General features: G+C 33.7%; 4 protein-coding genes across 4 annotated transcripts in view; 2 read left to right on the top strand and 2 right to left on the bottom strand.

Annotated features, from left to right (window-relative positions):
* golim4a (golgi integral membrane protein 4a) overlaps window positions 1-8,655 on the top strand; it is a 20,237-nt gene extending 11,582 nt beyond the window's left edge. Inside the window, exons 8-16 of the mRNA XM_051134806.1 lie at window positions 413-577; window positions 656-889; window positions 2,142-2,407; window positions 3,897-3,973; window positions 4,089-4,153; window positions 4,366-4,551; window positions 4,736-4,804; window positions 4,894-4,980; window positions 7,203-8,655. Coding sequence (XP_050990763.1) covers window positions 413-577; window positions 656-889; window positions 2,142-2,407; window positions 3,897-3,973; window positions 4,089-4,153; window positions 4,366-4,551; window positions 4,736-4,804; window positions 4,894-4,980; window positions 7,203-7,343 — 1,290 coding nt within the window. The 3' untranslated portion in view covers window positions 7,344-8,655. The remainder of the gene's footprint in view (window positions 1-412; window positions 578-655; window positions 890-2,141; window positions 2,408-3,896; window positions 3,974-4,088; window positions 4,154-4,365; window positions 4,552-4,735; window positions 4,805-4,893; window positions 4,981-7,202) is intronic.
* A 4,512-nt stretch (window positions 8,656-13,167) lies between these two features.
* Window positions 13,168-18,088, bottom strand: LOC127180637 (uncharacterized). The gene is made up of 7 exons (XM_051134811.1): window positions 17,955-18,088; window positions 16,917-17,043; window positions 16,728-16,821; window positions 16,528-16,655; window positions 16,043-16,185; window positions 15,208-15,405; window positions 13,168-13,377 (listed from the first exon to the last, which is right to left on the bottom strand). The coding sequence occupies exons 1-7, from the start codon at window positions 17,963-17,965 to the stop codon at window positions 13,266-13,268; spliced, it is 813 nt and encodes a 270-aa protein (XP_050990768.1). The 5' UTR covers window positions 17,966-18,088; the 3' UTR covers window positions 13,168-13,265.
* Window positions 18,089-20,365: 2,277 nt separating this feature from the next.
* On the bottom strand, window positions 20,366-43,333 carry serpini1 (serpin peptidase inhibitor, clade I (neuroserpin), member 1). Its single transcript, XM_051134809.1, has 9 exons — window positions 43,245-43,333; window positions 28,652-28,921; window positions 27,283-27,513; window positions 26,607-26,801; window positions 24,660-24,864; window positions 24,437-24,546; window positions 23,247-23,333; window positions 21,329-21,418; window positions 20,366-21,048 (listed from the first exon to the last, which is right to left on the bottom strand). The coding sequence occupies exons 2-9, from the start codon at window positions 28,902-28,904 to the stop codon at window positions 20,975-20,977; spliced, it is 1,245 nt and encodes a 414-aa protein (XP_050990766.1). The 5' UTR covers window positions 28,905-28,921; window positions 43,245-43,333; the 3' UTR covers window positions 20,366-20,974.
* Window positions 43,334-43,699: 366 nt separating this feature from the next.
* On the top strand, window positions 43,700-55,228 carry pdcd10a (programmed cell death 10a). Its single transcript, XM_051134813.1, has 8 exons — window positions 43,700-43,807; window positions 47,205-47,373; window positions 49,452-49,505; window positions 51,246-51,363; window positions 51,942-52,068; window positions 52,498-52,576; window positions 52,679-52,761; window positions 55,102-55,228. The coding sequence occupies exons 2-8, from the start codon at window positions 47,284-47,286 to the stop codon at window positions 55,181-55,183; spliced, it is 633 nt and encodes a 210-aa protein (XP_050990770.1). The 5' UTR covers window positions 43,700-43,807; window positions 47,205-47,283; the 3' UTR covers window positions 55,184-55,228.
* Window positions 55,229-64,896: the final 9,668 nt, after the last annotated feature.

The raw sequence follows: 64,896 nt of genomic DNA, 5'->3' as shown, positions 1-64,896 counted from the left end.
AAATAATATTCTTAAATTAGTATAGTAAAAAAGTATTTTTTAATTACATTTTAAGTTAATTTCTAAATAAGATACTTTTGAACATTATTTATTTAAAAACGTTTTACTTGTGAATGTTAATATAGATATTAAATGATTAAATATGTAAATAAATCAATCAATTTCAGAGCACTGAATATAGTAGTGTTTTGTTGAACAAATACAGTTCACTTTAAGTTCTCAATGAATTACTTAAGTAATTATTTCTATAGATTGCACTGGTTTTCTTTCTGTTCTTGGTGTTTTTCTTGGTTTCCACTTGCTGTGTTTATTGCATGTTTCATCTAACCACCAAACATTTCACCAGTGTATATGAGGCCTTTATTCTAATGTGTGATGTTGTACTAATGTGGTTGTTCTCGGCGGGTTCCAGGTTCAGGTGGATGAGTATAAACAGCTGAAGGAAACGCTCAATAAGATGCCCAGTCTAAGACATGCTGCAGGCCAGCCCCAGCCACACGAAGCCGCTCATCCCATCCAGCCGGGCCAGAATGGGAACGAAGAGGAGCATCATCAACCCCAGAATGCTCAACCAGAGGTATTTGTTTATTCATCATGCATTCAAAACAGAGGTTTTTCCCACTCATATCACTGGTTTGAATGTGGATCTCGTCAGGTGGAGAAACATGACGAGGTTGAGAAGCCTCAGCCACACCACAAAGAGGAAGATGGAGAAATGGGAGGAGCTGAAGAGAGGAGGAGAGAACTGGCAGAGGAGGAGATGGAGCAGGCGGGGCAGCCACAGAAATTGGAGGAGGAGTTTGATGTGGCGCATAATGGGGAGGAGGAGCCACAGGCCAACCAACCAGATGAAAATGCGCTGGAAAGGGAGCAACGTCACGCTCATGAGGTCAGAACTCTTCTGAATGTAAACATTATAAACATTAAATCATAGATGCCCAAACCAGAGCCAGTGATGAAATTTGATTTGGCATATATATATATATATATATATGAATGTGTGTGTGTGTGTGTATATGTGTGTATATATATATATATATATATATATATGTATATATATATATGTATATGTATATGTGTGTATATATATGTGTGTATGTATATATACATATATATAATTTTAGTATTTTGAATTAGCTTTTATGTTTATATTTTCAGTTTTCATTTAAATTTTACTTTAAGTGTTAGTAATTTTGTGATGTGTTTTTGACATTTTTATTAGTTTATAGTTTTCCAATGTTTTTATTTAGCCTTTTTTATTTTTCTGTTTTAATTTTAGTGATCTTAGAACTTCAACTTTTTTCAGTTAGCTGCCAAGACAACATTTATAGTTTTTGTTTACGCTTTTGATAGGAAAACCGTTATATTGCTATTATATATATATATATATATTATTGTTATTATTTATTTAACTTTTTATTATTATTATTAATAAATATTATTATTATTTATTTAACTTTTTTTTTGTTTGTTTGCTTGAAACTTTTTTTAAATAATAACATTTTATCTGCAATATGTTTAATTTTATTATTTTTACATTGAAATGTAGAGAATATAAGTAGATTGTAATATAATGCAACATTAACTTTTGGCCCACAGTTCTCAATCAAGTTTGATTTTTGGCCCTTTGTAGTAAAAAGTATGGGTATCTCTGTTTTAGACAAATTACCAATAAACTGGTTTGCTATATATAAGTTATATTTTGTGGAAATTGTTATACACTTTTTTTCAGGATTCTTGAATGGAAAAATTCCAAAAGAACAACATTTATTTGAAATAGAAATCTTTTGTAACATAAATGTCTTATTACGTTCAATTTTATGCACCCTTGCTGAATAAAATAATTTCTTAAAAAAAAAAAAAAAACAACATACTGACCGCAAACTTTTGAACGGTAATGTAGCCTAATAGTGAGCTGCCTACCCAGACAACATTTTAGCACATCATAATGTTCTGTTCCAAAGGGTAGACAGCGAAATAATGCAGTTTTATAAGATATATGTGTACTGTATGTTTACGTGCTCATCATTATGAATATTGAGCTGTTACCTTAGCCAGTCCTCCATTCCTGCATTGTCCTTCAACTCAGTCTGCATTCTGTTTCTCATCTTAACACCCTCACTCTTCTGTTCTTCCCCCAGGTGGCGCCAGCTGAGGCTCACGTACAGCACGCTCAGGTAGAGCGAGTGAAGTCAGCGTACGAACAGCAGCAGGAGCAGCAGCGTTTGGCTGCACAGCTGGCGGAGGAGCGCAGACAGCTGCACCTGCGTCAGGAGGCCCTGCAGAAGCAGCAGCTGCAGCAGCAGAAGGAGAGAGAGGAGAGACTGCGTCTGCAGAAAGAGAGAGAGGAACAGCAGAACAGAGAAGCCGATCTTAAAGAGCAACAGCTCCGGCAAGAAATGCTCCGGTCAGAGACCCTCCGTTGAATTATGCAGTTATTCATTTTAAAAATGATCATTATGACGATTTAAAGCTGCAGTCCAAAACTTTTGACACTCGAGCAGTTAATAAACAGAACTGCATGGGTCTTGCGGAGGAACAATGTAGCCAGAGCTACTTCTCTCTGTTTATGTCTATGACAAATCTCGCAGGTACTGGGTCTGTCTGAAATAGACCAAATATAAAAACTTACTATAGGTGTACCATAGTGATTCAGAATAAGCCAAAAACGCGATTTGGAAAATTGATTCATGATACTTGCATAGTACTCGCTTATTATACATGATACATGGTACTCTCTTATTATATAAATTTTGTGCATTTTGAATGCAAAAAAAATTACAGACTGCAGCTTTAAATAAAGCAGAAAGCTATGAGACACTATTTGTTGCAATGATTTTACCATAGTTTAAGGATTGTGGGCATCAAATCACTGAAATGGTTGCAACAGCAATTTAATGTATAAATGATATACATTAAATGGGTCAAAGGTGAAACGTCCCATTTTGTTGTCGACATCAAATAAAATTTATTATAGTGATTTCACATCAAATAAAATTTACAGTAGTGATTTTATATATATAAAAGAATATTAAATGCAAGTTAAGTGTCTACTTGAATGTTTGATTATACTTGAACTTTTCTGATTATAAAATTAAACATCACATTTATTCTGACCTGTACTTTATTCAAATATATAAAAGAAAAAGTGATCATACTAAATTTCATTAGATTTTATATAATCAAAAACTTGCTGACAAATGAGTAAAACCTAGTGGTTGGAAAATGCTGGAAAACTCATTTTTATCTTTGATCCAAATAAATAATAATAAATGATAATCAGTAAATAATTAAATGTAATCCTGGACCACAAAACCAGTCATAAGGGTATTTTGTGTTTAAATTGAGTTTTCAACATCTGAAAGCTGAATAAATAAGCTTTTTATTGATGTATGGTTTGTTATGACAATATTTGGCCAAGATACAATATATATTTATAAAATAATATTAATATATTTGAAAATCTGGAATCTGAGGGTGCAAAAATATTGAGAAAATAGTTTTTAAAGTTGTCCAAATTAAGTTCTTAGCAATGCATATTACTAATCAAAATTAACTTTTGATATATTTACGGTGGGAAATATACAAAATATCTTCATGGAACATGATCTTTACTTAATATCCTAATAAATTTCGGCATGAAGGAAAAAAACAATTTTTTGGGATAATTTTGACCCATACAATATATTGTTGGCTTTTGCTACAAATATACCTGTGCTACTTAAGGCTGGTTTTGTGCTTCAGGGTCACAAATGTATTTTTAACAAAAACAGCAAAAAAAAAATGTTCCAGCAAGTTTGTATTCACTGGCAATTCACAGCTCATTTCACAGATATCTAAGCCAGAAAACTGCAATGATTTATTTTATGAGTTCTTATATTTTCTGTATTTATCAGGAAAAAGGTTCATTATGAAAACTTGGATGCTGATATAGTCCAAGGAGAAGAAGAGCAACAGATAGCTGAGGAGAAAGGTGACAATTCATATGGTTTTATGTCATTGCAGTGCTATTTTTCAAAAGAAGTTCAATGTTTGGTGCAGTTTTATTATCCTTGCATTATATTTTTCCATTTCTCTGTCATTTGTAGAGGTGAATGCACACCATGAGGAGCCAAGGCAAGATGAAGCAGATCATGTTCATCATGAAGATGAGGTGTGTTACCTTATGTTATTGTAAACACATATACATGCACCCGTATAAAAAGCTTAGGTTTACTTTGTAATGTGTAAACTGTATAAACGAACTTTTCATGTTATTGTCAAAATGTTATTTTTTGTTTTAATATTTCTAAATATATTTGTTTTAACCCAGTGTGTGTGAATGTGTGTATGTGTGTACTGATGATAAACACATTGGTCTTACAGCGACCTGTAGAAGGGGATGTTGATCCGGAGGATGACCCCAACAACCAGGGGGAGGATGAGTTCGAGGAGGCGGAGCAGCAGCAGCACCGTGAGGAAGAGGAGGAAGAGGCGGCACCTGTTGGCCACCCTGACATGCACCTGGCCGTAGAGAATCAGCACCAGCCGCCTGCTGAAGAACAGCTGGTGGTAAGTGACCATATTTAACATGCATTTAAAACAATACTGAGATTTGGCTGGGTGAAGTTACACTTTTTTGTGTGTCAGAAAACATTGATTTAGTTTGAGTATACATTGAATTTCACTGTTGTTGACATCTGTTGGTTATTTATTATGCAACTGAGAGTCTGAGATGAGTTTGTGTTTTGTGCAGATGGCTGGAAATCCAGACCAACAGGAAGATGCTCTGGAAGAGCAATACCAGGAAGATGGAGATGATGAGGTCGGATAACAAATGCAAATGCACACACAGTCCTACAACAAATAAGAATTGTTATTTGTTTCCTAACTGTGATGTCTTTCTTTCTCCAGGCTCAGGAAGAGCTGGTGGATAATCAGAAGCGCGAGGCGGTGCGGGAGGAAGAGGGAGACCCGTATAATGAGGAGAATGGAGAACAGGTACAAGATTTATATTTTGATGCTTGTTGAGAACAGTGTGGTAGGATCAGATTTACAAAAGTGCAAGGAAAATGCATTACAAAAGCACACCTTAAAAACCTAGTAATTCTCCAGTTATATTGATTACATCATATACAGATTATACATAATTTTATATGTAGGGCCAAGGAAGGCAAGGAAGATGAAGGTAATAATCCACATAAATGCTTTTAATTAGAATCCGCATGATACACGAAAGGTAAATATTCCAGGTTAAACAAACACATGTAACACTAAACAATAACCGACAGTCAGCTGAACAGAAAGAAGACTTAAAATAGGGTAGCTGATGAATAATGAACTAATGATAACAGGAACATAGCCAAATAAGGACAAACAGGAACTGGAAGAAACAACACAAAGGACTAAACCAATACAGAAAACAGAACCTGTATGAAACAAAACACAACAAAAGAGTTCATAACTGTGAAATATATATTGTTTTTTTTTTTTTTACTGGATAAATCTTTTATTTATAGTGGAAACTAAGTGCCCCACTTTGAGAGTACAGGTCTCAAAGTTTGCCAGTAAGGTTTATGTATGTTTGAGGGAGACATTTTTGTTTTTATTATTTTTTTCTTTTTGATTTTTTCTTTATTCACTTTATATATGCTATTGTTAAAATGTTTTAACTTTTTTTTTTTTAAAGTGCTGGCCAGTTATTAATCACATACAAAATGAACGTTTTTGGGTACATAATATGTGTGTGTGCTGTGTATATTTATTATGTATATATAAACACTCACACATACAGTATATATTTAGAAAATATTTACATGTATTTACATGTATATATTTATATTTGTATAATTTACATTATAAATATATTTAATATATAGACATAATTTTCTTAAGTATATACATACATGTGTGTGTATTTATATATACATAATAAATATACACAGTACATACACATATATATTATGTACACAAACTTTTATTTTGGATTTTTTACAAATATATTAATATAGAAAACAGTTAATTTAAATTATAATATTATTTCACAATATTACTGCTTCCTCTGTTTTTAAGCAAGTAAATGCAGCTTTGATGAGCATAACATACTTCTTTCAAAAACATTTTTAAAAAATCTTACCAACCCCGAAATTTGAAATGCATTAAATACATAATTATCTTTTAAGGATTGTATTTATTGTTAAGGACATAAATTACCAACTTATAGAGTACTTTTGTTTCTTGTTGAACAAGTTTGAGTTAAGATGTTTGTTTAAAGACATTTTTATAGGTCTCGGTCACTGTAATGTATCACAGATAGTTATGTAGTGCTTACGTGTGTACGTTTTCACTTGTTCTTTTGTACAAGCTGCCACTGTAACTGTAGACTGGTGGCAGCGCCACAGTTGGGTGAGTCAGATCGATTGCAGCGTCCTCAACGGTGTCCAGTTACTGCCATGAGTCCAGCTTTAAACATCCGTCCTCCATTTTCACCTCATCTCTTAGATTCAAGGAGTGTTTATTCACATCTCTGCATTTTAAAGGATAAGTTCATTTTCAGAATGAAAATGTCCTGATAATATACTCACCCCAATATCACCAAAGGTGTTCATATCTTTCTTTCTTCAGTAGAAAAGAAATGTGTTTTTTTGAGGAAAACATTCCAGGATTTTTCTCCATATAGTGGACTTTGAATTTGAAGGTCCACACTGAAGTTTCAGTGCAGCTTCAAAGAGAAATAAGAGTTTTATCTAGTGAAACAATCAGTCATTTTCAAAATATAAATAAAATTTCTATACGTTTTAACCACAAATGCTCTTGGGTTTCAGGTAGGGGGAAAAACTCAATCTCATTTTCTCCCCCAACTTCAAAATCGTTCGACATCGCTGTTTTACATTTTTATGTAAAGGGCGTTTGACTTTCTTTGCACGTTCACTTTGTAAACACTGGGTCGGTACTTCTGCCTATGTCACACGTGACCTTTTTAACGTCAAGCTAGTGCAAGACGAGCATTTTTGGTTAAAAAGTATATACATTATTTTTTTTTACAAAATGACGGATCATTTCGATAGACAAGATCCTTATTTCTCGGCTGGGATCGTGTAGAGCCTTTTGAAGCTGCAGTGAAACTGCAATTTGGACATTCAACCCATTGGCCACCTTTGAAGTATGGAGAGAAACCCAAACATCATACTTGATTATTTTCTTTTTTTTGTGTATCTGTACAGGAAGAGGCCAGAGGTCAGGATGTAGCAGTGAAGCAGGACAATCAGCCCGCCCAGCATCCCAATGAGGAGAACTACGAAGAAGAAGAGGAGGAAGAAGACGGCAACAATGATAAACCGCCCAATCGCAGGGGAGAAATGTGAGGTGATCGAAAGCAAGGACAGCCAATCGCTGCCACCTGTTTGGATTGGGTTTGCTCTGGAAAATTATGCCGGAAACCATTCCGTTGGTTCCTGTTGAATAGGAAACCAGTTTTACTTCCGACTTCCGGTCTGTGTGACTCTGAAACCAAGTTGCGGCAAAACGCCCAACCAATTACAGACCAAATGCCCTGCTGTTTGCCTTTACTGTACGTCTATCTGTAGTTTCTTGTGAATAAGTCCCGTTAAATCTTGCGTTTGATTTCTTCAACTGGACGACAAATCTGACAGCAGATTTTAACTACCAGAAACTCTTGCACTGAAAGTTTTGCCAAGTGCCATTTTTGTGCACTCGAGCTCCACATGCAAGATATATCCCATCTTTGAAGTAAAACAGCCTTATTTTAATAATCAAGACTGATTTTGATAGACAGGCAGCAGCCGCCAATCAGCATTGAATCCTCACCTGGCCCCGCCCAAACTTGTTAAACTGGTGTTAATTCATCCATCGTGTTAATGAATAATGCAGGATGGGTTTGGCAAGATGCTCGGGTCAACAGATGTCACTACATGAATGTTTACATGTAATTCAAGCAGATAGCTGTAGCTGTCAAAAGCTTTTTAAAAGTTACTGTATGTGCCTATTTACCGTAGTAGAGTTACATGCTGCCTAGACGTGAACCAAAATCATTCAGTTAAATACTGATGTTTCTTCTGCTTTTCACCAAGTGCCTCATAGAGATTACAAGATAAAAAAATTGCCAGGATGAATCCTGATACCTTTGTCAAATTTTTTGATCTGCCAACTACTAGTATAAACTAGTACTAGTATTCTACGTGCTACTGGACCTTTAACATGACCAACAGCAGAGAAACTAATGGCACATTGGAAATCGAATTAATGAGACATAATATTTGAATATGCGACGAGTGATTGAGAAATTGCTGGATTAGCTTACTCAAATTTATTTGTTTTGAATGTATGTTAAATCACTACAATATTGAAACAATTGTATTTATTTTGTCTTGTATTTACTTTGTTTTTTTATATATATTTTATAAAATTAATCTTGTCACTTTTTTTCTATTTCCCGGGACGCATAGGATTTTTAGATTTATTAGTTGATGTAATATTGGTTAAACAAGCTTTTCTGTGTTCAGCTTTATATTTAAAATAAATATATGTATGTGTGTATAGATCTTTTTCTCCCAAGTTTTGTAAAAGTAAGTCAAATATAGCCATTCTGAGAAACATTTTGTGCCGTTTTGTTGATAATGGCAATGTGAGCGGAATAAAAATGGGTGAAGGATTTAATGCGCATCCTCTTTTAATCATGTACAAAGTCTGGCGGGCGCTCTGATGTTTTGATGTTTGGTGACCTTGAGCAGGGAGGAAAAATCTCTTCGTCTAACATGAATGTAAAAAATGAACCCAAAGCAAAATAACACTGCTTTCATCCTGTAGTTCCTGGAAGGCTGGTGAGATGCTGCGGTAAGTGGCATAGAGGGAATGTGTTGATTCAGAAGCAGTTCTTCAGACAGTCAGAAGAACTAGAGCTTTGGATGAAATAGTATAAACAAGATAAACTGGAAAAAAAGAAAAAAAGTGTTTTTGCATGCAAGTTTTTATATGACAAGGTTATTATTTTATATGTAAATTATACTTTTTTCATGCAATCGTTTTAATTTTGCCTTTATTTTGTTTTTAGCTGCTATCTGCACTGTTAATTTTTTCATGCAGCTGTAATTAATTCTTTTGGAAATGCTGGGAAAAACGCTCTCCGTAGGGAAGCGGGGTTCTGCTGACAAACAAAGCCGTTTCGCAGATTTAATAAGCTGTATAATTTTGTCAGATCTCTCGTTTCTCTATTCTCCTGTCTCCTCGGCTCGGGTTTCAGCGGTGCTGAAATTGACACCAAAATTAAAACAAAACACTGAAGCGCATATGAATAAGTGATCGCCGCTGAAAGCATGAGCTGAGCTTCACAGGACAATGGCGGGTCATGAATGGCTATTGAATGTGTATAAAGCCGTGAACATATGCGGTGGTTATGTAGCCAGTGTGCGAATTATGACGAGTCTTTCAATAGTTTTTTTTTTTTTTTTAATGAGTCGCAGTCGATCATCTTAACGCCAGTTATCTAAAAAATTTATGAACAAAACACAAAGGTGTTTGTGCAGTTTTTAATGTAAATATTATATGTTTTATAGTGATGGGTCGTTCTTAAACGATTCGTTCATTTTGAACGAATCTTTAATGTGATTCGCGACGTACGAGTCGTCTCGGGGGAGTGATTCGTTCAGTCGCGCATGCGCAGCTGGAATTAGTTCACCTGTTTCGAGTCTTCGAGTTTTTGGAGTCGTTCGTACATCTTATGGAGCTGTCACGTGATGAACGAACGACTCAAACCCGAAAACTTGTCAGATATAAGAGGCGAGGTGAGCTAATCATATACTGAAGACCCAGGTAAACAATGAATTAATCTTTTCTGTTTCTTATAGCATTATAGTTTTGTCTTGTTTCTAATGTGATCAACGTTTGTGTATGCAGTAGATGTTTTAGGGAGGTAACACGCAACATTTTAATTATATTTTGCTAAAATGAACGAAATGACTCAAAAAGATTCGTTCATTTTGCTGAACGAGACTCAAAGATCCGAGTCGGTAAAATGATCCGAACTTCCCATCACTAATGTTTTGTCGACTGGTCGATACAGGGGTCGAAGGGTTGCCAGGTTTTCAGAACAAAAACCACCCAATTGCTACTCAAAAGTGGCCCAATGACATTTTGAGGGAGGTCACCAGTGTTGGGGAGTAACTAGTTACATGTAACGGAATTACGTGATTTAATTACAAAATAAATGTAATTGTAATTAGTTACAGTTACTGAGAAAAAATATGTAATTAAATTACAGTTACTTTTGAAAAATGTCAGTGATTACAAAGGGGATCACATCTGAATTTTTTCCACACCCACCCCCACTTACAGATTTAACTGACTTCTTTTTAATTGCATTGACTGCTCTAAAATGAGACACCAATGTTTCAGGAGTTTAGGACACAGAATAGGACACATGCTTATTTGATAACTGTTTTATTTCCTATTTGGGTTTATGAATATATTTTATTTTTTAAGATTGTTTTTTCCAAGGCATTGTTAGATGCTAGTGTTTTCTGTCATAACTATGCAAACATTTGATTTCAAACCCAGTATCATAGCTATTAAACTATTTCTTGTTATGATGTTATTATGTTATGATCTTGTTATGACACATAGCACAACTGCGCTCACGGTGACCCGAGTTCGATTCCCGTCTCGAGGTCCTTTGCTGATCCTGCTCCCCTCTCTCCTCCCAGCTCTTTCCTGTCATCTCTCTACTGTCCTATCACAATAAAAGGCATAAAAAGCCCAAAAATATAAGTTAAAAAAAAAAAAAGTCTGAATTTGTGGTGGCTGTGCTTTAAATGAAATGATTACACAGCTCATACTCTTTCGGAGCAACTTAAGTCAGTGCTATATGCTTGATCATTTTTCTTGGTGGAAGCTTTGCGTATGTAATATTAAAGCTTAATTCAGTATTATGTGGACAGTTTCTTAATTCTGTCATCCTGGTATCATGGACTTGCTCTATTGTTTCATACAAACGCAGCTGCTGCCATTTTTTTTTTTTTTTTTTTGATATTGTAATGGATTATAAGTTAACTAACAAACTAGCACTACTACTTAATTATTTATGTGGTAAAATGTTGTGTAAGAAAAGTGGTATGACTGCACTGTATCCCTAAAATGTCTAGTTTGAACTTGCCGTCTGCTAGCAACTGATTTCTTCATGGAAGCTTTGCATTCAAATATTTCAACTCAGATCAGTGTTTCGTGTCTAATAATTTTTACACAAAACATCTAAATAATCCATCAAGCAGCTGTGTAATAAGTGAGATAATGTACATTCAGCCAGTTGTTATCGCAAAATAAAGATGTATGTTATCCCTTACTTATTATAATCTAATTCAAGTGATAAAGGGTTTTGAAAGTCTGACAGTAATCAATTTTGAACACTACTGTAAGGTTAACTCTGCCTGGTTTAAATGTTTCAAAATGATTAACAGTTAAAATTTTTAGAAATTTATAAAAGTAATCAAAAAGTAATTAAAAGTAATAAGTTACATTACTTTAATAAAGTAATTGAAAAGTTACACTACTTATTACATTTTTAATCAAGTAACTTGTAATCTGTAACCTATTACATTTCCAAAGTAACCTTCACAACACTGGAGGTCACCCAGTAAAAATCGCGTTCCGAGGGGTATAACACACATTTATTGACAGGGTTCACTTAGTAAATGTTGGATTCCAGGGGCTAAATATGACATTATTGGGGTCGCTTCAACCTGTGGCAACAGTTTTAAAGTAGCCCAATTCCGCGGGAAATCCGCGAACTTGGCAACACTTAAAGTTGCAGTTCCTAACTTGTTCAGAATTTACAAAATTTATTTAACAAGCGAGTACATCATGAATCCATTTTCCAAACCGTGTTTTTGTCTTATCCTGAATCACTACTGTACACCTATAATACGTTTTTATATTCAGTCTATTTTAGACTGATTCTGGTAGTAACCGCTGCGGAGCAGCCCAGTACCTGCGTGATTCGTCATAGACATAAACACTAAGAAGTAGCTCCGGCTACAATGTTCCTCCGCAAGATGCAGTCAGGTCCGTTTAGAGCGTCAAAAGTTATGCGGCCTTCAGGCGATTTCGACAGGTAAAACTTGAAAAAATAACTATTATTGTTTCGTTCTTTTAATGTGTGTAAACACTTTAAACGTAAAAATGTACACATAATCGGTGCTCTTATTCTATCTGTTTAAAACTAGTATGTTTGATGTACAAATGGTGCACTTTGTTGTGGCTAGTAACGTTAGCAATCGCGATTTATTTGTGCTAGCTGTTGTGACTTATCCACCTTAATCTTCAACGCGTAAATAAGCCTGTGGGTGAGACTTCCGGGAAGTAATGAGAGGAATAACAAAGTGCAGTAAACGGTAAAACTGTTTGCATTACAAATCACTGTGTTCATAATTAAGATAATACATTAATATAATATGGTAAGGCACCTATTTGCAATATCACGTGACATAGCTGGACACGGATGAGACCAGAAGCCTGACCCATAGAATTTACAAATAGCTGCGCCACTGTTGCGGAGAAAAATAAGTGGATAAAATAGCTTTTATTGTTTCGTTTTAATGTTTGTAAACACTTCAAATGTACACATAATTTGTACTCTGATTATTTGTTGAAAACTAGTATGTTTGACTATGACGTGCAAAAAACAAGGCCAAATCTTTCCTACACGACCACTGTTATGGTTTTAATTTCAGTCTGAGATACTAGATTTAACACTTAGTGAACATGTGCTGTGACATCATCAGTTATCTGCTGCTAACAGTGTCACATGACTGTATCTGATTTAATCTTTCTGCTCCTTCACACCGTGTCAGCCGGGCTTCAAGCGATACCACCCAAGAACGGACTCGTCTGTCAAAACAGTCCTCAGTACAAACTTAACAAATCCCAGGGTTGGCTGGTCATTGAGCAACCAAATAGGCTGAATTACCTGCAGCAGACATACTGTGACCTGAAGAGCCGCTATGACCCATTCTGTGAGTAGCTGTTAAAATGTTAATAATAATGATCTTTTCTCATTTATGTCTTGGCTACTTCTGTGTTGTCAATGCAGGTTTATTATGAGTGCATGAAATGTTAAAATGTGAAGTAAAGGTACAAAAATAGCTTTAATAAGTCATATAAATGTACTTTTAACAGCTCAAAAGAGTATATACACAACTATACACAAGATTTTAGTTCAGTCTGACGGTACAGTACACTGGATTCAGATCTTGGCTTCAGGTTCTCCTGTTTCGACGTCAGAGAATGGTACAAAATCTGGACGCTGCCGGTGAAGAGGGAGGCACGGAATCTTCCACTAGCTTTGGGATGCCATCCAGAACTTGGAGTTTTGGCAAACAGGAGAACACACTGCAGAGGAAACGAACATCAAGGTTAGACTTAAGACAGACAGACGCAAGTGCGTTAAATTATTCTCTTGGCTGTCTTTGAACGATCTCTGGTCAGCTCTTTTTTTAGTAAATTATGATATTATCTTCTGGCATAGCTATTAACTTGGGACATAATGTGATGTTGGAGACAGACGCAGTATGGCTTTTTAGATTAATTAAAAGCTGTAATTAGCTGATTAGTTTTAATCAGTCTGCTTTTTTGACAGCAAGTTATTAAAAGCTTAGTGGTGTTCTATATAACCTTGTAAAAAAAAAGTGCACTCAATGGCACTGAATGTGCACTTGTAGTGCACTTCAAATCTTAAAAGTAATTTTGCAGATAATATAATATTAATTAAATAAAAGGCCACTTAAGTGTACTTATGTTTCTTTAGATACTTAAAGGGAAGGTTCACCCAAAAATGAGTTACAATCTTGTGTGAAGAATAAAAGATATTTTGAAGAATGTTGGTAACAATTACTGGTAGCCACTGACCCATAGTATGGAAAAAATACCATGGAAGTCAATGACTACCAGCAGCTGTTTGGTTACATTTTTCAACATTTCATTTTTGGGGTTAACAATAATAAAGTCAAATTAAAAGTTTAACTTTAAAGTACATTTTAAATCATGTTTTAATACTCTTGTTCTTGAAGTTTTAACTAACTGAAGAACAGTAATTATATTATAAATGTACTAAATTGCAACTTCATCATTACAAATGTGTAATTAAAAATATATTTAAATAAATGAAATACAAGTTTAATTAGAAATTATATTAAAGTATATTTTAGTTAACCATAAATACTTGTCAGTATGTTTGACACCACATTTTTTTACCATATCTCAAAAACAATACAGGAAATTACATATAAAGTCCTTCTAAGTCAGTTCAGCTAATTGCATTTAATATAAAAATAAATGATAAAAATTTTAATTAAAATTTGTGTCTAAATGAAAAATTAAGTGTCTAAAAACATTACATTCAGTTCACTCTTTATTTTTTTAAAGTTAAAAATATATACACTACCAGTCAAAATGTTTTAATGTTTTATTTTTAAAAAAGTCTATTTGAAAATATTTTAAAATGTAATTTATTCCTGTGATTTCAAAGCTGAATTTTTAGCATCATTTCTCCAGTCACATGATCCTTCAGAAATCATTCTAATAGTCTGACTTCCTTCAAACTTCTTTGATGAATAGAAAGTTCAGAAGAACAGCATTTATCTAAAATAGAAATCTTTTGTAACATTATAAATGTCTTTATCATCACTTTTGATCAATTTAAAGCATCCTTGCTAAACAAAAAAAAAATATATATATTTATATATATATATTGACTCCAAGTTTTTGAATGGTATAGTGTATAATGTTATAAAAGCATTTTATTTCAGTTAAATGCTGTTCTTTGGATCTTTCTATTCATCAAAGAATCCTGAATGTACTCAGCTGTTTTAAATATTGATAATAATAAAAAAATATATATTTCTTGAACAGCAAATCAGCATATTAGAATGATTTCTAAAGGATCATGGAACACTGAAAACTGGAGTAATGATGCTAAAAATTCAGCTTTGATCACAGGAATAAATGACATTTTAAAACATATTCAAATAGAAAGTAGTTATTTTAAATAGTAAAAATATTTCACAATATTACTGCTTTTGCTGTATTTTGGATCAAATAAATGCAGGCTTGGTGAGCAGAAGAGAATTCTTTGACTGGTAGTGTCTATATGCTCACACATATTTTTTTATTCACAAAGATATAACTTGAAGAAACATGATTTTTGCTCTGTATTCCTCTCACCGTGAGCGGTAGTCCTCCAGAAACTGGCAGGGGTTGCGTTTGAGGGTCAGAGATCGAAGCGGCGTGCTCCTCAGCAGGGACAGTTCGCCCAGAGAGGAAATGCTGTTTTCAGACAGGCACAAGTGCTGGATCTCAGGAACCTTTGGCAGCTGACGAATAGACGTCAAGTTGTTCCGGTGAAGATTCAGGATTTTACATCTATAATAAATGCATAATTTCAATCAAGTCTTGTTAGTAATTTCACATGTTGATATGTTCTACGTCATATACACTGGTCCCAAAAGTATTTGCACACTTAAGTCACACTTAAAATTGCACTAGATGACAAAATATTTAAGCAAGCAGGATTAATGTCTAATTATATGTTGTCCAAATAGCCACAATAATTGCCGGTAAGTCTCCTTTATGGCAACATGTAATTTACTAAGAAAATGTATTTTTCATGTTTAGTCATATTATCATTAAGAGACATATTCAAATAAAATAGCATGACTGAGGCAGTTTTTTAAGCTGAGCTTGATGCTGTTACATAATTAACAGCTTCCCTCGTACTGTAAAATAAACTCGTCATATGAGATTACAGCATGCAGCTAAAGTTGCACTACATGTATTTTTACACAGCCATACACATACTGTTACAAAACAACCAATGCAATATAATAGGACAGCCTCCATGGAAAGAGGGAATTCAAATTCAAGAGGGAATTTGTGTTTTATGGTCCACAGATCACAAACCAGATCTCCATCAAAACTCAGCAGTGTAAAATGAGAACATCTTTCAGTTGAATATAGTGTATTGATACAGTTGTACATAGTCTAAAGGTTAGTTTGGTACCTTGGCAGTCTGACAGAGCTGAGATCTCTCAGTGCGTTATCCACCAGCTGCAGACGCTCCACCCGGATCAGTCTCCTCAGGATGCGGATGAAGTTCTCCAGCTGGTATGGATCTCCTAAGTCTTGATAAGACAAGTTCAGCACCTGGGGTCACAGAGACAGAACCGTAAACCCAATACGAAGATAACCAGCTGGTTGCTAGACAGTTTAGGATCTTTAAGATGTTTTTGAAAGGCTTTTATGCTCACCGAGGCTTCATATATTTGCTCAAAAATACAATAAAAACAGAAATATTGTGAAATATTATTACAATTCAAAATAACTGTTTTCTATTTGAATATATTGTAAAATGTAATTTATTCCAGCGATGCAAAGCTAAATCATTACTACAGCCTTCAGTGTTATATGATCCTTCAGACAAATTATTCTAATATGCTGATTTGCTGCTTGAGAAACATTATTATCAATGCTGATGGTCAGTCTCACCACACAGTTCTCCCAGTTCTCCTGGAGTCTCTCCTCCCATTTCTGTCCTTCATCCTCCCTCCTCTTCCTCCTGCCTCCTCTGAGAAATATGTCCTCACTGTTAACGGACACCTCGTCTTCGCCAGGCCCTGTTTGATGACATCATTGATGCGTGTCCACAAATATGTATAAAAGTAGGGTGACCCCGAGTGACCTCTTACCCTCTCTGACCCTGGGGCAGGCGAGCTGGTCTCCACGCACATCATGCTCCTCTAGCCAGTGCCACGAGGCAAACCTGAACCGACTGGACGGCAACTGCATGGAACAAACACAATGACAGCATTCAGTGCTTGTATATACAGTAGACACATGAGCCGTCAATCAAACGCTTCACAATCATACTGACTTACTGGAGTGGCAACAATGCCAGAGTCTGGAGTCAGTTCCACAGAGAAAGGAGTTTGTGTGTCGCTTAACTCAGAGTAGTGCGAGTGAGACTTGGGAAAACTTTCACTGCTGGTGTTCACTCCAGAGGAACTAGAGCGAGAGAGACCCAAGACATTAGCAAACATTACAGAGGCCTAATGCATAACGAATCAGATCACAGTTCATTTACATTCACGTTTGAATAGATATGAAAGTATTTTAATCGCAGTTCCAGTGTATTTCTGTCTATTAGTTAATGTTCATTTATAATTACGTGTAATAAATACATTTGCACAGGGACAGGTCCTTGTTTGTGTCTCAGAACCTAGTGAGCTGACTATCTAGAAAGCATTTTGGGCATCAGGAGTGTTTCATATTACGTTAAAAATTTGTTTAGAAAATGTAAGATGAGGCTCAAAAATGCAGTGTGCTGCCTATGTAGGGCACTCAGCAGGTTTTGAGAGACAGCCTGTGTGTAATGAGAGCCTGCGCGTCCTTACATCCGCTAGGCTGAGGTTCTGGTATAGATTACCGTGAACTCTGCACCCTGATCCGGATTAAAGTCACCCACGACACCCGACCACACCGGCACATTATATCAGAACATTTTATAATTTCTGCTCACATCTTAAAACTGTTAATGGCTATTGATATTGTAGTATGTTTTGTGAAACTGCTGTCTGCAAACCCGAATTGTTTTTTACTTACCAAGTAATTGCAAATAAGTAATAATTGTAACGGTAACTGTCTAATAAATGTCTTATAATTGTAACAATATCATAATAATTAGATTTTAGAACAAGAATAAATTAGCCGTAAAGGTCGATCTTCACGTTCCAATGCTAATTTACATAAATTATGCAGAAAAGCACAACAGTAGTCTTCCAAACACGATTCAAGAAGATAAATCTAAATTAAAACCATATGATCATTCATTTTTTTTTTTTGATTCCAGAGAGTGTTCAGAAATTAAAACATCAATATGCTTCATATTAGGAGATATTATTAAAAACGTTTCCTACCTTTCGGACATGTCCGTTGGTTCTGACAGATCCCTTTGGCATTTGACACGCAGTGAGGTGAGTTATTTACAAGGAATATAGTGCGGTTTCCCATTGATGCTGGATGAATTGTCTGCTAAAGTGCGACAGGTGAGTGTGAGCTCTGCGCATGCGCGCAGCAGCGTCGGTTTCACTGATCTGCGCACAGAGGTCAGTCAGGGCATCAGTGTGTCTAAGGTTGCACTTCAGTGACTTTTGGAAAATGCAGTATAGCTTTAAAATGTTAATATAGCTGTACCGCCTTTATGCTGTATGTATTGTGCATGTACTGTATATGCAGGCTTTATGAGATCAAATTGAGAGACTATTTGTGACCCTGGACCACAAAACCAGTCATAAGTGGCACGGGTATATACAATACACTGTATGGGTCAAAATGATCGATTATTCTTTTATGCCAAAAATCATTAGGATATTAAGCAAAGATCATGTTCCATGAAGATATTTTGTAAATTTCCTACCGTAAAAAATGTAAAACTTAATTTATGATTAGTAATACATTGCTAAGAACTTCATTTGGACAAATATAAAGGCGATTTTCTCAATATTTAGATTTTTTTGCACCCTCAGATTTTCAAATAGTTTTATCTCAGCCAAATATTATCCTAACAAACTATACATAGTTGTATATACATACATAGCTTATTTATTCAGCTTCCAGATGTTGTATAAATATCAATTTAAAAAAATGTACCCTTATGACTGGTTTTGTGGTCTAGGGTCACATTTGTACTATTGAAATTGAGTGTTACTCCACAGGACCGTTTAAATAAACTAAATTAAATAAGAATTTACACATTCAATTAGTATTTATGTGCATTAATAATGGGGATTTTCGCTAATTTTTTATGGAAGTCACATTGATGCGCCAGTAGATGGCGACAAGTGAACCTCTTTATGAGTAAATCATTTAATAATTGAATAAACAGATTCATTTACAACACTGATTCACTCGGGAACAATACCAGTGAGTGGGTTTATGAGCGAGTCATTTGAATCATTCATCCAAACGATTCGTTCAAACTCACTGATTCATTCTCTGCTGTGGGGAGATACCTCAACGGTTGATTCTGCTTTAGTGCTTTAATGGACAATATTCTGTCTAAACTGTAAGTAACAAAGTATTATCTTTCTTTTTGTTTATTTAACTGTTGTATTAAAAACAATATCGCTAGCAATAGAGGGTTTCCACTTACGTTACAATTTGGTCAGTTACGGATGCGCGGCCATATTGGCGATACTCGGATGTAAACAAAGCATGGATTGCACGATTAATGTGCTACTGAATACGTTGTTCTGCTAATTTATGCTGTCTAAACCATGGAAAACGTGTGGAAGCTGGTAAATCATATAAGGAAGGACAAGAAAGGGTGCAATATTTTGACAAATTAATAGGGTTAATAGGTGGTAAAGATACGTACCAGCAGTATTAATTAAGATATTAGCCTAATATTTCACCTACCTGACCGGAAAGGACGTTTTTCCGCACTCTTTTCCTTGATTTGGCAGTTTATAGTACTTAAAATGTTTTTCCTGGTCTGACCAATTAGTACAGCCCACAACATGAAAATAATTGACCATTTTCAGCAGCAATAATCAGCAAAATATGCGAGTTTTGTTCAGTTCAGTGGCATTGTTTACATTCAGTGCCGCCAGTATGGCCAATCTGATGACACATCGTGAAAATCCTCTATTGGTAGGTTCACATAATGATATTTTAGCCCATATAAGGTGATAACATGCCATACTTAAGCAGCATATTATTCATATGTTTGTTTATTTACCTAAGCTTACTGTATTTCTCTGAGAGACTCCAAAGGTTAAGATAAATTTTGTGTTTCAGAAATGAACCATACAAAGCGCCAGCTTCAATTTAGCGGGTCATGGCAATGGTTATCAATCACACGCATATCAGAGAGTGAGCTTGGACTTCACAAGAACGGATGGCAGCACATTTACAATTATTATGTAAGTATTTCTCTGCAAGCATCTCACAGTTTGATAAAACATCAACTAGTTTCAGTAGAAATAACAGTTGGTCTTATCATAGGCTTTGAACTCTGCTTTGAGCATCTTCCAATGCTTTGGCAAAGGACAAGTATAATCTGACTGACATTTATCATGCAAAATAGAGCCCTAGACACGTCATGAATGTTAACAACCTGATTTAGTATGCATTTTTCAGTAATTTGACAAAAACTGTTAGAATCAAATGCATCTATCGTCAGTAAATTAATAAATTATTGTTTGTCTTTGAGGTGCACAGTTATAGTTTTCAATAGAGGTTATTTTTGACAGTGTGTGAACAGCATAGCAGCTTTTCCTGTATCTATATTTTGCATCAGCTCTACAATTAAGCACAAGACGCCAAGTTGAAGACATTCATCTTTATTTCTGAAATAGAGAATACAGTTGGTATTTTTTCATCACTTATACCAAATGCACTCTCCTCCGGTTCGCCTGAGTCTCCATGGCAACAGCGCTCCACTACCTGTACATTCGCAACCTTTCATTAAATCAAAAACTCATATTTATATAATAAGGCATATTAGTATGTCAGCAGTACTTCAGCCATGTACAAAACCAAAAAAAGAGGAGAAAGAAATTGAAAAGACATTAAGTGAGTCTACATATAGAGAAGTGCTCACATCCTTGCAATAAATATCAACGTTTTTCTACAGAACACAATAGCAAATATACAAGAGAAGAAATACAGGAACGAATGATGCTGGTGTGGAATAAGACGTGATCGAACGTGAATGGAGTGATTGCAGAGAATTCAAATATTTACAGCTCTGTACTTCCCGGTGCGGTTAAAGCTTACGAGTATCAAAACACAATCACTTTTATCATATAAATATCTTGTTTATATAATATTTTCTCCTGTGTTTAGAAAACCATGGCAACGTAATGAGCTTTCCGTGATGATGCTGAAAATAAGCATGAACTCGGTTGAGGGTCACATTGCGATTGCTGGGCTTTTACATGTCAAAGTTGTTGTCGAAGGGCTCGATGACTTCAGGGTTCATAACTCGGCCCATAAAGAGGATGGATCCTATGAGAAAATGAAATAAAAACAATTATTTAACATCAAATCTGATATGTTCAGATCATGTGACACTGAAGACGATGATTTTCAGATGATGCTGAAAATTCTGCTTTGCATCACAGAAATAAATTACATTTTAGCATATATTCAAATAGAAAACACATAATAATATTTAACAATATTACTGTTTTTAATGTATTTAGGATAACATAAATGCAGCATTTTTAACAGCTTATTACATAGGTTGTTACATAGGCAAATATAAGTTTTTGAAGATGGCTTGTACCTGTTTTTCTGTTTCTGATGACGAAGAAGAAGGGGTGGTCAGCCATGACCTGTGGGTACAGCACCAGCGTCCTCGTCAATGCAATCATACCTGTAGGAGGGCAAACAATAGTGGCACAGAGATTTAAACTTTTTATTTTGATTGTTTTATTTAGATTGTTAACAAAAATCAAAACACGCAGTGCAAAAAGACAATTGAATGTACTTTTTCATTTTATGCTCTTCTGTAAAACATTAATTTAATTTAAATTTAATAGTGCTATTTTTTAATAGTGCTATTTTGTGGTGGCCTTAAAATGTCAAGATAAAAAAAGTCTCATTCAGTATGTTTAGCAAGACCTTTTTTGGTAAAATATTATTAATATTTAAAAATTGTTTTGTTTACAGTCAGTGCTGTGTGACCATTATGTTACAATTAAACTGTAAAACCAGAAATATCACATGCACAAATCCCTCAAGGCCTGTACGTTCCTATATACATATGTTTTTTAATATATCAAATAAGTTGAACTTTTAATGACACAGCAAACTTAGTTTAAATTGTAAAATGCTGTTAACCCTATATATGTAATTGGCAGTTACGTTACATTTCTATTTCTTTCTGTCTTTCTTTTACTAGAAAAATTAATCAAATAAATAAAAACAAAACAACTTCAATTTCACCCCACCCAACATGGAAAACAAGACAATTTTAGCTATTTCAGCAAGATTTTTATGTTTTTTAAAGAAGCCTCTTCTGCTCACCAAGCCTGCATTTATTTGATCTAAAGTACAGCAAAAACAGTAAAATTTTGAAATATGTAAAATAACCTTTTTCTGTTTAAATATATTTTAAAATTTAATTTATTCTTGTGATTTCAAAGCTGAATTTTTAGTATTATTACTTCAGTCACATGATCCTGTAGAAATCATTCTAATATTCTGCTCCAAAGAATTTATTATTATTATTATTATGTTGAAAACAGCTGCGTATAATTTTTTCAGGTTTCTTTGATGAATAAAAAGTTTGGAAAAACAGCATTTATCTAAAATAGAAATCTTTTGTAACATTATAAATGTCTTTATCATCACTTTTGATCAATTTAAAGCATCCTTGTTAAATAAAAGTATTAATTTCTATAATTTCAGCAGATTAGAATGATTTCTGAAGGATCATGTGACACTGAAGACTGGAGTAATGACGCTGAAAATTTTGCTTTGATCACAGAAATAAATTACATTTTAAAATATGTTTAAATAGACAGCACTTATTTTAAGTAGTAAAAATATTTTAAAATTTTACTGTTTTTGCTGTAGTTCGGATCATTACTTTTGACTGGTTGTGTATGGTCTTCAAAACTAGGCTTATTAATATAGAATATATAAATAGATAAATACATTTGCTAATTAAAAGGTGAACTATTTGAGTAATTAAACAATTTTATTTAAAACTGGGACATAATAATGAAACAACATGAATACAAAGATTACACATCTAAGAAATCAGCATGTGTAATTTTTAATTCCTTTTCATGCTCTTGGACTTTTTAATTTGTTTTTGACATCATTGCAGAACTGAAAATTTAATATTAAAAAGACTGAACCAACACTACATAATGACTCGTCAACCTTTCTTAAACCTTAATTAAAAAGACACATGTTGAACAGGAGGGGGCGCTTTAGTATGAGTAAATGTACAAGATTCACAAAGCAATTTACTGCAGTGAGAAAAAGCGCTTTGAGAACAGACAGAAAAAGGAAGGACAGGGAGGAATGTAAAAGTAAAACTGAGTAACTGATAAAAAGGGTTTGATAAGGGAAACTTTTAATTAGAAATGCAAAGGATGATTAAATTGTGGAGGAAGACAGATAGAGTGAGAATATTAAATGTATAATGTAATTAGAGTAAAATGTGGCAGTAAAATCAATATAATTATCACCTGATCCTGCCGCCCCCTCGGCCCCTTCCTCCGTCACCTCCAGGTAAGCCTTTTGCACGGCCTTCCCAATAAACAGATCCTGTCCGTCTGTACACAAGCAGAAAATGTAAATGAAGAAGATTACAGAATATGAAAAAAAGAATATGCTAAGCAAGTTATTTCCATTTATGTATGAGCTGGTGTAATCAAGGATGCAGAGCAATGTATAATGAGTATAATGAACATACAGCAGAGCTCATTCACAGGCTACAGTTTTATAGACATGTTTAATACAAAAAATATATATAAAAAGACAATTGAACATAAAAAAAAAAAAATTGTAAAACAAAATAAAAACACTGAACATGAAACGTGTCAAATAGAATAATAATACTAAACGAGGAAAATTAATAGAAATAAAATAATATTTGCCAGTAAGGTATTTTACTTATGTAGTTGAATGATAGTTGAAAAATTAAAAATAAATAAATACACAAAACACAAAAGCTGATTTCAGATCAATCAAAACTTGTTGGTTCCATGTTTGTTTTAGTTTAGATTATTCAAAATGTGAAAAATAAATAAATAAATAAATAAAGTTTGAACTTTAAGGTTTTCATTTTGAGTTAAAATAAATGTATATTTTTAATATTTTTTTTTTTATATTTTTGGTGGGCTTAAAATGCCTAGGTGGTGTTAAAAAGGCACATTAAATCCTCTTTGATATAACCTTTTGGCTTATTATTAATATTATTAATGAGAAATTATTAAAATAATTAATATTCAATAATATTAAAAAAAAATGTTGACAAAAAAGGTTATTACATTTCCCCATAGACCCTCAAAACAGTCCGTAAGATTTTTTTTTTTACTTTGATTCTTAAAAAAAAAAAAAAAAAAAAAGACACCCAACCACACCCAAAACTGAAAAACTGATTATTATTATAATTATTATTTAGAATATATATAATATTATATTATATTAATTTATTATATAGTATATATAAAACAATAATAGATAAATGTGCTGGTGGGAATATGAGTGGTGCTTATGCAAGCAAAGATCACCACCACAATGCTGGTTGGTTGCCAGCCCAAAACAAGCGAGTTACATCCTGTCCTTGAGCTGTCAATCACATCTTGAGCATCTGTGTGCGTGTGCAGAATAACAGAGCGTTCCCATAGGTCAGTGCGTGTGTTTTATCGATTACCTGTCATCTCGGCTGTCATGGCTGACAGATCGGCATCTTTAGTGAAGATGTTCTTAATGCCCAGCTGCTGCAGAGTGTCTCTCAGATCAATCTTTTGTTCCACCTTGAACCTAAATAAATTTAAACCATCAGCTCAGCATGAGCTTTATCCAAAAACAACAAGTACACAGGTTTTACTTGAATCAAATCTAAAAGCAAATGTATTGAATGCTGTGTGTCTCGCCTGGGCAGGTAGACTTCCACCTTCTGCCTCTTGACATTGTTGGCCCATTCCTCCAGCAGCTGCGCTTTGATGATGGGCTCCAGGGAAGCCAGAGGAACCTCCTGACGGGGCAGAATGATCATCATGCTCATGTCTTCACCTTCATAGAGCATCTCCAGCACCTGGTACACTCCACCTGCCTCTGTGGTGCCATCGCTGAACTCTCCTGAGGATGAAGGGCATGGAGAGGTTAGTGATTATTAATATATGTTTGAGATGATGGAGGGGACTTCAGTAGGATGGATCAGCGTTATTTCAGTTTCATTAACATCATTAGAGTTTTTGTTAAAGGGATAGTTCACCCAAAAATGAAAATTCTGTCATTAATTTATCACCCTCATGTCAGGTCAGAAAGCTCTCGGATTTCATTAAAAATATCTTAATTTGTCTTCCAAAGATGAACGAAGGTCTTGCGGGTTTGGAACGACATGAGGGTGAGTAATTAATGACAGAATTTTCATTTTTGGGTGACCTTTAATATTTTGGATTAGATATATTTGTATATTTTCTGTTTACACTTTAATTTTAAGTTTTAAGTTTTAGTCATTTTTTGTGTTTTAGTCATTTTTACATTGTCTTTTGTCATGTTTTTTGCCAATTAAATAAGTCTGTATATTTTTATTATTTTTTATTTATTATTTTAGGTTATTTATAAATTAGTTTTATTTCTTTTAGTAAAAAACAATTACTAAAAATTGAATTAAACTAAATTAAAATGAGAAATGTTGCCTTGGCAGCTATTTTTTGTGTATATTTTATTTTATTTCAGGTAACATTTATCTTTTTTCGAGTAACAAAATTATTTTTTCTGGTTTTAGTTTACAATAATAACCCTGAAATGGACAAGATTATTAGATTTTATTTTTGTATTTTCTGCTTTTATGTTAAATTGTGTTTTTGTAATTTGTATAAGTTTTTGTTGTTTTTAAATATGTTGATTTATTTTATTTATTAGTTATTTTAGCACATCAAGTTAAACTAAATGAAAATGAGAAATGCTGATCTGAAAACTATTTTTTATTATTTTTATTTTATTTATAAGTTTTTTAATTCCCCCCCCCCCCCAATTTTTTCCCATATTTTATTTTATTTTATTTTATTTTTGTAATACCCCTGTATTGTGAATGCATAATTCGGCCAAGTATGACAATTTTCTGGATTAGCATACTGTGTTGTTTTCTCAATAACTTATCTTATCAGCTAATTATGACATTTCGCCATTTGTTTTAAAATTAAGGTTCTGTACTCCACCTTTGTCATTGCCCTCCATTAATGTGACACTTTCCCATTTTTAAGTGTTAGCAAATGCGGTATCGAAGGAAGCTCTGAGTAAAAAAAAATCTAGACTGTATGTCTTCTCACTTTTTAGTCTCTACTCTTGAGTTTTCCCACTCAATTTGTGCTGTTCCTCTGTTTACTCCTTCAGTGTCTCCCTGCTCCACATTTACCTTCATCTGTCTTTCTCTTTCTCTGTTTTGTCAGAGAGATGGATGAGACAAGCGCACTGCAGTTACTCTGCAGGATCTAAAAAACTCAGCCCTACCAATCAGCAGCGAGCCATGCAGAAACTATATATACACACACTACCGTTTGTGAAAGTCTCTAATGCTCACCAAAGCTGCATTTACTTACTGCAATATTGTGAAATATTATTATTACAATTTAAAATAACAGTTTTTTTTAATTTGTTTTAAAATGTAATTTATTCCTGTGATGCAAAACTGAATTTTCAGCATCATTACTCCAGTCTTTAGTGTCACATGATCCTTCAGAAATCAGTCTAATATGCTGATTTGCTGCTCAGAGAAACATTTCAGTTTATTAATGGTAAAAACAGTCATGCTTCCTCATATTTTCAGGATTTGTTTAAAATAATAGAAAGTTCAAAAGAACAGCACTTGTTTGTACCATAGTAGAAGTCTCCCTGCTGGTACATCATCAGGGTCTGAACTTCACTGCCATCGTCCTTGGTGAAGGAGAAGGTTCTGGTGTTTTCTGGTCTGAACTGGTTTTTCCAGCTGCCCCTGAAGTACACCGCATTTGCTAACATGATCATGGTGGAGCTGCTGAAGTCGTCCGCGGACACCAGGTTGTGGATTTTGCCTGCAACGACAACAAAAAGCCAGACTGAGATAAACGCAGCACGTCACAATCCTCTCTTTCTCAGAACAGGAAAGACAACATGATTTCTTCAGTGGCATAAAATCATCTCTCTTCCAAAGCTCTGGGATTTGGGCTGGTATCTAACAGTCCTCCTGCAAAGCCGAAAGCTGACTGTGAGAAAATGGATCTCCCTGGAAATGGCTTGGAAATGTCATTATCATGCAGAATAGGACTGATCTGCCATTATCTACTTTACTGTCCTGCTTCACTAAAGTCAGAGTAATTCCTCTTAACACCATCTATTCATTTTCAAGAGAGTTTTACTTAAAAAAAAAAAAAAAAGTGAAATCATTCTAAATTGGATTATAAACTATGACTATATTCAGTGGTGTATGTATATGTATATGTATATATATATATATATATATGTCTGCACTAATACATGAATATATTCTTTCCAGAGTGATGATAGATGACTTACTCTCTGTGTGGTTCAGCACCCATGAGTTGATGCGTTCAGCCACGGCTGCTGACTGGCTGAAATCCACCGTCTCCACCTCTGCTTTGAAGTACTTCTTCATGAGCTGCAGGAAGTCCTCGTTGAAGTGAACCCCCGTCTGCAGAAAGAGGGAGTTGGCCAGTCGTACCACGTACTGCTCTTCATCTGTGGACAGGGCCTGGGTCAGGTTGCTTAACAGAGAGAACTCCTCATCTGAAGCAGGTGCAGAGAAGAAAACGCTTTTGTAAAATGTGCTGCAATAGTAATAATCCCATTCAAAATTCAGGAATTCCACATTACTGAAATTCTAAATTTCTAAATAAAATTAAATGATTTTTTTTTTCTTTTTAAATTTACTTTAAACTGTTTTGTGTATGTGTTTCACACATATAGTCTGACCTGTACACTACTAGTCAAAAGATTTTTAATGTTTTAAGCCTGCATTTATTTGATCCAAAGTACAGCAAAAACAGTAACATTTTTTAAATATATTTACTCTTTAAAATAACTGTTTTCTATTTTAATATATTTTAAAATGGAATTTATTTCTGTGATTTCAAAGCTGATTTTTTTAGCATCATTACTAATTACATTCTAATATTCTGATTTGCTGCTTAAAAAACAATTATTATTATTGTTAAAAACAGCAGAGTAGACATTTTTTTGATTTCTTTGATGAATAGAATCAGAAGAAAAGCATTTATCTGAAATAGAAATCTTTTGAAATATTATAAATGTCTTTATCATCACTTTTGATTAATTTAAAGCATCCTTGCTAAATAAAAGTATTAATTTCTATAATTTCTCTCTCTCCACCCCCCACAAAAAAAGTGCTTCCAAACTTTTAAATGGTAAAGTGTATAATGTTATAAAAGCTTTTTATTTCAGATAAATGCTGATCTTTGGATCTTTCTGTTTATCAAAGAATCTTGAAAACAATGCACTCAACTGTTTTATATATTGATAAAAATTAATAAAATAATAAATGTTTCATTAAAAGCAAATTAGCATATTAGAATGATTTCTGAAGGATCATGTGACACTGAAGACTGGAGTAATGATGCTGAAAATTCAGCTTTGATCACAGGAATAAATTAAATTTTAAAATATATCCATACAGAAAGCAGTTATTTTAAATAGTAAAAATATTTGAACGTTTTACTGTTTTTGCTGTACTTTGGATCAAATAAATGCAATAAAAGCTTGGTGAGCAGAAGAGAATTCTTTAAAATACATTTAAAATCTTACTGTTCAAAAACTTTTGACTGGTAGTGTATATACAGTATAACTTAAGAAAAAAAAGCCTGAGAACTTAGGGATTAAAGCGAACAGGTAACCCGTCATGCTATACCTTCTCTGAAATGACTGTAGCCCACGGCCTGTCTGATCTCCTCTAAAGAAGAGCCGCGGGCGCCCAGCTCCACCATGCCCAGAGCCAGAGCCACGCTAAGGGGCGAGAAGATGATGTTCTCCTCTCCCCCCGTGATCTGGAGCTGGTGGTACAGTCTGACCGAGAACTCTGCCGTCACATCCTCGGGAACGTCTGCCGCCTGGCAACCGCACCCCCGTAGCAACATCAGCGGCAAGAGTCCGAGCAGCAACATGGTAAACGAGGGACGAGCTGACGAGAGAGAGAGAGGAGAAAGAGTGAGTCAGAGTGAATGACATGGTAAACATTACCCCACGTGAATAAGAGGAATCAATACCATGGAATTGTATTATATTCTAACATATTCTATTGCTCACGATGCAAAACTTCCTTGTTAAGCCAGAACATTTACAGAAACTAATGCTGGAATATACCACATGAGTTTTTCACTCATTTTTGCAGTCTGGAAGAGTTGACGAGGCCTGAAGTCAGAGCCAGTGTGACAGATTTCACAATAAATTTCATAGTGTATAATGGCCACAAACTTCAATTTTTTAAGCTTTATACTGAAATTCAATCCAGTCGGAGGATATCAAACATGTTTGATATTATGAAACGAATTTAGAATACATATTGTTTTAATTTGTCATGTGTCTCAACAACCTTAACAAATGTAAAGTCTGTTAAAGGAGTAGTTCACTTCCAGAACAAACATTTGCAGATAATTTACTCACCCCCTTGTCATCTAAGATGTTCATGTCTTTTTTTCTTCAGACAAGAAATAAAGTTTCTTCCAGAAAAAAGTCCAGAATTTTTCTCCATATAGTGGACTTCAGTGGCGCCCCCAAGTTTGAACCTCTAAAATGCAGTTTAAATGCAGCTTCAAAGGGCTCTAAACGATCCCAGCCAAGGAAGAAGGGTCTTGTCTAGCATAACGATCTGTCATTTTTTAAACAAATTGACAATTTATATACTTTTTAACCTGAAATGCCCATCTTGTCTAGATCTGAGTGAACTCTGTTTTTTTTTCCAGGTCAAGACGGTCAATACTGTTAGGGATGTCGAAAAACTCCTATCTCGTTTTCTTCCCCAACTTTAAAATCTTCCTACATTGCTGCAGTAGTACCGACCCCGTGTTTACAAAGTGAACATGCAAAGAACATCAAAAAAAGTTAAAACAGCATTGTAGGATGATTTTGACATTGAAGAAGAAAACGAGATGGGAGTTTTTCGACATAACCTAACTGTATCAACCCAGATTACACAGACTACGCATGCGCATTGCAGAGACGAGACAAGATGAGCATTTGAGGTTAAAAAGCATTTAATTGTTAACTTGTTTCAAAAACGATCGATCGTTTTGCTATATAAGACCTTTCTTCCTCGGCTGGGAACATTAAATTTTGGAAGATCAAACTTTGGGGCACCACTGAAGTCCATTATATGGAGAACATTCCTGAAATTTTCTCCTCAAGAAACAATTTCTTATCAACTAAAAAAAGAAAGACACAAACATCTTGGAGGACAAAGGGGGTGAGTAAATTATCTGTAAATTTTTTGTTCTGGAAGTGAACTTATAAATTTTTTAACCTTCAGACTAAGATTCAATCCAGTCTATCAAACATGTTTAGAACACATATTGTTTTAATACATGTGTCTTATATATATATATATATATATATATATATATATATATATATATATATATATATATATATATATAAGACCTCTGATTTTCTCTTTCTCTTTCTTTAAATGCTTTTCAATTATTTTATTGGCATATTAGTCCCTATACTAGAGAGTTACTGTGGAAGTCAATGGCTGTTTTCAACAGTTTGGTTTCAGTACTCTTTAAAATATTTTCTTTTGTGTTCAACAGAAGAAAGACAGTCATACAGGTTTGGAACAACTTTGGGGTGAGGAAACGATGACAGAATTTTCATTTTAGGGTGAACTGGCCTTTTAAGCAACAAAAACAGCCAATTCAGATGTCAGTCATTTTGCATGCACAGAGGCTGGCCAATCAAAAGAGAGGTCATTTACATACAGACATCTGAAAATGCATTGATGCATTTCAGTGTACACTGAAACAAGTGACTTTTACTGAATCCATTAGCAATGAATCGCCTTGTGCTTGTGTGATATTACATCAAATCATCATCTTATTTCGCCATGCAAGTGCATGAGGGAATGAAATTGTGTTTTTACTTACTGGTGCAATTTTACATTAAAAATGTATGGAATTTGAGAATAAGCTGTCTCGCTATGCATAATGCACTGTATAATGGATGTAAAAAAGGGTTTAGATGCAACAGTGTAAACACTCTTGCTTCCACACAGGGTTAACGCCTCTGATTTTCTCTTTCTGACTGCACAGTCACTGTTCAATACACCGGCATACCTGCTCATGCAAGCGAACGAGCCCACATATGCACAGATATAGCTCTACCTTCATCCTCGCATGGCACAGTCTCCCTGCTTTAGTCGTTGCCTGGCAACAGTGTTTTCCACACAAACTAAGAATGCAGGGGAGAAAGTGGCCTTGTGCCATTGTGTGGTGTAGAGAGAGAGAGAGTGTGTGTGTGTGGACAGGTTGGGCTGAAATGTGTGTGTATGCAGCATAGGGAACAAGAATGCACTGCGTAGAGCTACAGTACAGTATGTATGTGCTAGAATTTGATATGTGCATTGTATGCTTTGTGGTATTTGTCTATAATTGCTAGCAGTAAAATGAAAATTCTGTCATTAATTACTCACCCTTAAAGGGATAGTTCAGCCAAAAATGAAAATTCTATCATTAATTGCTCACCCTTAAAGGGACAGTTCACCCCAGAATGAAAATTCTATCATTAATCACTCAGCCTTAAAGGGATAGTTCCCTCCAAAATTGAAATCCTGTCATTAATTACTCACCCTTAAAGGGATAGTTCACCCAAAAATGAAAATTCTATCATTAATTACTCACCCTTAAAGGGATAGTTTACCCAAAAATGAAAATCCTGTCATTAATTGCTCACCCTTAAAGGGACAGTTCACCCCAGAATGAAAATTCTATCATTAATTACTCAGCCTTAAAGGGATAGTTCAGCCAAAAATGAAAATTCTATCATTAATTGCTCACCCTTAAAGGGACAGTTCACCCCAGAATGAAAATTCTATCATTAATCACTCAGCCTTAAAGGCAAAAATGAAAATTCTATCATTAATTGCTCACCCTTAAAGGGACAGTTCACCCCAGAATGAAAATTCTATCATTAATCACTCAGCCTTAAAGGGATAGTTCCCTCCAAAATTGAAATCCTGTCATTAATTACTCACCCTTAAAGGGATTGTTCTCACCCGTAAAGGGAGAGTTTACCCAAAAATGAAAATCCTGTCATTAATTGCTCACCCTTAAAGGGACAGTTCACCCCAGAATGAAAATTCTATCATTAATCACTCAGCCTTAAAGGGATAGTTCCCCAAAAATGAAAATTCTATCATTAATTGCAAAATTGAAAAAATTCTATCATCATTAATTAAAATTCTCATTAATTGCCACCCTTAAAGGGATAGTTCACCCAAAAATGAAAATTCTATCATTAATTACTCACCCGTAAAGGGAGAGTTTACCCAAAAATGAAAATCCTGTCATTAATTGCTCACCCTTAAAGGGACAGTTCACCCCAGAATGAAAATTCTATCATTAATTACTCAGCCTTAAAGGGATAGTTCCCTCCAAAATTTAAATCCTGTCATTAATTACTCACCCTTAAAGGGATGGTTCCCCCACAAATGAAAATTATATTAGTAATTACTCAACCTTAAAGGGATAGTTCTCTCAAAAATTAAATTTTGGTCATTAATAACTCAACCTTAAAGGGATAGTTCACCCAAAAATTAAAATCCGGTCATTAATTACTCACCCTTAAAGGGATAGTTCACTCAAAAATGAAACTTCTGTCATCAATTGCTCACCCTTAAATGGATTGTTCCCCCAAAAATGACAATTCTGTCATCATTTACTCACCCTTAAAGGGATAGTTCATCCAAAAATATTTTTTTTTTGTCATCAATTACTCACCCTTAAAGGGATAGTTCCCCTAAAAATGAAAATTCTGTCATCATTTACTCACCTTCATGTCGTTCCAAGCCCGTAAGACCTTCGTTCATCTTCAGAACGCAAATTAAAATAATTTTGATGAAATCTATTTCAGTTACATTGCTGTCTATTGAGGGTCAGAAAGCTCCCGGATTTCATCAAAAATATCTTCATTTGTGTTCTGAAGATGAACGAATATCGTACGAGTTTGGAACTCGAACATAAGGGAGAGTAATTAATGACTAAATTTTCATTTTTGAGTGAACTGTCCCTTTAAGATGTTCCAAACCTGTATGAATAAAAAATCTTAGAGACAGTAGTAACACTGGACACAAGAATTAAAAACCGTTTCAAACTATAGTTTACATAATGGAGGTTATCTATGCTATTTTAACCCTAAAAACATCTGAAGCACTCCAGTCATTGATTTCAAATGTATCAAAACTATATTATCGTGTGCACCACATGGAATTCAAACAAAACAAGCAACCGATTCAAAAAGCTGGTTCACAATACACAGGTGATTAATCTGTTCTCATTCCTTGAGCTTTCCTGATCTCTCATGACTTGGTTTCAGACTCCTGCGCACAGGCTTGTGTAACTCGACCTGACCCTGGCGACCGAGGTCTGGACTGAGAAACAGATGGCCACTTGTGAACGGTGGGGACAAGAGAAGGTACACGTGAAAACAGCACCAGACCTGCCTGACCTTTCGCTCACCCATGATAGATTTTGGACAAAGGTCTGACGGCCACCTGGGAGAAGTCAACGAGACCACCAACCACCCTAATGGGCCCAACCAGAAGGAAATCAGCAACAAAGAAATCCTGATCTTCCAGGTGAGTCTGATTGCAAAAATGTATAATTTCTAACATAAACAGTGAGGAATGAGTTAGATGGCAGAGTTGAATATTTCTGTTCAAGAAACTGCCAGTGTTTTTATTACCTCAAAGCACTATATCTCACACTCATCTCACGCTAAGTCGAGTCAAACTTGTCAGAATCTCCTCAAGTGAAATCAAGCTTCAAAGTGCCACAAAACTCTTCTCTTTTCCTTTCAAACACGCACAGAGCAATTGCTCTAAATATGTCCTATCCTCCCAACTGCCTTCAAACTGTACTAACAAGCATAAAGTCAAGACGCTTCTGAAATGGGGGCAGCGTAGGCGACCTTTTTTAGCTTGTACTTTTTTACGCTTTTCAGTTTGAGCTGGAGCTTAAACATGAGAATGTAAAGGATAGAAAAAGAGCACAGTTTGTTAGACCAGCTTACAGCATTATAGTTGTGCAATTAACTAGTGCAACTTAACTGATGCATGGTAAGTCAAGTAGAAACACCAGCGTGAAAAAAGTGATGCAATCAGTCATTAAAATTAAGGAATTTTCCGTATGTAATGTCCTAGCAGAAAATTACCATTTTATTATTATTATTATTTTTTAATTACAATGTGAAAATTTCAAGGGTGAGAGATGTATTAATTAGTCTAATACCCAAAGAAAAAAAAAAATATTGCTCAGAGGTTGCGCTTTCATAACTCAATTTTTTTTTTAGAAAACCTTTGGAGAAATAAAACTGAGAAATTCGCTAAATGTATTAAATAATCTAATACATATATACATACACAGTACTGGTCAAAAGTTTCAAATAATTAACTTATTTAATTTTTAATTTAATGCAAATTTATGTACACTACCAGTCAAAAGTTTTTGAACAGTAAGATTTTTAATGCTTTTAAAGAAGTCTCTTCTGCTGACCAAGCCTGCATTTATTTGATCCAAAGTACAGCAAAAGCTGTAAAATTTTGAAATATTTTTACTATTTAAAATAACAGTTTTCTTTTTGAATATTTTTTTAAAAGATAATTTATTCCTGTGATCAAAGCTGAATTTCAGCATCATTACTCCAGTCTTCAGTGTCACACGATCCTTCAGAAATTATTCTAAAATGCTGATTTGCTGTTTAAGAAACATTTTTATTATTATTATAATCAATAGTTAAAACAGTTGAGTAATTTTTTTCAGGATTCTTTGATTAATAGAAAGATCCAAAAAATCAGCATTTGTCTGAAATAACATTATACACTATACCATTCAAAAGCTTGGGAGTCAGTATTCATTTTTTTGGTAAAGAAATTATAGAAATTAATACTTTTATTTAGCAAGGATGCTTTAAATTGATCAAAAGCGATGATAAAGACATTTATGATGTTACAAAAGATTTCTATTTCAGATAAATGCTGTTCTTATTAACTTTCTATTCATCAAAGAAACCTGAAAAAATTCTACTCAGCTGTTTTCAACATAATAATAATTTAGTTTTTTTTTGAGCAAATCAGAATATTACAATGATTTCTGAAGGATCGTGTGACTGGAGTAATGATGCTAAAAATTCAGCTTTGAAATCACAGGAATAAATTACTTTTCAAAATATATTTAAATAGTAAACAGTTATTTTAAAAAAGTAAAAATATTTTAATATTTTACTGTTTTTGCTGTACTTTGGATTAAATAAATGCAGGCTTGGTGAGCAGAAAAACCTTAAAAATCTTACTGTTCAAAAACTTTTGACTGGTAGTGTAACTTTAAATCGTTTCTTGACAAATCTGAGCACAATTTGTGGTATTGAAAAAAAACTGAGAAGCAGACATCTCTATTTGTTTTCCCATTTAATCTCACTGCGGTCTAGAAGAAAGAACTGAGGTATTACATAGATCTCCATGCTCATTTTTCCTTTTCTAATCAGAGCAATATTTGACATTTTTCATCTTTAACAAGGGAGGCAAATCAAAGCAAACAAACATGATTTTCCATCAAGTTCGGAACGGAGCTCTTATTTCCCAACGATGATCGTTCATTCATACAGGCAGATCTGTCATCATCAGAGCGAGAAACACAGTTGGTGGCACCAGAACTCTCCATCCACATCCATCAGCCTCCTTTTTTCCTGACAGGATGGCCCAGATAGAGCAGAGCATGCTCCAAAAGCCTCCAGAGGACCGACCCAGTGGTGCAGTGCTGTTTAGAAGGGGACGTGGAAAAAGAGGACGGAGCGAAGCAGGATCTGACTGCAGGTGAAATGTTGAGTATACGTTGAGGAATTGCAATGAGACCAAATATTTAGATGGAAGGCTGCGGAGGAGAAGACAAACTAGTTGAGGAGTTAAAGAGCCATGCAGTGACAGCGCAGTGGTGTGGGAACTCCACCGGAGACCAGAGAAGAGCAAGACATGGGTCAGCTTTAATTAAACTCTATTACAGCGATCAACACCCACAGGAACCTGCTGAGCACTGCTGTGCAAGACAAACCACTGTTATCACTCTGATCTTCATCCTCAGATAGAGAATAGATGCAGAAAACTGAGTTAAACAGACGTATGAAGACTTCAGACAAGTTTTACAGCCTTCAAGTGCTCTAGGGAAATTTATACATCTTAGTTGGACATTCATTATATGATCTATTGGGACAAAAAAGTTAATAATATCATATAATATTTACTGTGGCTCTTTTGAAAAAAAAAATGCATCAACCAAAAATGGAAAAAAAAGTTCCTGACCCTTGGTTTAGTAGTTTGCCACCTCTAAAAAGACTGAAAAAAGATATCAGGTATTTTTTAACATTTATGAAATGTATAACATTTATAAGATTTAAATATAAATTTAAATATGTTACAAGTATATATTTAAAGAAAATAACAGAACCATAAGAGAAACATGAAACTACTTAAATTGTTAAAATAATCTAGGTTCATAACAGATTTATTTAACTATATTAAAATATCTAAAATATTTAAATATAAATAAAAATATAGTTTTAAAACAAACATAAAACTACTTATGAAATAGTAATAAAAATGGCTTCACTAGAGCTTATTAAAAATAATTAAATAATATTAAAATAATTTAAATATGTATAACATTTAAATATAATAATGTTTTATTAAAATATATAAAATATCTAAATATAAATAAAATTATATTACAAATATTTTAAAATAGCAAACAAACTACTTAGTAAATATTTTTTAAAATTGTGTGAGTTCACTTCAGCTTATTATTAAAAATAATTACACCAGTCAAAAGTTTTTGAACAGTAAGATTTTTAATGTTTTTTTAAAGTCTCTTCTGCTCACCAAGCTTGCATTTATTTGATCCAAAAATGCTGTACGGAAAAAACAGTAAAATTTAGAAATATTTTCACTATTTAAAATAACTGTTTTCTGTTTGAATATATTTTAAAAAATGTACTGTATGACTGGAGTCATGATGCTAAAAAAATCAGCTTTGAAATCACAGAAATAAATTACATTTTACAATACATTTAAATATAAAACAGTTATTTTAAATAGTAAAAACATTTCAGAATTTTACTGTTTTTGCTGTACTTTGGATCAAATAAATGGAGGCTCAGTGAGCAGAAGAGACTTTAAAAAAAAATCTGGTAGTGTAAAAATTTTTTTAATTATAAATAAATATGTCAAATATTTTTAAAATAAATGTAAAACTACTTATTAAAATATGGGTTCACTAGAACTTAATAAAACAATTAAATAATATTCAAATATTTTTAATATTTATAAAATTTAAGTATATTAATATTTCATTAAAATATCTAAATATAAATAAACATATGTTACAAACAAACTACTTACTAAATATTATTAAAATAGCATGGGTTCACTTCAGCTTATTATTAAAAATAAGTACATAAAAGTAATATTATAAAATATAAAATTTTATTATAACCATATTATATATATGAATCAAACACAGTGAGACTCAAATCAGTATATTTACTGACTGGTTGTTTATACGACAACATGCAACTGAAGATGCACATTACGAGATATATCAGTAGCATTTTATAACATAAATAAAATATGTTGCTACATACTGTTTGATTAGTAGCTTGCCACCAGTAAAAAGTCTGTGTAAACACATCTTTTGCAAGAAGTCATTTATTATTAAAATGACCACTTAACAGTTAAATGATATGTCTATTATCCAAACATTTAATCCTTACAAGTACTTACAGAATTGTTAATGAACCCATTAAGTTTGCAGAGTCATTAAGAGAAATCTGCACTTATTTCTTTCTGGATCTTATCTCAGTCATACTCAGACAGTATGGGTCTACTGTAGGCAAGCTCTCATCCTGCCAGCAGTCTTGTACCACCCAGGTCAGCACATGGCAGCATGCGTCTATCATTAGAGGGTTAGCATCTGGCTCGTCCTGACAGCGTCGTGGCAGAGATTCAGAGTAAGAGGCTTTAACCGCAGTATGTGTGTGATACCATCTCCTTCCATCTGCACTGGCACAGCTGTCTAACAGCACTGCCCACTGCTGGAAAATAAACAAAGCCGGCCTATAAATCGCTGCCACCATAGAGACAACCAGACTGATGCACGTCGCTGTAAGAAATGATATGAGGCATCTTTGCCTCTTTACATCTTTGCATCTTTCTTCTTATGATAGCCACGCATTTCTCTTTCCATCTGTCCAAGTCATTTGAAAGTCATTTACATTTGACCTTCGCTTGCACTTCCTTAAAGGAACAGTACACCCAAAAAATTACTTCTGTTATCATTTATGCACCCTCAATTGTTTTTTGAAAATCAAGCATTTAGCTCGTATTGCATGCTACATTTATACTGACCGTACACTTTATATACTTTTTGTTCCACAAAAGATGTTTGGAACGTGATGAAGACTGAATTATCTGAACTGCTCCTTTAAGGCAGCGGATTACCTGAGTTTGGCTCTACCTCTTTCAGCAAGCCAAGTTTAAAAACCTTCTTTTATCCTTTAGGAGTTCAAAGGCAGAGTCACTTCCTCCCTGTGCTGACGAGAGAAGACGTGAATCAGAAATGCAGACGTCCTTCAAAATCACCCCCCGTGAGGGCCAAACACTGACAAACCCAATCGCTCATGGGCTGCCAATGCCTAGGCGCTTCAAATCTCCTCATCAATTCGTGCCAATTCAGTAATTCTACATGAGGTTTATTGGCAGGAGAAACAGCCTACAGTCAGCAATGAAAAATCCTAAAATTTAAACTGCTTAATTAAAAAAAAATATCTGTATTTGCTACAGCTTATTATTAAAAGTGATGAAAAAGCAATTTTTTTTTTAATATTTAGAAAACGTAAACATACTAGTATTTTTGAAAAAATATAAAATAAAAAATATTAAAATAAAAAAAATACATAAAACTACTTACTAAATAGTATTAATTAAATATATAGTATTAATTAAGTATAATTAAATAAAAATAATAAAATAAAAATAGATAAATAATAATTAGAATAATTAATAATAATTATATTAAATAATAAATAATAAAAAAGAATAATTAAAAATATATAAATAATAAAATATAATAAAACATTTAAATATTTTAAATGCATCAAATTTAAAATATATATGTAAATACACTAATTTATTATTAAAATATATAAAATATTGAAATCTAAATCAAATATATTACAACTATTTTTAAAATAAACAAAACTGCTTACAAATATTATTAAAATAACATGGGTTTACTTCAGCTTATTAAAAGTAATTAAATAATAATTAAAATAATTCATTCATAAGTAATAATAATTATATTAAATAAGAAATAATTATTTAATATTTTAATAATAAAAAATGAAATAATGCATATTCAAATATTTTAAAGATGTATACATTTTTCACATTTGTATTCAAATAATGTATAAAATGTATAAAATAGAAACAAAATATGGGTTCACTTCAGCTTATTAAAAATAATTAAATAATAATTTAAATAATAAATAATTTAATAATTAACAAAAAGTAAATAACAAATATTTTAAATATGTAGAAAATATTTAAATATAAATATAAGTAACAAACATAAAACTACTTACAAATATTATTAAAATAGTATGGGTTCACTTCAGCTTATTATTAAAAACACATAAAAATAATATAAAATGTTACAAATATATAAAATGTAATTATAACCATATTTAAAAAAAACGTTAAATAATTTTGACTGGACTTAATTTACAGTATATGCATGCACAAAAGTCTAGTATGATACAATTGCATGCCAACCTTGTCTGTAAAAACCTGATAACCTTTGATGATTTAAAACTTAAATCTGGATTCACTACAGCTTATTATTAAAAATAATGAAATAAATAATATTCAGATATTTTAAATATTTATAAAATTTAAATATAAATTTAAATATGTTAAACTATATATTTATGGAAAATAACAAAAACATGAAACTACTAGTGTTAAAATAATCTAGGTTCATAATAGCTTATTATTAAAATTAATATTAAAATATATAAAATATTTAAATATAAATAAAAAATGTTACAAATATTTTAATAGAAACAAAACAAAAATAGTATTAAAATATGGGTTCACTAGAAATATTTGAAATTTAATCTAAATATATTAATATATTGTTTAAATATTTTTTAAAAACTACTTATTAATATACAAAATATTAAAATTGTATAGGCTTCAAAATTATTCAATAAAAAATTATTTAAAATATTTAAAAAAAAAAAAAAAAAAAAAAATATATATATATATATATATATATATATATATATATATTTAATTATTATTATATTTTGAAAATGTTAAATAATTTTGCACTTAATTTACAGTATATGCACGTAAGGATGATACAATTGCATGCCAACCTTGTCTGTAAAAACCTACAATTACGCACAAAAGTGATCTCTATACAATTCATTCTCACAGTGGATTGTGGATTTTGTCTGTCTTGGTTTAGCTTTCCATCTACCTGTGAATCGTCTTATTATGATGACCTTCTCAGAAGCAGAGAAAGAATTGATCCGTGTTGGTCGGTTGTTCTGCCCCAGTCTGCTTTCTGCTATAGGGCACGTTTAGCAGATGCAGTTCACGGGCTTGACATATAATTGAACAGCGATCAATACCAGGAGCTTTGCATATGTTTAGAAAGGCCATCACAGATGCACAGGAACATGTTCAGAGAGCAACAGTGAAGTTCAATATATTCTGCACACTTAGTGACACAGCCTCTGAGAGAACGCAGATGTTTTTAATACTCTTTATGCCATCTGTGCTGTCCTTAGGCCAAGAGACGAGTGTTAGCGGAAAGACACAACTCAGTCAGACCTGGAAAAAATCCCTGGGTTTATGTCGGCCTCGCCAATGCTGAAATCTGACAACGTGCCAACTCGCTTAAGCTATATTTGGCTATACTCTGTTGTAAACTTTGAAAATGAATAATAAAAATGTTCTTCTTCAGAAATCACATACTATCACATTAATTTTAAAATAAAATAAAATAGTTTGGACTCACAGACCTGCTATACCACCATGCAAATCCACCATGCAAAATAAAATAAAATAAAATGAAATGAAATAAAATAAAATAAAATAAAATAAAATAAGATAAAATAAAATAAAATAATTCTTACCAACAATGTTTGAACACACAAAATTAAAATAAAATTTTAAATAAAATACAATTTTAAAAATCAAGTTTTGGAAAAATTGCTTCCAAAAATAACAACAAAAATGTAAAATATTATTTATCTTCTTCAAAAACAGGCAAAGCATCAATTAAAATAAATTAGTGTGGACACACAATTTTATCAACATTCAAAACAAAACAAAATAAAATAAAATAAAATAAAATGTGTCTTACAAAAATAGTTTGTACAAAAAACTGCTATACCTATTTTAAACATAGTTTATCATTCACCATGCAAAATAAAATAAAATAAAATCAGGTCATACAAAACATTGTTTGGACACAAACAATGCTATGCTTATTTTAAAAATTTTATCATCCACCATGCAAGAATAAAATAAAATAAAAAAAATCAGGCCATACAAAAAATAGTTTGGACGCAAAAACTTGCTTTACCTATTTTAAACAAATTTTATCATACACCATGCAAGATAAAATAAAATTAAATTAAATTAAATCAGCTCTTACAAAAATAGTTTGGACACAAAAACCTGCTTTACCTATTTTAAACATTTGATCATTCACCATGCAAGATAAAATAAAAAATAAAATAAAAGAAAATAATAAAAGAAAAAAAAAGAAAAGAAAATCAGGTCTTACAAAAATTGTTTGGACACAAAAACCTGCTATGCTTATTTGAAACATAATTTTATCATCCAACATGCAAGAATCAAATCAAAATAAATAAAGCCAAAGCTGAAAAAACCAAAAGCTTTCTTCAATAAGCAGTGTGAGTTTAAATCATTTTTGCACAGATGGTGCAAGGAGAATTAAAGTCCTTCAGCTTATGGATTTTTTTTTTTACCATTAGTATGTGCATTAATAACCAATGCTTGTGTTATTCACATAATTTTTCAGAAAACATACTGTGCAATATTTCATGTCTTGCTTACTGTGTCAATACATTTGAGCAAGCACTTGACCTGTCACTGTTTTTCATGCTTTCAAATGAATGGCTCATGCACGCCTGCAAACCAGCAATCAATCTAGAAATCAATATCCCACTCATTAGAGGTGACCACCAAGGAGTCCACACATATATGTGTTAGACCAAAAACATGCTGCAATTCCATCCCAACTCATTGCACCTTCACACAGCCTGTTTTTCCACCGTTGCTTTCTAGTCTTCTCTCTTTCCTCATCCTTCTCCTATCGATCCCTCGCTTTCATTGCCTCCCTACTCAAACCGATTGCACTTTAACACCTCATTTTCCCTCCCTTCTCCTTTAGTGGCCTCCTCTGTCTTTCTCTTTCTCATATAGTCCACGTTACGCACGCTCTCCAGCACACCTAATCTCCACGTGAATGCGTCCCACAGAACAAACCAGCTATTTTACACCAGTACCGAGGCAGGGGGGTTTGGAAAGGAGGTGCGTTCTCCATTCTGCTCTCCCCGCGTGTCTCATTTACACAAACATGAAATAGGATTTTCTTGCAGGAGATGATTTACGCATCCCCAGATACGCTTCCCCCACGCCCAGATGTGGGCACGCAACGCTGCCTGCGGTATCCACGTTCAATACAAACATTTTAATTATTAAATCCAGGGTTTAAAAATAGAAAAAGCTAAGAATAAGCAACAACACTTAAGCAAGACAATAAGGAAAACAAATGCTTGAATGATATTATCATTAATTTTATTCAGCAAGGTTTGTGATGTTGATGTTTTTTGGTTATTTCTACAAAATTAGATTGTTTTTTGTCAATACATGCATGTGAATTGCATGTAAAGCTGCAAATGCCTATAAAACACTAATATGCTTGAAAGAAATGTTATGTTGTGCATGTAAAATTTAAGGAAAAACATGACAGGAAGGTTAAATGAAAAATGCATAGACCCATCACTTGTTATTAAAGGACATTCACATCTGCACCCTCTCTTGTAGACAATAAACCTATCATACCAGATAAAAAATGAATTATAAAAAGTGTAGAATACATTGTCATTTATATAACATGAATAAACGATGCGTGGATATCTCTTACCGTGAGATGTCAGAGAGATGCTGATGCTCTGGGATGCTGATGTTAAATCCTGCTCGTCTCTGCACCCTCACACACCTTTATTATGAGAAGCAGTCCAGCCCCTTTTCTCTTCTGATTGGTCAGGCGGAACGTTCGCTTTAAATCCAAAAAACTTTTTCGATTTTTAATCTTTTATGTGTTACTTAATTGGTAATTTAGTATTAAATTAATCTTGTTGCGCGTTTAAAATAAAGAAATAAATATTAACCTGCGATATGGCGAAGCAGACGCCAGTCTTTTGACGGCACGTCGTCAGGTTTATGGGAGTTGTAGTTCTTTGCCAAGCCTTCGCGTGTAGCCTCGCAGCGTTTGAGCTCTTCTAACGGACTACAAAGTGTCAGGCCTACCCCCTCGCTCTTCGCTGATTGGCTCTTACCGCCGCGTAGCCCCGCCTCTCATTCTTTAGATTGGTCATGCAGAAAACTTCCGTCTTTGGCGAGCGATTCCACACAGAAAGGAAAATATTCAAAAGAGTTACCGAGCTAATCAGCAGTCAAATAAACACCTATACGAGCTGCACACAGGTAGGAGAGGCTGAGAACGTACTTTTTAACTTTAACCTGTAATTAACGGTGTTTATTTCGCTGGGATTTCTGTGAAAATAGCATTTACGTTGGGACTAGCAGTCACCTAGCTAACAGGGACTTTAGCAATCCAGCTAATCAGGTCTTCACAATCGACCAGGCACTAAGAAATGTTTGAATTTGATTGATTTTGTTTTATGTAATGCTAGGTATCCCGTGTGAGATCAGTATTTTCTAGGCCTCAAGTTGTTATGGAGAGTAAATCAGTTTTTAATACAGGCCTACTGAAGACTGAGGCAAATATATATGTAGTCAATCAGGATGATAAAATGACTATGAAATAGCCTTTGGTCTGATCCCAGTCAGCTATCAGAATCAGATGAAATGGCTGAGATCAGATCTATTTCAGATCAGACATTAGAATCAGGCTCTTGTTTCACACATTTGCACTTTTTCGATAAATATGATGACGTCACGTTTGGGTGTAAACCTGAAACATCTTGACAGCTTGAATCAGCCTGGCAGTTGTTTACAACGATGGATTTGATAAATATATTTTAACAATGTAGCTAAGCTGTCATTGAGATTGTACTTCTGTCATCAGATCTCTGATTAGAAACTGATTAGATTTTTTTCAATGTTTTTATAACCCTCAAAACTGTCTTGTGTACAAGGCAGGTGAAGTGTATTGCATAATGACCCGTTTATATGAGGCAGAATGCTGTAAAATGTTGTTTGGATATATACAGAATATAGAAACATTTTCATGCCATTTCTAATTTGTAATATATAACCATTTTTTATCCTTAGATTGGAATCTTAAGTGAAGAAATGTTTGTTTTTAATCACATTAGAAGACATTTTTAAATGGCTACTGAGTAATTGCGTTGATTCATAACTGTAATATGTACTAAGCCTCATTTGGTCCAGCTGGTCAACATTAGACTGAGAAACCATCACTTCAAAGTGAGATTTTTGTCATGAAAGTTGATTTTAGTGGTCATCCGATGCATTTGTTCGAACAGGATGGCTTACATGATGGTATTATTTATAGTTACACTAATGTGATGCGCAAAAAATTACTGAAATATGGAAATACTAGGGCTGTCAAACAACTAATCACGATAATCGCATACAAAATAAAAGTTTGAGTTTTCCTAATATATGTGTGTGTGTGTGTGTGTAATTATTATGTATATAGAAATACAAACACATTCATGTATATATTTAAGAAATATTTACAATTATATATAGTTATTATAATTTTAATAAAAATATTTTGTATATAAAGAACATATTTCTCTTAAATATATCCATTAATTTATGTGTATTTATATATACATAATCATTACACACAGTGCACACACATATATTAGGCAAACCCAAACTTTTATTTTGTATGTGATTAATCGCGATTAATTGTTTGACAGCACTAGGAAATACAACAGTGCAATAAACAAAAATGACATGTACTGTTGTCATGCATAGCTGCGTGATTTCATAATGCTTTGTTTTTACTAATTAGCACAGCTTTCCCTGACTTGACAGTGAATATGTTGAATCACTTTCTCTAGCTTAAGTCTTCTTTATGCATGATAAGGTAAAAATGTAGTATGGGTGAATCAGGATTCACCTGTGTTAGGGCGTTACCCGTTTAAGTGCCAAGGTCAGTCTCTGACTAGAGACACTACAGGAATCAGGTGTTGGTTGGCCTTTGTCAAGAGGAAAAAGGTGAGTCAATATAATGCATATGTAACCTGGCAACCGTGTTTTATAAGGGGAGTGCTGGTATTTCCAACCATAGGCCTGCTCTATGTGACGACGTCACAGCGATCCCTGTTAATGTCACCCAGATAAGGCCGCCTCCCACCGTGGGGGCCAAAGACCTTCCGATCAGGTGGAATGACTCACGGCCTCCTGTCCATTAGTCTGAATCGACGGCATTGAGATAAGCGTGCCTCACTTTCAATGGTTTGTAATGTTCCTTGTAGCTTGAGAGGAACCGTGACCTTCTGCAGATAACAACAAGCGCTATTGTATCACACGTGTTGGGTGAAGGAATAAACACTTTGGCATGTTCCTGTGAATGTTGAGAAGAAATAAGGTGACTTGAGGCCTGTGCACACCGAAGCTGTAAAGATAAGCATAACTATAAAGATTAAACATAATTTTAATCTAACAGGGAAAGCCATACTTCAATTATAACGATAATGAAACTAAGGAACAATATTAAGAATCATTTAAAAAAAAAAAATTCAAGCATATAAAGTGGCAAAAGACATAACTGCAGTGCATGGTTATAATAAATAGAAGCTTATCAACAGAACCAATATTTGAAAAATGTACTGTACTTTTTTGTTTATTTTATATAAAATCTTTTTTTTTTTTTTTTTTTTTTTTTTTTTTTTTTAAATTGCTTCAGGTTTTTGTGAAATTTTCTTTTGGTACCAAAAAATACATTTGTTTTGATGCAATTTTCCTGTCACAAATGTATACCTTTTTCAGAATATTTTGATATCTAAAATCACTATAAAAATCATGTTCCAAATTTGAAGTTGATATTACAAAAATAAGGTTCCTGTAACATTTTAAGTGTCATACCAAAATTGATATTTTTTGTGTTCATTTTCCTGTCACAAATGCATACGTTTTTGCAAAATATTTTGATATTTTAAATCACTATACAATTTTATGTTCCAAATTGATATTAGTTGATATTACAAAAAAATTAGGTTCCTCTGACATTTTAGGTGTTATACCAAAAATTTATTTATTTATTTATTTATTTATTTTTTAATTAATTTTCCTGTCACAAATGCATACGTTTTTCAAAACATTTTGATGTCTAAAATCACAAAAAAAATATGTTCCAAATTTGAGGTTGATATTATTTTTGCGTTCATTTCTGTCACAAATTTATACGTTCTTGTCACAGCATCACATCTGTAACAAAACAACCACCAAATATGTAACTTTGAGACCTTTCAGATGATGTGTTTTGTCAAGATTATACATTGGTTTTAGCGTACGTTGGTTTGGACGCTAATTTGTATGAATGGGCCTTTATTTGTTGTTTGATTTAGTTATGTCTACTTAAGATTTTCCTTACAGTCATTGTCTTTGGGCCGTACAACTCGAGAAGGCTAATGCAAAATCTAACCATAAGTCACGGGATGCACCGTCCAGGAAACAGTCTTTATTTTTCTTGCACTGGCCACGTGTCTCATTCTTTTAATCTTGAGGGGCCTGAATCGCCTAAATCTCACCGAAAACTTGGCGCTTTCCCATGGCTATCACGTCTACCTTTTGAACGCAGGTTGAAAATGTCATTTCCTTACCTGTGAAATGAAATCCCGCTACCCTTTTATAATCTCTTCCTCATTGGTTTTTCTTCCAGCGATCGTCTGGGCCCCCCTCATCGCGTGCCCCCCAGGAGTGAATGACGCTCCCCCATCCCTTCCCACACCCTGACGAGGATGACAATGGAAGAGATGAAGAATGAAGCGGACGCGACCTCGATGGTATCCATGACGCTCTACGCCGTGATGTACCCTGTCTTCAATGAGGTACGGTGCTTAGTCTCCGGTAGGAGAGTGTTCAGTTATGGTTGCGTTGACGCAGACTGAAGTTCAGATGCAAATGATGCACACCCACATGCTCAGGAAGGACTAAACACAAAAACACAGTGCTCTCTGTAAAAGACTCAGAAGACTAGTTCTGGCTGCCCTAGCATTATTCTCTCAGAGAATTAGGATGCTGAAGTTGTTATTTGGCTAGCCAGCATCTTTGAATATATTTTAAATGTTTTTAGAACATTTTTCATTTTTAGAACACATTTAAAGGGACTGTTCACTCAGAAATGAAGGTTCTGTTGTTAGTTACTCACCCTCATTTCATTTCAAACCCGTAAGACCTTCATTCATTTTCGTAACACAAATTAAGATATTGTTGATGAAATCCAAGAGCTTGCATAGACAGCAAGGGAACTACCATAATCAAACCACAGAAACGTAGTAACGACATTAGTCGTGGTACTTTCGTGACTCTCGAACTGACCCAGAAAACAAGAAATTATTGAATAAAGTCGTTATTATGTTTTTGTGCACAAAAAGTATTCTTGTGGCTTTATAAGGCATTCATGGTATTCATGAGGGTGAGAAGAATTTTCATTTTTGGGTGAACTATCCCTTTAAGAACCAACTTAATGAGAATTGTGAAATGTGCTAAATGTGAATTTAGCTTCATGATGATATGAAGATTGCATCAGCATTGGGAAGTGAATAACTAAAAAAAGGAACTTTGCAAACTTGGCCTTGTAAAACAAACAAACAAACAAAAAAAAATGAATGTATGTATGTGTATACAACTACTATATATATGTTTTATATTTTATATATATATATATATATATATATATATATATATATATATATATATAATATTTTTTTAAATATATATACGCTTTTTATATATCACTGAATATTTTATATATATATATATATATATATATTTGTTTTGTTTTCATATAAATATAAGATATTGAGTTTTTACAATAAAAAAAATCATGTTTTTTTATGTTGTCATGTTTTTATTTTATTTTTAGTTAGCTGAATTTTTTTGTAGTTATTTTTATTTAAACAAAATAACCCGAGTGCAGTTTGATTGAGATTAATTGGAATGCACAATGAAAAAACATGATTTTTGATGTTTTTGCATTTTTTTAAGTGCATTTTTTAGCATTTTAGAAGCAAAAGCGAATTTAGGCAATAAGAAAACACTTCTAAAGTGTCTAATTTATTTCAGCTAATAGTTGTATTAGTATGGTTCTTTTAATTTATTGAGAGTTTAATTTTTTTGTAGCTAAATAATTGTTTTAAGTAAAATATTCAATATTAAATGTAGCTGTTTTTTAAGTTTTTATTTAGATAAAATATGCAGTTTAAACTTTATTAGTTGTCAAAATGAATGTATTTCAATCCTTGTATTTGAATGTATTTCAGGCTTTGTTTTTAACTTAAGTAACATTTTGTAACATACTGTATGTGTTATTTTGTGTCCAAGTTCTAAGAAATGCAACTTTTATTTTTATATTATTGTATTTACAATATTGTTACACAACTTTTACAAAAATTGCGGCTGGTAGGATATTATTTTTTATTAATTAATTTATTTATTTATTTTTTTAAGATTTCTCTTATTCTCTCAAAGACTGCTTTTGTTTGATTGAAAATACAGTAAAACATTAATGTTCAGAACTATTATTACAATTTAAAATAATTATTTTTCATTGTAATATATTGTAAAATGTAATTTATTCCTGTGATACAAAGCTGAATTCTCAGCATCATTACTCCAGTCTTTAGTGTCACCTGATCTTTCAGGAAACATTTTATTTTAAAACAAAATTTTTTTGTAACATTGCAGTCTTCATACTTGCAAAATGAGCACAGTTAACACAGCCTACATGTGCTTCTGTGCATAAATTCATGTTTTTAATTAATTAGAGGCAAAAATCTACACCTACAACCAACTATATTTCCATTTTAATGTGGTGATAATGACTGTGTATAATGTGTGCAACACTAAAACCAAACAGCCTGCTTTATCTTGCAGTAAATTAAAATGGCTCTTGTGTGTGTTACAGCTGGAGAGAGTAAATCTGTCTGCGGCACAGACTCTGAGAGCAGCTTTCATAAAGGTGAGTAAATATAACGTGATTCCGATTTTTTTTAATGTGTTAGAAAGTCAAAAGAATTTCATCTACATTAAGCACAAATCCAAATGCGTCCCATTTACTTAGGTCATTTGCATATAAAGATTACATTTTAAACAGCCATTTTAATTATAAGCACCAGAGAAAGTTAGTCATGAGTAACCCTGACTAACATTATAAGTGAATCACGGGGGAGAAATAAGATTCTACAAAGGCAAAGTTTTAGATTTGATTCAGAGTCTTCATCTTTCTTGAAATATCTCACTTACCATGAGATTTCAGCAAGAAAATCATATTTTTCTAGCGCTAACTGCTTTTGCTGTCTCAGCAGCCCCATTTCCGCTCATGGCTTTGTAATATTGTTGTGTAACAGTAAAATATAAATCAGTGTTAGGCGACAGATTTGTTAATCATGAAAGCGTTTTGACATGTTTATCTTTTCCTGATAGTAGTAACATGCATAAAATATTGATTCTAAATCAATATTTAATAAAAATAAACTTCAGCTAACAAAATTTGTGTATTTCAGTGTATTTAGTAACATTTTGTACTATCACTTTTCTCTTTTAAGTTTATACTGTATATATTATTTAGTGTCCAGGTTCTAAGAAATGCACCTTTTATTTGTTAAATATTTTAGTTGTTAGTTGGTTGCACAACTTACCAAAAATTTAGGGTTGGTAAGATTTCCTAATGTTTTTTCAAAAAGTCTCTTATGCTCACCAATTAATAACAGTGTGATCTATTTTCGCTCATTGCTTTGTAATATTGTTGTGTAAGAGTCATATAAATCATAGTGTTAGACGACAGATTTATTAATTGTGAAAGCATTTTGATGTTTATCTTTTCTTGATAGTAGTAATATGCATGAAATATTGTTTAGAAATATTGAAATTCAACTGACAAAATGATTGTGTTTCAGTATATTTAGCTGCTAATTTTAGTAACATTTTGTAGTATCACTTTTTTCTTTTAGGCTTATACTTTATATATTTTGTGTACAAGGTCTAAAATGCACCAATTATTTAAAAAATATTTTAGTTACTAGATTGTTACACAAAAAAGTGGGAGTTGGTAAGATTTATTTAAAATGTTTTTTCAAAGGCTGCATTTATTTGATTAATAATACAGTAAAAACAGTGTGATCCACTTCCGCTCATGTCAGTGTAATATTGCTGTGTAATAGTCATATAAATCATAGTGATAGATGACAGATTTATTAATCCTGAAAGTATTTTTTGACATGTTTATCTTTTCCTGATAGTAGTAATATGCCTGAAATAGTAATTATAAATCAATATTTAATAAAAATGAAATTCAACTGCCAAAATTAATGTCTCAGTGTATTTAGCTGCTAAATTTAGTAACATTTTGTAGTATAATTATTTTTTCTAGGTTTATACTGTGTATATTATTTTGTGTCCAAGTTCTAATAAATGCACCTTTTATTTTTAAAAAATATTTTAATTACTAGATTGTTACACAAAAAAAAAATTAGGGTTGGTAAGATTTAGTCAAAAATGCTTTTTCAATAAGTCTCTTAAGGCTATGTTTATTTGATTAATAATACAGTAAAAACAGTATGATCCATTTCCACTCATGGCTTTGTGATATTGTTGTGTAACCGTCATATAATTCATAGTGTCAAATCATTATTTATAAAATTAATTTATTTTCTAAAAATGAGAAATGCTGTGACTTGTGCTGTGTGTTTGTTGATGTCAGGCAGAGAAAGAGAACCCAGGACTGACTCAGGATATTATCATGAAGATTCTGGAGAAGAAGAACGTGGAGATCAACTTCACCGAGTCTTTATTACGCATGGCAGCCGACGATGTTGAGGGTGTGTATGATTTTCCACATTTTTCAAGAGGAGAAGAACAAAAGTGTTGTTAACCTTGCACCCTCGTGCCTCTAGGGGGAGCTGTTTCCTCATGAATTAAAACGCAGTAATGACACGAATGTATTTTCCCTCATAATTTAATTCAGTGCTTTTTGCAAGTGTTTTTGACATGCTCAGATTTATACTGCTAATGAATGCACAGACACGCACCGGGTTTCCGGGTAATGCTCGTTTGTGTTGATTTGAGATGTAAAGAATAATAAATGTACCTCCAAATTGAATCCAAGCCTATTGTAAAATCCTCATTTTGCTTTTCCTACTGTAATCTATCCTTGTATACACCGTGAGGTGCCTGACTGTGTTACCGTACTTCAGGATAATATAGAAGTTTCTTCTTGCTCAGTAGAACAGTATTATGGCTCCTCAGACGGCTGTCAATCACGATTGGCCATTGAAAGTAGTTACGTTTCATTATGTCTTCAAGTGCATCGCATTTTAATGACAGGTTATTAGAGGCAAGTCATCTGTTGTTGCTATGGTGACTGAGTGTTTCCTGTGGGCGTGTTCTTTGTGTGCAGAGTACATGATTGACAGGCCTGAGCGGGAGTTCCAGGACTTGAATGAAAGAGCTCGCGCTCTGAAACAGATCCTCAGCAAAATCCCTGACGAAATCAACGACCGAGTCCGTTTCCTGCAGACAATCAAGTGAGAATGTTTTTATGCACGCAAATACCGACAGAAAAATTCACTTGCCTTTAGTTTTCCCTTTTTGCGTCATGGCTTGCGTCAGTGTTTCCGTGTACGCTTGCCCTGACAGAGTTTCTTTTTGAAGTATTTAATTAATATTTGAGGAAACGTCTGGTTCAGATTTCCACCCCAAACCAAATCAAAAATAGGCGATGAAGCCTTGCAGTAGGATTTTGTGTTCTTTTTCATTTTTGGGATGAAATTTCACTTGGCAGTTTTAAAATGTAAGAATTTTGTCAGTCGTATGTGAAATGCAGTAACTGTAAAAATAACTAATACTTTTTCCTTACTCAAGGTCATAAATATGGTTGATTAAAAGCATAAAAAGTCACATTACTGAGGCATTCATACAGTATTTCTAAATATTTGTTTAATTGGTGTTTTCAGAGATATAGCCAGTGCCATAAAAGAACTACTGGACACGGTGAACAACGTCTTTAAGAAATACCAGTACCAGAACAGAAGGGTGAGTGACATTATGAGATGGATACAGTCAGTATACTTTATAACATCACCTCTATCCCTCAATTACTTAAGGAAGCAATGAAAATGGCTTTGTGTTTTCCAGGCACTTGAGCATCAGAAGAAAGAGTTTGTGAAACACTCGAAAAGCTTCAGCGACACTCTGAAAACATACTTCAAAGACGGAAAGTATGGAAGTTTTAAGAATTACCTCATTATAATCACCTTTATTTGCATTTTCTAAGGTTTTTTCATATACATCTGTAATGGAAAGTTGGTAGAAAGTTCTACAAACCTCTAAAAACATAGTAAATAGAATTTGATTTGGAAATTAAAAAACAGATCCATAGGTGAGGGCTTGGATAGTGTTTGGTCATTTTAATAGTGATAGCTATGGTTTATAATGAAGAAATAGTGATGATTTTTAAAATATTTCTTAAAGGAGAAGTCCACTTCCAGAACAAAGATTTACAGATAATGTACTCACTTCCTTGTCATCCAAGATGTTTGTGTATTTCTTTCTTCAGTCGTAAAGAAATTGTTTTTTGAAGAAAACATTTCAGCATTTTTCCCCATATAATGGACTGATATGGTGCCCCGATCTTGAACTTCCAAAATGCAGTTTAAATGCGGCTTTAAATGATCCCGAATGTGGTTGTAAACGATCCCAGCCGAGGAAAAAGTGTCTTATCTAGCGAAACAATTGGTTATTTTCATAAAAATAATACAATTTAATTTATATACTTTGTAATGTCAAACGCTCGTCTTGTGTTTCTGTGCCTTGACTGTTTTTGTTCCGGTTCATGACAGTTAGGGTATGTCGAAAAACTCCCATCTCATGTTCTCCCTCAACTTCAGAATCATCCTATATCGCTGTTTTACCTTTTTTGTTAAGGGTGCTTGATCTTCTTTGCATGTTCACTTTGCAAAGACTGGGTCGGAACTTTTGCAGCAATCTAGGATGATTTTGAAGTTGAGGGAGAAAACACAAGTTTTTCGACATACCCTAACTGTCTTGAGCTAGAATACACAGAGTTCAGGCAGAGCAAGACAAGACGAGCGTTTGAGATTAAAAAGTATTTAAATTGTATTTTGTAATTTTTAATGAAAATAACCGATCGTTTCGCTACATAAGACCCTTCTTCCTCGGCTGGGATTGTTTACAACCGCATTTGGGATCGTTTGAAGCCACATTTAAACTGCATTTTGCAAGTTCAAACTCGGGGCACCATATCAGTCCATTACATGAAGAAAAATGCTGAAATGTTTTCCTCTAAAAACAATTAGGAAAGACACAAACATCTTGGATGACAAGGGGGATAAGTACATTATCTGTAAATTTTTGTTCTGGAAGTGGACTTCTCCTTTAATTATTGACAGCCAGCTTCAACATAATTAACATTATTCATTATTCAACATCATTTAACATTAATCCCAATTAAAAACCAAGAAAAATGTGGCATATTAAAGTAAAAAAATACAAGTTAAAAGCACTGGATGTGTGTGGTATGCATATGACAACATAAATAATAAAATTCATAAATTAAAAAATATTTTTCAAAATGTTTTTGAAATTTAAAATTTTGTGATGCAAAGCTGAAGTTACTAGTTTAGCATCATTACTCCAGTCTTCAGAGTCACATGATCTTTCAAAAATCATTTTAATATGCTGATTTGCTGCTTAAGAAATATTTATTATTACCAGTGTTAAAAACAGTTTTATTTTTGTGGAAACTGCTTTTTTCAGGATTCTTTCGTAAAAAGAAAGTTCAAAAGAACAGCATTTATAAACTGTAGACCACAAAACCAGTCATAAGTAGCAGGGGTATATTTGTAACAATAGGCAACAATACATTGTATGGGTTAAAACGGTCTGATGATTTTATGCCAAAAATCATTAGGATATTAAATAAAAATCATGTTCCATTAAGATATTTTGGAAATATCCAACCATAAATATATCAAACATTTTTGATTAGTAATATGCATTGCTAAGAACTTCATTTGGACAACTTTAAAGGCAATATTCTGTATTTAGATTTTTTTTCACCCTCAGATTCAAGATTTTTAAATATTGTCCTGTCCTAACAAATCATACGTCAATGGAAAGCTTATTTATTCAGCTTTCAAATGATGTATACTTCTCAACCCTTATGACTGGTTTTGTGGTCCATGGTGACAAATGGAAAACTTTGTAACGTTATAAATACCATTACCATCACTTTTGATCAATTTAATGCATCAATTTAATGTATATTATTAGCATTATAATTTTAAAGCATATAGGTGAAAATAATGATAATAGTTTATATAGTCATAATTTGTGTACTTTGAGTCCTTCCATCTTTTGGAAATGGCATTTCACCCACACACACTTTGTGGTCAATTTCAGTGGAATGAAATTAACCTAAACCATCTTTTTGGCCTGAAGAACTTTGGAATTTTGCTGCATAATGTTTCTAATTTCATTTCTAACATTAATGTGTTTAGATCTAATTTGAATTCTATCCCTCTCCACCTTTGTTCCAGGGCATTAAACGTGTTTGCCAGTGCCAACCGGCTTATCCACCAAACCAACTTGATACTGCAGACCTTCAAACTTGTCGCGTAGGAGTCATAGAAGTGTATTTTTTTTTTTTTTTTTTTTTTTTAATAACCTTTATATGAACAATGTAAAAAAAAAAAAAAAAAGCAACAACCTTTGGACTGTAATTTATGATTCTTGTCTCCTGGCGGTAACACTTAAAGCAGGATGGCTTCTATTATGGTTTCTAACCCCGTCTAAATCTAATCTTCTTCATGAGCTGGAGTGACCGTCCGGCGTTTCTCATATCCTGAGCTTTACAGTCACGCTATCGCTGCGGAGACGCTCTCGCTTGCTTTCTCCCCTGTCTCGCTTCCGACGTGTTTTCGTTCTGTCCGGTCAGTCTGAGAGAAAGCCAAATGCCTGGGGGGACCTTAACGGGACGGGACACGGGGCGTCCAGACGTGCTTGTAAATGCTGGGGTGTAGCTGTCTCCTCTGATGCTTTGAACTTGAATGAGAGATGTATATTTAATAGATATTTGGTAACAGAATTGTTCAAATAAACACCGCACATGTCAAATTCAAGTTTTGGGGTTTTTACTTCTATTTTATTTTTTTGTCCCCATTTCAGCCTGAGGTAAGCATCGCTATTACTATAGCACATACTGTGGGTTTAGGATTTTTCAAAATCCTCAGGTATGAGCCTGGTTGCACATTGCGTGTAAATTACATTTCCTGGCGGATTATAAATCAGATGGGGGGAAAAATCCATAGACTGACTCCGAAGAAGGGACATGAGCATGCACAAAAATTAGTTATAGTTATAGTTATAGTTTTTACCTTGCTTTTTCATCTAAAGCAAACTTTAAAAGCATTATGGAGGTTTTTAAATAGCTGTTTTATAGTATTTCAACTTGTTAACACCATGCAACCATTTTATAATTTCTGGACTGTACTTGTCACAATGCATTTTGGGATTGCCTTTTCTGCAGTGAATTTTGCATCTGGAGTGCCTGTAATGTTTTGAAATTCTGATTGAATTCATTTTATGATTAAATCTATCATGTCTGGTCGGAGATAATCAAGGATTCTTAGATGATTCAAGGATTCTAATTTAAACTTGGATAAGATCCAAGCTTCATAGGGGTTTGGAAATTATGCTTTACCTGTAAGTATAAAATATTTTTCTTAGCCTTTCTTATGTGCATTTGCTATTGTGCTCTAACATGCTTTTCTCCAGCATCGGTGTGAACGGAGGAATGTCTGGACATACACAGTCCTCTCTCGCATCCCGGTTGCCATGAGACATACCTGAGGCTTTGAAAGAGTACTGGTAATGAAAGGTAATATGTGTGGGCTTTGACATAGCTGACAGTTCCTTCTTACTTTCTGGACTTACTCCTACTCATGCCTCACTAACTTGGGCCGTCTTATGGAAGTGCTCTTCTTACTCCAGGTGCTTTAACTTGAGATCCACAGCAGTGCAGAAATCGGTAAAGATTGGGTTTTGGAAGCATTGGATGATAGGTAGGTTGTTTTAGACCATTTTGTGTTTTGTTTTTAGTCTGTAATTAAAAGGTTTTGCAACGTTTAGTAGGTGCTTTGAAAGTTTTCTTGCCACCTCACATGTACTAGCTGACACTCCCTTTGGTTTAAAAATTATATGTATACACTGCCGTTCATCAGTAAAATTTGTAATGTTTTTTTTTTAAATAAGTCTCTTATGCTCAACAAAGTTCCTTTTTTGTTTTAGTTAAAAAAAAAAAAATACAGAAAAAAGGTAATATTCTGAAATATTTTTGAAATTTAAAATAATTTAAAAAAAATGAAATGTAATTTTTTTAAAATAAAAAAATAATTTAAAATAAGTTTTCTATTTTAATACACTTTAAAATTCATTTTTTAGACAAAGAAAGAAAAAAACCCACACTTAGAACAGTTACGAAATATTTTTATTTTGACTAAATGCTGGTCTTTTTTAACGTTTTATTCATCAAAAAATTCTGAAAAAAAGTATCACAGGTTCTAAAAAAAATATTAAGCAGCACAACTGTTTCCTACATTGATAATAAATCAGCATATTAGAATGATTTCTGAAGGATCATGTGACACTGGAGTAATGATGCTGAAAATTTAGCTTTGCATCACAGGAATAAATTATATTTTAAAGTATATTCAAATGTAAAGCCACTATATTAAATTGCAATAATATTTCACAATATTACAGTTTTTTCTGTATTTTTAATCAAATGAATGCAGTCTTGATGAGCAGAAAAGTCTTTAAAAAACATTAAAAAAGATCTCAAACTTGAACAGCAGTGTATATAACTAATAGATTTCTTTTAAACTAAGTAGATACCTTTCATTTACATTTCTGTTAATGCACTGGGTGAATGCTTTTATCGAAATCATCTGGAATTGCATTCAGCCTTGGAACTGAACCCATGACCTTAGTGTTTTAGTTCCATGTTACTGCTTGAATTACATGAGCACGTTAGGAGGTGCTTCAATTGATCTTTACAATATACTTTGAGATATTTCAAGTGCCACAAACCCTTTCGCTTATGACTGGATTACTGAAGAAGTTGAACCATCTTTACAGTTCTATTAGTAACTTTATGGGTTCCTTTTTGTAAGTTCTACAGAGAACAGACCTATTTGAAAGCATGCCTGGATGTTCTTCTATTCTAAAAAATGAATCATAAATGTTTATGGTTCTTCTTTACATTTATGATCTCAGCACCTTGATTTATGATTCTCACACCCTCAAATGAACTACCACGTTTTTTAATTATGCCTAGATTTTCTCCGAAGATTTCTGTCAGTTTGCAATCTGAAGATCTTCAATAGTCAGAATCAAATTAACCACCAAAGTTATTTTTATTTTTAATAGTGTTTCTTCTCTTTATTATCCTAATAATTTTAAAATAAAAAAAGTATTTTAAAAATGTATCCCTAGAGTTTCTTTAAAGGGGTTCAATCACTTTTTTTCAAAGAGCGCCTAGAGATTCTCCAGAGTTTTTCCATCAGTGTGTGGTGTTCTGAACACCTCAGATAGTCCAAAGTTATGTTTTTATTTATAGTGTTTCTTCATTTCTTTTATGGTCATTGATACCCTTAGAGGTTCTTCAGAAGGCTTGGTCAGTGTGACCTTTTGAAGACCCTTTCAATGGTCCTTGAAGGTGTTTTCATGTTAATAGTGGTTGTTCTTTACATTTGTGATCTCAGCACCTTGAGAACTTCTGAACTCCCTCAAATGAACCATCCACCAACAAACCACCAAAGTGTTTTTTTTTTTTTTTTAACTGTTTCTTTCTCCTCTTTATGGTTCTAATAATTAAAAAATAAAAACATATTTTTTTAAAAAAAGTATCTAGAGTTTCTTGAAATATTTCTGCCAATTTGTGATATGAAGATCTTCAGTGATCCTTCAAGTTATCTTTTCATTTTTATAATCATCAATACCTTGAGATCTTCGAGGGATTCTTCAAAGGGCTCAGTTACTTTTTAAAGAGCGCCTAGAGATTCTCCGAAGTTTTCCGTCAGTGTGGTGTTCTGAACACCCTCAAACAGTCCAAAGTTATGTTTTTATTTATAGTGTTTCTTCATTTCTTGTATGGTCATTGACACCCTTAGAGATTCTTCAGATGGTTTGATCCTTGAAGTTGTTTTCATGTTTACAGTGTTTCTTCTTTTCCTTTATGATCTCAACCTTAAGAACTTCCACTTTTTAAAAGACCACCTAGAGATTCTCCAATACTTGCACTGTTTTGAAATCTCAACATCTGTGAATATACTATAGATGTATCCATTATATGCTTTTAGTTTCCTGCAGTGGAGCAGTTTTGTTGTTCCTCTTGAGGTTTTTTCCTCTGTAGCCAGACTGCAGTGCATCGGGATCTTACTATCGTGCCTTATTCACATCATGTCCTACTGCTTCTCCTCAGGTGTTCTCCCTATTGCTGTAATGCATAATGCATGTTCTCCCTGTATGAACTGTAGGCCTCGTGTCCCAGAGCGACCTCTTCCTTCTCCAGTGCACTTTGATTGATAGCTGTTATGGACCGAAACCATGGAGACCGTGAGTGTTTGGGATGTCTGCTGACTGCAGAGGACCTTGTGAACATGCAAAGGCTCTTCTCGTGAGAGGGAATATTTTAACACGAGCGGCAGGGTGTTTGAAGTCCACTTTGATAGAGCATGTTTGAGTTTTAAAGCTTTCCATTCCAACTCAGAATGCATTAGGTGGCTTTTATAGGTGACGTCTGATCTCAGTGTTTACTGAATCTTGTTTCTGCCGTGATGTGTGAAACTTGAAACTTATGTTTTGGCACTGAAGTGCAGAGTATCATTTTTGATGCCAGCATTGAGGAGTTTGAGTTTCCACCAATCCTTTAAATAAATAACACAAGGTCGTGAAGCAGATTTGCATTAATTAAGTGAAGTTCACAGTGGAATTCAGAAAAAGGTTTCTAATTGACTTTGGGACAAAATTGTTAAATTGTTAAAATAGACAGTTTTATCACTTTCTGTTTGTTTGTTTGTTTGTTTGTTTGTTTGGTCTACAGAAATCCAAAAATTAGTAATGCATTTTCATCAAGGCAATATTTTTGTACAAATATACCAGGGGTCTTCATAGATTGTTGGCAGCAGTTATTGTTTGATCTTTTCTTGGAAAAACAAAACATTAAAATAAGTTAACTTCAATTGAAGCGAGATTGAATGAGAAAATCGCCTTTAAAGTTGTCCAAATGAGGTTCCTAGCAATGCAGATTACTAAACAGAAATTAAGTTTTGATATACTTACGGTTGGAAATGTACAACGTATCTTCATGGAAGATGATTTTTGGCATTAAAAAAGTAGATAATTTTGACCCATACAATGTATTTTTGGCTATTGGTACAAATAAACCGTGCTTCTTATGACTGGTTTTGTGGTCCAGGGTCCCATATGGTCGTCAACAGTTATTATTTGATCTTAAACTGATTTTTGTGAGGAAAAAATGCATTAAAGCAAGAATTTGCAAGGATTATAAAGTATACTGTGTAAATACAGTGCTCATCTCAAATTCACATCCAACTTCAAACGTCCAACATCAGTGTTTTACGTTTTTTTTTTTGTTTTTTTTTTTTTTGTAAATGCTGTTTGGCTTTCTTTGCACAATCGCTTTGTAAACACTGAGACGGTAATTCTTAGATGAGCATTTGTGGTTGAAAAGTATATCAATTTTTTTTTTTTTAGAAAATGACCAATCATTTTGCTAGTTAAGACCCTTATTCCTCGGCTGGGATTGTGTAGAACCCATTGAAACTGCAATTTGGACCTTCAACCTGCTGGCTCTCATTGAAGTCCACTATATGGTTTTCCACAAAAACCTTCATTTCTTTTCAACTTAAAAAAGAAAGACGTGAACATCTTGGATGACATGGTGGTGAGTAAATTTTCAGGAAGTTTTAATTCTGGAGGGAACTAATCCTTTAATCCACAAAGGGTCTTTGAAAAGGTTTGAAGAAGTCTATTTTATGGTGTTAATTTTCATGTGTTTGCTTTGTAGATTCATTGGATTTGTTTTAGGTGTCCACACTTTTCTTTACGCTTTGGTTTTAAGCAGGGGCCAGTTGCATAAACTTAGTGTCTATGTTAAGACAGTGTCTTAAGAACTAGTCTGGCCAACTAGCAGTTAGCCTAAGGGTAATCATTCTTATTTTTTTGGATTAAACTAATCTACATTTTTATGTAACTTTTAAAGGGGTCATCAGATGCAAAGTTCACTTTTACATGTTGTTTAAACATTAAGGTGTGTTGGCCGTGTATGTACACATATACTCTTTAATTAATCTGTAAAAATAATATCCCCTTTTTCAGTGTGGCCACCTAAAACAAGTCCCAATGAATCTACAAAGCAAACACATGAAAATTAACACCATAAAATAGACTTCTTCAACCTTTTCCAAAGACCCTTTGTGGATTAAAGGATTATTTCACTCCAGAATTAAAATTTCCTGACAATTTACTCACCCCCCCCATGTCATCCAAGATGTTGATGTCTTTCTTTTTTCAGTCGAAAAGAAATGAAGGTTTTTGTAGAAAACATTTCAGGATTTTTCTCCATATAGTGGACTTCAATGGGAGCCAACAGGTTAAAGGTTCAATTTGCAGTTTCAAAGGGTTCTACACAATCCCAGCCGAGAAATAAGGGTCTTATCTAGCAAAATGATTGGTCATTTTCTAAAAAAAAAATACTAATTTATATACTTTTCAACCACAAATGCTCATCTAACAATTACTGATTCAGTGTTTACAAAGCGAACGTGCAAAGAAAGCCAAACAGCATTTACAAAAAAAAAGCTAAAACACTGATGTTGGACATTTGAAGTTGGAAAGCGAATTTGGGATGGAGTTTTTCACCCGACCTTTTTGAATTGGAGTACACAGATGAAGAACTAACCACACGTGAACTTTCCAATGTGATTACATACTGTAATGCATGAAGTTGTAGACGTGCATTGCAGAGCTAGGGCAAGACAAGCACACTGTAAAACAACTATTTGTTGATTCAACTTAAAATAATGTGTTACCTGGCTGCCTTAAAATTTTAAGCTCAGTCAACTCAAAAAAGTTTAGTTAACTTGAAATGTTAAGTTCTACTAAGTGACAATTTAGATATTTGAGTTCGTTTAACTAGTTGACTGAACTTACAATTTTAAGTCTGCAGGGTAACAAATTATTTTAAGTTGACTCAACAAATTTTTTTTTTTTGTTTTTTTTACAGTGTACAGCAGAAGTGAGTATAAGGTTTTTTTTTTTTTAATCTCTGCAATCACCTATCCTAATAACGTGCTAGTTAGCAAGTTTTGCGGCTAAACGCACTAAATGCGGCTAAAGTAAACAATCTCTCAGAGAACAGTTTGTCACTCCACAGAGAGAAGAGAGGGGCGGGCATGCAGAGCTAATTTGCATTTAAAGGAACAATCCCTCAGAATGGGTTGATTTTTGTAGAGCTCATTTTGACAAGGTAAAAAGGGTGTTGTTTTACACTACCATTGAGAATTTTTAACCAAACTATAATATAGACTTTTTATTAAGACCCTAAAGAATCATATCAACTTGTGGAAAATGGGCATCCGATGACCCCTTTAAAAATTAGGACCAGTCTTAAAGAAAAAAATTAGCTGACTAACTTTTAAGACTAGTCTTAACCTTTTATGCAACTGGCCCCAGGACTTGGTTTATGCCAGTAAATACTGCTGCTACACGGTGGAACTTTCAAAGGTATGGTATTTGACCATATTCCAGGTAAGATCAATATAACACAAAGTATTTCAACTTCCTGTATGTCACTTTCAGAAGTTCCTGTTTTCTCTCACACAGAGCCGCAGGTAATGAACACATTACTGTCTAAGCACCTAAATGTCTTGCGACGTGTCATGCCGACTCGCGTTTATCCGGACGGGGAGTTTGAAGGACGCTGCATCTCGCATCGCCACCGTTCTCCACTTCCCGCATATCAATTAATATGCAAATCAGTGGCGTTTTACTCAAGGCAATCAAGAAGATGCCTCACTGGCCTTTTTTTCCTTTTATGTCTTTTTGATGTCACACCCAATGAGTTTCAACAGGGCAATTAGGAGTTTTAACGCCTCACTAATATGAAAGATCATGTTCTGGCTCTCTCTCCCGTATAAGCGCTCATACATGCCCTCCTGTTGAATTATATAAGAAGCGTTCGTTTTTCCAGCAGTTTTCCACCTTGTCACTCATCCAGCGCTTTTCGTGATGAAGGCCCTCGAGCGATTGCTCACTTCAGTGTGTCGGTAGCTGTCAGCACTTCTTTTTGCCTCTCAATTTGGCCTTGTCGTCAAATACGTGCTTGGGTCGTCATGGGATATCGCCTCCCATCTTCAGCCAACATGCAGATGAGTTGTTGATTTCTTTTACTTTTTAAAAATTTCATTTAATATCAAACCTTTCTCAAGCCTCTGAAATCACAGCCCGAGGCATAAACTTGTGCAATTTGCCAGGGAGAAGCATTTTCTGGGGTTTTTCCTGTAGATGTTGTTGACAGACATGCGCAAGTAGTAGTCAGCGGCGAGTATCTTGGGCCTGTAGCCCGAAGCCACGTTGCGAACGCTCTGATGCAGGCCGTTATCGTTATTTGTCATCGTTACGCTAAGGGGCCGTAACTTGACGGTTGATATGCATCTCACAGCGTGAAGAAGACAATGTGCGTTCATCTCTCCGTGTGTGGGTACCTTTGCCCCGGAAGATAGCGAGAGGAATGATGGAAAGAATGCAATTTGAAGTAAACAAGACAAACAAACCGAGGGAACGCAACGGAACATGAAAAAGACTAGTTAATTGAAAATTGTGGGGTGCTTTATCTCTGTAGCTGTGGGCGGGATTCTTTTTGAAGTCTCACCTCCTTGGGGAATCGTCTAGTGTTCGGGATTAGACACGCGGCACGTCTCAGTGTGCCTTTGTGTGTGTGTGTGTGTGTGCAGTCCCAATCCTGATGGCACTCTGGCCCGATGGATGATATTTCCCATAATCCCTCAGCCGCTCTTGAGTATATGACGTCAGCGTTTGATTTTCTTCAGTTTGGAGTGTTTTGTTTATGTGTGCATTCAAATTTCACTATGTAACATCAGTCTGATACATCTGAACATCAAGAGCCAGTGCATTTCTCAGCTCTAGGTGAGTGCTTCATGCTGATTTTACATTAGCGACTTGATATGGTGCTGAAATTATTTGATACAATGTTAATTTATATATGAAGTGTTACGTTGTTCCAAAGATCTTCATTAATCTTCAGAACACAAATTCAGATATTTTTGATGAAATTCAAGAGCTTTCTGACCCTCCAACACATTGAAGGCCCAGAAAGCTTGTAAGGACATCATTAAAACAGTCCATGTGACATCAGTGGTTCAAAGAAATTGTTAATAAAGTCGTTATTTCTGTTTTCTTTGCGACAAAAAGTATTCTTGTAGCTTCATAACATTAAGGTTGAACCACTGATGTCACATGGACTACTTTAATGATCTCCTTACCTTTCTAGGCCTTGAACGTTTCAGGTGCGTTGCTGTATATGGAGGTTCAGAAATCTTGGATTTCATGAAAAATTTCTTAGCTTGTGTTCCAAGATGAATGAAGGTCTTACGGGTTTGGAATGAGGGTGAGTAAGTAATTTTGGGTGAACTATCTCTTTAATAAATGCTGTATACACTTTAAAAAATGTTGGGTTAAAAACAACCCAATTTGGATTATTTGGCAACCCAGCACTGGGTAAATATTAGACAGAACACATGCTGGGTTATTTTGACTCAGCTGTTTGAATTAAATGTTTTTATCCAACATGCTGAGTTGTTTTATTTAAGTCAGCTATTGTTTAAATGATTATTGCTGACTTAAAATAGGCTGAGAATTAAAAATCACACAGTATTATAGAGGCAACAGCAATAATCAAATAACGAACATTTATTAAGCAAAAACACCAATGGACAAAAACATAAGCCAAATTGAATTTATTTGGATGGATACAGCATAGTTTACAATATTACATACATTTCAACTCATTTAACAATTCGAAGTTTTAGACATAAAAATTGGAACATTTAAAAGTAGCATTTTTATTTAATTGTATTTAACTGTGCACTGTAATCACTGTTAACCGAAATAGCGCTAATTCTCATGCCGGTGTGTCGCCGAAATCTAAGCCGGTGAAGGGTTGCTGTTCGGCGGAGTAACTGCGAACTTCAGACCGCGGCCTCGCGTTTCACTCGTAGCTGAAAGATGCA

This window comes from Labeo rohita, chromosome 18, assembly GCF_022985175.1.
Source record: "Labeo rohita strain BAU-BD-2019 chromosome 18, IGBB_LRoh.1.0, whole genome shotgun sequence".
NCBI classification, from domain to species: Eukaryota; Metazoa; Chordata; class Actinopteri; order Cypriniformes; family Cyprinidae; genus Labeo; species Labeo rohita.
This window is presented reverse-complemented; position numbering and strand designations above follow the sequence as displayed.

Excerpts from the sequence above, each read along its gene's own strand:
- LOC127180637 (XM_051134811.1), bottom strand. Across the intron at positions 16,656-16,727 it reads CTGCCCCAGGGTCAGAGAGG|GGCCTGGCGAAGACGAGGTG; the intron begins GTAAGAGGTCAC and ends GTCATCAAACAG. Across the intron at positions 15,406-16,042 it reads AGCTCTGTCAGACTGCCAAG|ATGTAAAATCCTGAATCTTC; the intron begins GTACCAAACTAA and ends CATTTATTATAG.
- serpini1 (XM_051134809.1), bottom strand. The coding sequence starts at position 28,904 with ATGTTGCTGCTCGGACTCTTGCCGCTGATGTTGCTACGGGGGTGCGGT. Across the intron at positions 24,865-26,606 it reads GCAGGGAGACTTCTACTATG|GAGAGTTCAGCGATGGCACC; the intron begins GTACAAACAAGT and ends CTTCATCCTCAG. Across the intron at positions 24,547-24,659 it reads GTGGAAGTCTACCTGCCCAG|GTTCAAGGTGGAACAAAAGA; the intron begins GCGAGACACACA and ends AAATTTATTTAG.
- pdcd10a (XM_051134813.1), top strand. The coding sequence starts at position 47,284 with ATGACAATGGAAGAGATGAAGAATGAAGCGGACGCGACCTCGATGGTA. Across the intron at positions 47,374-49,451 it reads TGTACCCTGTCTTCAATGAG|CTGGAGAGAGTAAATCTGTC; the intron begins GTACGGTGCTTA and ends TGTGTGTTACAG. Across the intron at positions 52,069-52,497 it reads CGTTTCCTGCAGACAATCAA|AGATATAGCCAGTGCCATAA; the intron begins GTGAGAATGTTT and ends TGGTGTTTTCAG.